Source organism: Sapajus apella, unplaced genomic scaffold, assembly GCF_009761245.1.
Source record: "Sapajus apella isolate SASKATOON/1434 unplaced genomic scaffold, GSC_monkey_1.0 scaffold30, whole genome shotgun sequence".
NCBI classification, from domain to species: Eukaryota; Metazoa; Chordata; class Mammalia; order Primates; family Cebidae; genus Sapajus; species Sapajus apella.
Window position 1 is genome coordinate 20,539,845 of NW_022436970.1, and position 72,089 is coordinate 20,611,933.

General features: G+C 42.5%; 1 protein-coding gene and 1 long non-coding RNA gene across 2 annotated transcripts; one reads left to right on the forward strand and one right to left on the reverse strand.

Annotated features, from left to right (window-relative positions):
• The first annotated feature begins 20,142 nt into the window (after positions 1-20,142).
• LOC116561812 lies at positions 20,143-32,118 on the forward strand. Its single transcript, XR_004273617.1, has 4 exons — positions 20,143-20,422; positions 21,021-21,188; positions 31,134-31,224; positions 31,892-32,118. It is a non-coding gene; the product is annotated as an uncharacterized LOC116561812 (long non-coding RNA).
• Positions 31,864-40,345, reverse strand: SMIM21 (small integral membrane protein 21). The gene is given in 4 exon segments (XM_032293763.1): positions 31,864-31,968; positions 31,971-31,994; positions 40,207-40,276; positions 40,278-40,345. Coding segments are annotated over 4 exon segments (267 nt in total).
• Between the last annotated feature and the right edge of the window lie 31,744 nt (positions 40,346-72,089).

The following is a 72,089-nucleotide window of genomic DNA, read 5'->3' on the forward strand; positions in this document are numbered from 1 at the left end:
ATTTGGAGTCAATGCAGCAGGATCCCAGAAGCTGCCCCACACGGTGGAAGGTGTTCACACCGCACCTCAGCAGCTGGGGAGTGGGCATCCCACAAATTTTCCTTGAAAAAATAAAACGTCAATGTGTGGTCAGATATAGGGTCTGTATTGCCTCGCCTGGCTCTAGACATAGCTTGCTTTTCTTACGTAGTCTGTTTGCATGTGCCAGCTACGGACAGCATATGCATACAGGGCGTGGGGACCATATCCTTGGTCCCCACGCCCTGTATTTGAGACTGTGACTGTTTGAACTTTTTGTCTGACTTGACTTCCTGATTTCTGGTCATTTTCTCTCAAGTTAGAAAATCTAAAGAAGAAAATTCTAGTGTTTCTCTGGTTCTACTTTTCAGATCAATCCAGGTGTCAACTCTAGTTGTCGGCTTGTGCTACGTTGTTCCTCGCTGTAAGCCAAAGACTGGTGTATGCCATGGCAGAGGGTTCCCCGTAGATTGTCAAAGTCTCGAGGCCTTTTGGGGTCGGACTCGGACAGCTTGGTTTCTCTGTCTACCCTTCCAGCCACGATGGGGTTTGCATCCTTCCTTTCTGGTGTAATTGCTGCCTGCAGCCCTCCTTGCCCAGACCTCATTATCTTTATGGGGCTGTTGGAAGCTTATCTATTTGCATTGATTCCAGCCTGCAGGAAACTCCTGCTTAGCATATCTGTTGATTTACCATGAAATACTGAAGAATGGGTGAATGAATGAATGAATGTGAGAACCAGTGGCATTCCCTTACAAACTGTCCTGGACCAGTTGGCACCAGAATTCTGCACTCAGGAAAGCTGCACGCGACCGAGGGGAATGGGGAAGATGCTGCTAGATCTTTAAATCATTCCTGTGCTTGCGTGAGTAGGTGGACCAGCAGAGATGTGATGGGCTATGCGGTGTGGGACTTTACTGTGTAAAGGCTTATGTTCTGCTGTATTGCATCATTTTATATGCTTACATGACTTAAGATTATAGGGCACAATGAATGAAACACAAGTAGTGAAATAAAGTAGATAACACTATCTTTTAGATTGGATATGCATCATTAATTCCTTTCTTTTTCTTTTTCCCCCTTTAAAATTGGCCGGCATGAATTTACTGCACGTGAACTCAGAGGGTGAAAGCCACTGGCTTGTGCCACTTGTGTAGCGTGCGAACTGCTTCCTGGAATTTCCCTTCCCTGCTAAAGTGTGGCCTGGATCTGCCACCATGCCCTGCAGCATTGGGTTGGAGACTCTCTTGACATGGCCTGGTGGCAATGCCAAATAATATGATAGTTTTGTGATGACGACAATGTCAACAGGGATCAGAGTGAGAGAACCAAGCTCATTTTCACTTTTGACCCAAGAAGGACTCATTCCCAGATTTTCAGATGTGAAAAGCTCATGCACTAATTAGCACTGTCTCTTGCCCTCAGCATCAATTTTGAAAGTCACCAGTTCAAACTGAACACCAGAAACTTGGCAACGTAATCCAAAGGATATCCAAACAGATTTCAAATTAATCAGCTTGTGAATCCAATTTGCTAGCGATAATAAGACTTTATATTTACATGGCACTTTTTTCTCTTATTGTTCTTACAGCTAATAATGCTGGAATAATTATTGATTAAATACGGTTCAGCATACAATGGACTTGCTGTCTTACTAACTCTCAAAACATTTCTTTTAGAAGGTCACTATGTGTGCTTGGGCTCACACCTTCTCTATCCACCAGTGCCCCTTGCTCCACACGAGAAAACTCTTACCTTCCAAAGACTGGATCCACTGACCTATCCCCAGGTTTCCTCCCTTGGGTGTTGGTCTGGAGCTGTCCTGAGAAATCTCTTTTACGTCGCTCTGTTTTGGGTTCCACAGTTGTCTTTGTCGCCCTATCCCATCACAGTCCTTCGTAGGAGTCACCACGTGTATGTGTGCCCCATGCTGTCCACGCCGCACACCCCTGACCTCTGTCTTGACTTTGTCCTGGCTCCCGATGGCATCCACCTTTTTGCCGCCCATCAGTCCAGTTTGCGGTCCAGCTCCAGGATTTCCGTCTGTCCTGCAGTTTCAGGCGCTGAGACCTTCGATAACGTGCTCATCATCTACGGCCCCTGGAAATTTCTAGAGTCTGATGGCCCCTCTCTCTTAATCCATGTCCCAAAGAGAACAGGGGCCATACACTGGGCTAATGATCCTCCTTCTACTCGGAGTGTTTTTGCGGTGGCAATTCTTACAGAGTGATTTGTGTTGGTCGGTGAGAGATAAGTCCCCTTTCTACATCCTGCAGTACCTGGCACATGGTAGACACTCAATACATATTTGCTAAGTGGTGAATTTCCCAGTAACTGAAAGGGAAATGCTGCATATTAAATATTACATTCTTTCATTCATCATTCTTTCGGCATGTTTACTGAGTATCTACTATGTCTCAATCACTGTTCTAGGCAATGACCCCTGCTCTGAAGGAGATTACTTTCAAGGGAGGAGAAACAGACAATGAAAACACAGTAACTCAGTATATTAAACAGCATAGGAGAAGGTGATAAATACAATGAAAAAGCAAAGGTGAACAGGGTCAGGTAAATGGGCTGTACCAGGAAGAGGAGGGGGCTTGTTGCCTTGTTGAAAAGAACATCCCGGTGGGGAAGTGGCCTCTGACCAACACAGGAAGGAGGGGTGCTGAGGGGACACCCGAGGAAAGGGCTGTCCAGGCAGGGCAGGTAGACAAGAGCCTTGGGGATGGCATACCTGATCTCGTGGGCCAGAGTGTGCAAAGGGAAGGGAGCTGGAGGAAAGGTCAGGGAGGTGATGAGACTGCGTCATGGGAAATGAAGGACCCCATGGGCTGCCATGAGGACCCCAGCTCTCCTTCTCAGCAAGGCCTGGAGCCTCTAAAGGTTTGGGCAGAACAATGATGGGACTTCACTGCAGGGCTGAGTGGATGCTGGGAGAGCTGATGGAGGCCTCCGTGACAATGCAGGGGAAGGAGGAGACATGCTCTGGCCAGGGTGGCAGTCATGCAGAGGAGAACAGGTTAAAGGCTCTGAGAAGTTCTGCAATCAACAGTCCTGCTCAACTTTATCTCAATGCTTTCTAAACCTTTTTGGGCACACATCCCTGTTTTTTTTGCATAACACCCTGTGATGCCCCATGGCTCTTGTGTTCTGCAGTTTGGGAAACACTGCTCTAGAGATGTATGTGTGTGCCAGGTGCTGGGGGTCATCCACAGCCTCCTCGGTCTCTAGAAATAGGTGTCAGGCTCCACCCCTGTTCCTGAGGCCTGCTGTTGGCTTGAGAGATGCTCTCTTGTGGAAAGGCCGTAGGTCCCAGCAGAACTGGGTTTGAGCCTTAGGCAAGTAGGTTCTGATCTCAATGCTCCTGCTCCCCATCTTTCTAACAATTATAAGAACAGCAACAACAATGGTAAAGGCTGCTTAGGCCACTGTCAGGAGTGTATTTAAAGAGCTTCGAATTCATCTGGTGCATAGGTAGACCTCAGATGCTATGATAGCTACTGCCTTTGCTTCAGATGCTATTCTGTCTGCTGAAATCTCAGAACCCTGGTCTCTTTGGGATTCCCTATCAATGTGCCCTGCTCACAATCCAGAGACCCTGTTCTTGGATGTGGGTCCTTCTGGCCTGCTCCATAGCAGAGGGTGACTGTGTTTTCATCACCCAGTTATTGGTGCTCCCACGCTCTGCAAGCACAATGCACCTTCACCCATGCAGCTGGGGTGGCCTCCTGGGTACCTGCTCCAGACCCACAGGGCAGCCCAGTTCTGATGGACCCCAACCCCTGACCTGGCCTGTGCTCCGCTAAGAGCCCAAATATGACAGAAATAACATTGCATGTCAACTAAATCAAGTGTGACTTACAAGTGACCTTTGCATTGAGAACTCCAGACTCCCAGCCACTCCTCCTTTCTGGGGGCATGGAGTCCAGCTTCCTCCCACAGCACTCACTTTCTTCTCCGGCTGACTTGGGGGCTTAGAAGCACACAGGGTCTTAGTTTTCACTGGGGTTATTGATGGACTGGAATATTTTCCTGAGCACATAATTTAGTGTGATTTGAGTTTTGTGCCGGATTTCCTGAACGTCACGGCAGTTACCGTTCCTAGAGCCCTCCCTTCCTGTGCCAAAATCGCCACAGACAAGGCCCACAATGTTCCTACCTGGGGCCGCAAAGGGGGCTGTTCGAAGAGGACAAGGAAGGGGGAAAAATGTCCTCTGCAGCTGGGTGACTCACGGAATCGCCCATCCTCTCTGGTTCCGGTGCAGAGCTATTTGGGGTCGCTTTGAAAGCGAGGCTCTTGAATCATGGCTGTGTACACCTCTCGGGTAGGGTGTTGCATTTGTGCGTTGCGCCGTTTGTCTTCTGGGACTCTGTTCGTCATTCCATAAAACCCATTGTCAGTCAACAGCCATCAATCACGCAAAATTCACGTTCGCCACAGATCTGTCAGGAAATCAAAAGGCGGTTAGGGTTGTTGTGATTACTCATTCATGAGCCATTTTGACTGGGAATTTCACAGACCTTCCCTCTTGCTACAAAGAAGGGGGAAGTTTAAATCAATCATTTAAACAATTTGCCAGTGAGGTCTATTTTTGCCACTGAAAACTCCTTTCCCACCCTGTTGCCTGGTCTTTGGCTTCAGCAATTTTTTGCCTTTTGTGTAGACGGGCGGCATCCAGTTACCACTGGGTTTGTTTCCGGAGGTGGAGGATCCACAGCGATGCCTTCATGACACTTGTGTCGTGAATGTGGGAGCAGGACCTGTTCCTGGTCACCCCAGGGCCTCCAGTTCCTGCTCTGGATTCACATATCAGAGAAGGAGGGAGGAAGGCGTTTGGAGGGGAAGCGGGAGGGGAGGGCAGCCTGGGACGATTCCTGTTCCTGAAAGGGAAAGGTCCCTGACTCTCCAGGCTGGCATTTGGCAGTGGCTCCAGCTCCTTCCCGGCTGTATGCCTTGAAGTTTGCCTCTGAACAGGAGGTTTGCCGTGGGCTGGGCTCCCTTGCAGAGCGGGTGGTGCCTTCCCTTCATCTGTTTCCCTGCTTGTCCCAATGTGCCTTGGCATCTTCTGACCAGCACTGATAAATGAGCTATGGTCCAGCTGATAATCATTTTTTGTGTCGTTTCTTCTTGTCTTTGCAGCAAGCGTGCTCACAGAAACCCTGGAACTGCCACAGCGAGTCTTCTGCGTTCAGGCTGACAAACGTCGCTAGGTTGGAGGAGCTGGCTGGCTGGCGCTGCCATGTGACCCCATGCCATGCCGCCGTAGCTGAGGATGCACAGGCGAGACCGCCAGGTGCACAGGCCAAGTTGTGGTGCCAGGTCAGACCCTGGAAACGCCACCATTTCCCAACCACGAGCTTTACTGGTAACTTGTCCAGCTCACCTTGGCCTGGATCTTCTCCTCACAGAGGGGATCACATAGAAAGAACTATTAAATAAATGCAAGCTCATCAGCCAACCAACTGACCAACGGGCCCAAATTTCCAAACAACAGTGAAGCAACAATGGGATTAGAAAACAAAATATTGTTAGATAAAATGAGCTCAGAAAGAACTGAGGGTCTGACTGCATGATACAGTTAAGAACTTTGGGAGGCCCCTGTGTCAACCACTGGCTCATAACAATCCCATGTGAATGTAAGACTCCCGACTTCAAGGGAGGGCTGCTCCCCCTGTATCCCGGCAATGCTCTCCCTCTCCTGGCTGCCCGGATATTGATGACAATGAAGCATGCTGCACACAGGTGTGCTGTGCTCATATCTGCTGCCCCTGGACAGCTGCTGCAGTTACATGATATCTCAGCCGGCATGGCAGGTGAAGGCATGCACCCTTCTCTGGAGTGACAATGGCACCCTCCTTGCCCCTCCCCCGTCTGTTCCCCAGTAGTCCTCCCCTGATTACTGCAGCCGTTCCTGCTGAGCACCGGGCATGCCTGCAGCTCTGTAGTGGCCGTGTGCCAGCCAGGGCTCCAGCCTGCCATCCCATCCAGCAATGACTCTCCAGGTGGGGGGACGGGACACCAAGGGCACTGCCGCAAATCCTGTGTCCTTGATATCATCTTGACCTACTGAGATGCTACTGCTGTTAGCCAGCTCCAGGATGCAACCCCTAGATACTTGCATGTATTTTAAACTGGGAAAAAAAAAAATAAAACAAGAAATCAGTTGGAAGGTGACAGCTTCCAGAATCTGGATCTTACATAGTAAATATAGTCACACCTGGAAGAAAGGAGATATCTTATCTGAGGTCCATCAGACTGCATTTGCCTGCAATCTGTGGCCAGAGCTTAAAGGAAGGGGCTAGAAGTAGGGTTGGAAGGTGGAACATTTGAGGTTGCTCTTCACCCTGGTGATCTTTGCCAGTCAACAGAGGCTTTGAGAAAGCAATCATCCCAAAGGCAATTCAGAAGGGAGGCAACTTAAACAAATAAAATAAATAAATTCAAAAGGCATAGCAGCTAAATATGAGAAAAAACAGCCTTGGCTAGTGTTGGGGATTTATGAGCATGAGATGTGGTTTGAGTCTTATATGGGATTATAAATACAGATCCTGATGAAAAGCATAAGTCCTTCCCTATGTCCATGTCCATGGTGTTCCTAAACCCTTATCCCTGGAATCTGCTGGAACATCTAAAGCTGTTAGTCGCATGGACCTGGCTGAAAGTCACAATTAGCAGATGCCCTGTGAGCCACCTTTGCTAGCGTGAGGACAAGTTCAAGTACCACCAGGGACTTCTCTCCCTCTCTCTTTCTCTCTCTCTCTCTCTTTGTTAGAAATATTTGGGCTAGAAAGGGTTTGGGTCTTGGTGCTAATATGAACTGCATAATGCAATGTAACCCAGGCTCTAATTGCTCACATCTGATATTCCATTTAGATATGATCATAGAAATGTCAACTTTACCCAGGATAAAAAAACAGAAATGTCATTAGTAGTTTCCCAATAATTTGTCCCTGTGATTTTTAGCAATAAATAACACAGACCTCTCCGCTGCAGAGACTGGCATCCTGCTTACCTCTTTTCTTCTCACTTCTCTCTTGTCAATTGTTTTATTTGGACATTTGTGTCCAGTGAATAAATTCATCAGCCACTATTTTTGGGCTTCCATATTGAACAGTTAATTATTTTAGAGGAAGTACATTGTGATTTAAAAAACCTCAGTTATTATAATTATAATTATTTGGGAAACTACTAATGACATTTCTGTTTGTAGGAAGGAAAGATAAATATTCTCTCCTTCCCTGCATCAAAATAGGAATATGCCACTTAAATAATCACGCTGAAGATTAATTTTCAGAATGGATTGCGAGTAAAGCAGGAAGTGTCAGATGTAAAGATTGTTGCAGTGTGACCAAAGTGATTGTTTACTAATGGTTTCATGTCGAGATTACTGAGCAAACCTGAACTGGGATGTGAGAGTGAGTTGGCACCTGTTGGTTGCTGGGGTCAATTTGGCCAACCTGACTGCATGGGGAGCTTCCTTTCCCTGTCTTTACACATGAGTATTATCTGGCTTTTCTGAAGAACAGCATGTTCTACAGGAAAGGAGCAGAGGTGTGCTGTGGGCCAAACTCTCTTGAATATTTGAGCAGGCTCTCAAAATCCATTTATGGAAACAGTAAGAATGATCAAGGAGTTTAATGAATCTTGAATCCCTCCACGAGAATTTGTGATGGGACAAGATGAGATTTCCTGCCTTCTAAATTGTGTTCAATAATCCTGGGAAGAATCTTCTAAATCATGTATAGATCACAAACTTTTCTTATTAAAAATGAGTACAGCAAAACCCCTTACACTCAGGAGAGAGCAGTGTCTCTGAAATTTTCACGTGCTCATCAATTGTATGATTAGTGAGCCCGGGGTTTTGTGTTTCAACCAACTCCCAGGCAATGCTACTGGTGCTGATCTGTGGACCACCTCTGAGTAGAGAGGTCTTAGAGGAAATGCAGGTTTGTTACCTTCGAGGGCACACCTTGAAGGAGGCCACTGCTGCATGATCTGGGCAGCCCTGCCCTTGCAGAGCTGAGACTTCACAGAGAACACATTTGCTTGTTTTTCCTAACATTCAATTTCAGAATTTGCTGCATGAAAAGTCAATATTTCTAAATGCTTAAAATAGGTTTAAAAAAATCTTAATTGGCTGGGCACTGTGGCTCATGCTTGTAATCCCAGCACTTTGGGAGGCTGAGGTCAGGTGTTCGAGACCAGCCTGAGCAACATGGTGAAACCCTGTCTCTACTAAAAATACAAAAATTAGCTGGATGTGGTGGCGTGAGCTTGTAATCCCAGCTACTCAGGAGGCTGAGGCAGGAATCCCTTGAGCCTGTGAGGTGGAGGCTGTGGTAAGTGGAGATTGTGCCATTGCACTCCAGCCTGGATGACAGAGTGAGATTCCATCTAAAAAAAAAAAAAAAACTTAATTAGCAAAACCTTCCTTAACTAAGTACTATTATTTGCATAGGAAATCCATTTTGCATTGATAATGCTGATGTAAACTCTATCCCAAGCCGAAACAAATCTTTTAAAAATTCTGTCTCTTTAAAAGATACCATCTACTATAGAGTGAAGTTTAAGATCACACTTGAGTGTTCTGTGCCCCAGTTCTGTGACTGGGATGAGTGTGAACTTAGTTCCTGAAGGAGCAAACCTCTCCAGAGAGGACACATCCACCTCAGCAGTGGTTGCCCTGGAGGGGCCTGAGGATAAGACATTTATCAACCAACACAGAAGCCTCTCCCCTCTTCTCATGCAAGTTGTGAAGTGGAGGAGAAGAAGGATGTATTCTACTTGCACAGTAGAAGGAATGTTTTTCTCCTTGGATGAATAGGTTCTGTATTTCTAAGGTCATTTTAACTGAAATATCTCCTGGTACTGTATTGGCATTTTCAAATACTGTATTTATTTTTGAATAAAAAAAGGGGAAAAACTAAAATATTTTCTTGGATGACTTTATCCCTCCATCAGCTACCAACATACCTGTAAACATACTTCAAGTCAGTTACTGACTGAGTTGGACTACTCTGTCTTCATTGTACGTTAAGTATTGGTGTATTGAATTGAAACCATTGAAGGTGTTCTAGTGAGGCCAGATGTGATCAGTGATTCAGGTTGGACAGAAGGCCAAGTTCACTTCTCTTAACTCCCTCTTCCTTTGTTACTAGTAGTAAGACTGGAAAGTACACAGCAATAACTACATTAGAGTATATGGGAACGAATACTTTTCTCAATATTTTGTGCTCCATAAATATTAAAACAGTGATGGATGCTATTAATCATTTGACCATCTAATTGTCTACTTAAGAGGAAAGTTCATCTATGTAGTTTGTGAGACTCTCACCCAGGACGTGTGTGTGTGTGTGTGTGTGTGTGTGTGGTTGTGTGTGAGAAAATCTCCCTCTGTTTCAAAAGTAAACAATTTATTGAGCATTTGACCAAGGTAGTTTTACTTGGAAGCTATTAGATATGAAAATATGCATTCAGTAGGAATTAGAGTATCTACTATGTATCTTGAGAATAATATTGAGTGTTCCTCAGGATATAGTAGATACTGAACAAATTCCTACTGAATTTATCTTTTCATATCTAATAGCTTCTGCATAAGAGGACATGGGCCCATGGAATCATTACCTAAATAACAAATCCTTCAGGGCATGAAATCTGGTGCGCGGGACAGGTAAGTAAACAACTAGCCATATGAAAGGAAAGAATAAAGTAGATTCTTAATAGAAACGCAGGCCATGTGCTGGGGGTAGGGGAAGAGATGGAATGCCAATAGTAACAACAACAATATTGGCGAAAGCTTTGGAGAAGGTGCTAGGGGACCAGAATTTTGTAAAAATATACTGTATATAAATTGTGAGCAGATTGTTAGCAGGAGTTTGATCTATAATGGAAGGTTAAGGGCCTCAAATTCTAGGTTAGACAGTTTGGACTTTCTTTTATAGGCAAATGGGAGCCATTGATGTTTATTGGGAAGGAGAGTGCCTTCCTTTGTGTCTAGTGACAAATGGGAAGTCAGCAGCAAAGTAAAAATTACATACACATTGTCAGCCTCAAACTGCGATTTCAGCTCCTTTTTGTTAGTAAGAGGAAGAACTGATGGCCTGGATATTAGTGCATCAATTCCAAGTACCCTTCATTATATTTTCTTTCACAGCAAAATACTTGTGGGAAATCATTACAGCAGAATGAAGCTCACTGGGAATGGACACACATATTGGGACAATTCTAGCTGTACTAGTCTCTTCCCTAGATTCTCCAGGAATTGTTCATTACTTTTTTTTTTTTTGGAAAAAAACAATTTAAACTTACAGAAAAGTTGCAGGAATAGTAGAAATAACATCCCGGGATCCATTCCTCAGAGACTCCTTCCAAATTTACCAACTTTCCCACTGATGCCCAGTGAACCCAGGCCTTGTCTCCACACCCAGTCATCCTGTCTTTCTAGTATCCTGCAATTTTGTTATGGTTTCCTCAATGTTCATGACTTTGATGCTTTGGAAGAGGCTAGGCCATCTTTTTGTAGATGGTCCCTTAATTTGGATGTGTCTGATGTTTCTGTAGAAGCAGACCCAGGCTGTGCACCTTTGGCTGGAATGTCAGGAAAGGAGCTGCTCTGTTCTCTCTGCACATCCTCTCAAGTAGACAGGATGCAGGCTTGTCCCACTGCTGGTGAAGTCACCTTTTCCAAGTTCCTCCACTGAAAACTCACTTTGGATTCCTCAAAAAGTTGCCAAGTATTTTGTGGGGAAATGCTTTGAGAGTATGTGAAAACCTTTCTTTGACCGACTTCCACAACCTGGTTTTAGCATCCAGGATGGTTCTCACCTGAATGATCATTGTGATAGCTGCCAAATGCAATTTAAAACTTACATCATTATTACTGCATTCATTAGTTTTCATTACTATGAAGAAATTTATCTTTTCCCCATTTATTCATTCATGTATTTATCTCCTTATGAACACCATGATTACTATTTTATCCACTGGGCTGCAGTCTGCTTACTACCATTATTTATTTTGACTCCCAAATTGTCCCAGCCTTGGCCAAGTAGTAACACCTTCAAGCTTACTGCTATGTCTTTTTGATATGTCCTTAACATTCTTTGGGCGATTTATTTCCTTCTTCCACAAAAATCGATTCTAAGCTCATCTTAGACATTTTCCTACTCTGCTTTGATATTAGCTCTTGCTTCAAGGAATATTTGTTGTTCTAGTGGAAAGTCATATTTAGAAATGCAGAACTGGGGGGCAAATGTGCTCATTGGTACTTGCAGCATTGCTGCTTAGGCCTTTAAGGCTAGAAAAATGTCTGTCTATAAGTATGAATAGATATGCATATATACAGTATAGGTGTACACATACTCACATTTATATTTTTCCCTATATCTACCTATCCATTCATCCACTTGTCCCCTCCCCCCTTCATCTACCATTGGTCTATCTGGTCTATCTATCTATCTATCTATCTATTATCTATGTACCATGAATGTACATCAATAACTCTAATTTGAATCTAACAACACAGGCCCCTTATAGCTTTCTCCCTTTTCATGTCTGTACCATCTTTCTCCAACAGTCAGAACACAGGGTCCTATGGTGTTTACACACACATGAAATGCTGACATCTGTACTTCTTCTCCTGCATGAGGCCAGTCTCCCACCCTGTCTGCTCCTTCTTCACCCACCTGCCATTCTCCCATGGAGCATCCACTGCTGCTGGCCTCTGCCTTCCAGCTCCTGAGCCAGCCTAACCAGCTCTTGTCTGAAAGTAAAGGAAGAGAGAGGCGGGGGTAGAGAGAGAGGGAAGAAAAGAAGAACGTCAAAGAGGTAGGTGTCCTGAGAAATTTTAATCTCCGTAGCCCCTATTTTCCAAATTAATAATCAAGGTAAGTGAAAATAACCATTTTTAGGCCACTGTTATTTCTATCTACTGTGGAAGAATCACCTGTCTTATGACAGGTGCTGAAATATTTAAATCCTAAGAGAAGGTTCTCAATAGAAAGGTAGCTGGTGCTAAGCATAGTTGGTTTATTTGTGTCTGTGTCTGGGAGTGCCTGTGTGTGCCTTGAAAAATGGAAGCAGCAGGTGTTTAGGCACCATAACATCACTCTTCACAGAACATACTTCTTTAAATCCAGATTAAATATGCAATTTGAAGCCTGACCTTTCTGAGTAGTTAAAGATTTCTACTTTATGGTTTTTATAGACGTGGTACGGTAGAGGCAAGATGAAACCCTTTAATGATTCAGGTAGAAAGTGTGTGGAGCTTTTTTTCTGCCTGGACTTTAAAGGGGTAAACCCCGGGGAGAACTCCATTCCATTCCTTTTGCTGCTGCTGCAGTAATGGTTTTGGTGTCCATGGTCAAAGTGGACCCAGCACTCTCTCCTGCTTACAGGAAGGAGACCACAGAGAGGAGCCCTGACTGGTGGCTGAATTATAGAGGAAGTGGAAAATAAAGACGATTTGAGGCTCATGCTTGGCATCTTGTAATGCACATGAGAACATAGCGAGGTGCCAGGAGGGATGGGGGTAAGATGGAGTCATCCTTCCCTGGTGGGCACGCTACGGACCTGACATGCTTTCCAAAGTGCACCACCTCCTTGTCTCAGAATAAGTATAGCAGGTGATGGTCTTTTCACTTTCCCATTTGGAAAAGGCCTGGGACTAGAGGCATAGCAAGGCATGCCTTGCTGGGGAGAGGATGCACGTTGAATGCTGCCTACAGAGCCAGGCTGGTTAAGTGTGGGTGAGCGTGGCCCAGGCACCTGTATTTCTTGCTTTGTAGCTCAGTTTCTGCATCAGTAATATCCAATGGTTGGATGAGACCATTGTGAGGGGGCCTGTCTAGCTTTGACATTCTAGGATTCTAGGTGCTCATGTGGATTCATGCTGGTCAGTAGATTCCATCCAGAGGGAAGACATTGAAAGAGGAGAGGTGCAGGTTTACCTCTAAGGTGGAAGGGGAAAGGCTGGGAGGGAGCCCACAGTGGTTGTGTGTGTTGGGGCTGCAAGAGCATCGACAGCCCCAATTCCTTCAATCCAGTTCTGTTCACCACAAGCCCACCTGCCCTTGACAGACACAGGCCACGCTCATTTCCCTACAACTGTGGTACTGCACCTGTGCTTCCTGCCTGGGACACCCGCCATGGCTGCTGCTACCCTCCTTTGGCAGCAACTCCTCACTGCAGAGCCATGAGGGTGCCCTCCACCTGCCACAGCCGTCCTGACAGCTGTCACCCCGGAGGAGGGCCAGTGAGGAGATCCCAGCTACGTGAAGCAGCATTTGAGAAGGTCAAGGTTTGCCCTTGGTGTGTCACTTTGGGCTTCTTTTGCACTTGCTCTCTCAGGGGCTATTCTCTCCCTACCTCATCTAGTGTTCAAATATTTCTTCACCTCTTCCACACCAAATGAACACAGCTATCTCTCAGGCCCAGAAATGGATGGGTTGCCCAATCATGTGAGGTGGGGGTCAATGTATTCCCTTCTCTGTAGGTATCTTCCTTTCACACCTGACTGTGGAGTAAAGGCGAAGTAGTTTTTAAGGAACTAACATCATTGCCTGTACAGTTATTAGGCATCCTTATGCTGACAGGAGGCATGTTTTAGGGATGGGGTGGCCCTAATGGTCTTGGGAGAGACATGCGGACTATGTACCTAACTTTATTCCAAGGTCAGTGGAGGTCTGTAGGGAGTAAGGTCCAGGATGCTCTAGAAGAACCACCAAGGCCTCAGTGGTTGAAACTCCCAAGGGCCCCTACAGCTTAGGTAGCCACATGATGTTAGAGTTCCTTTAACTGGACATTTCTTCCTCTTGATGTTCATGAAAAGAAGATATCATATTTGAGGACCTCAGGTACCAAAGCTAGGGCATAAAGTGAATGATTTAAAGTTGGCATCTGTCAGGCCAAATCCTGTGATTGGGGTATTTATAATGACAAGGGCCACACTTGGAAAGGAAGCTGTGCATATGTGAAGGGAGACAAGCTCCACCGCCCTTAGGAACTCACAAAGTGCACCCAAGCCTCATGAACCCATGAGCTCAGACTGTGATCTTTATTTTTGCATTTTGAAGTTTAGTAACTCACCTTTAACAAACTGCTGCTCTTCACAGGCCTGGCAGCATATCTTTGATCTGAGGATAAATGTACATTTTATCTTGATATTGCCTGCAAATCCATTTTCTAGAACAATCATTTAGGAAAACAAGATTTGGTATCTAATAGAAAAATGCAGGTTGGAAATGAAGCAAATAAGAAGATAGATAATTTAGGACATAGTTGATCTGCTTATAAACTGAAAGAGAAATGCTGAATCAAATGGCAGGTTGTCACAGCTTTGTTTTAAATTCAAATCATGTTCTCAAAAAGAGAGATAGTTAAGACTCCTGTGTTCTCATCTTGGACTAAGTTGAGTTTCTACAGTTTCCAAACTCCATTGTAGCATCTCAAGAATTTTTCACACTGAAAGGGATTGCCCTCAAGTCTCTCATGCTTGAATACATTGATCCCTTTTCTGTTGGTGACCCTATTCGGAAGCATATTATTTTAAATATCCATTACTATTAACATCAACTAATAGTTAATTACAACAGAATTCTTGTGGAAGTGCATAAGAGAGTCACATGAATGCCAAATGAGTACATTAATAATTGGTGTTATCACAATGAATACAAAATGATTTCATGATGACTGGGAAGATAATATATAATAAAAAAAGGACTGTTTTTACTTTTACTCACTTATCCCAGATTTAAAATTCATTCTTGGCCTCCATTCAGAAACCTGAGAGCTTTTCCCTGACAGTTTCTCAGGAATCTATATGTCCTCCATCAAAATCTAAACAGTGTTACTCATTATCAAGTTAAACTTGAGGGTAAATGTCATTTGATTTCTCTTTACAAAGGGCCCTAGAAACACTAGCTTATTGTCTTTGGTAAATTCAGTTTGTTTATTTATTCATCCAATCAGCCTGTAAACATTCATTGAACATCTATGATGTCCCTGGCATTGTGCTAGGTACAAGGACTGCAAAGAGAATAAGAGAGGACTCTTGTCATTGAGAAAAGTCAAATGGAAGAAGATATGCAAAAATACAATTACAATGATGTGTTTCATGTGCTATAATAAAGAGAAAAGGCAAAGTGTTGGGGGAGGAGAGAAGTAGCTATTATACTTTCAGGGGTTTTGTGGGGAGGTATCACAGACAGGGAGAACTTTGAACTGGTCTTTAGTGCCTGGGTAGGATATTGCTAAGTTGATAATGGGTTGGGAGACAGGTCATTTCTAGTAGAAATCTCAGCAGAAGCAGAAGCAGAGTGGCATGAAATTATATAGCCATGCAACAGCCAAACTCCTGAAACAGAAAGGAAAAGGGGAAAGGTGGAAAGCATCCAGAGAAAAATGAGGTGTTACATCCTGGGGAATAATGATACAAATGGCAGCTGACTGTTCATTAGAAGCAAGGAGGCTAGAGGACAATAGAATTACTTCTTCACATTAGTAGAAAAAAAATCTGTTAACCAGATTGAAGTGAAATATTCAGAAAACTGGAAGAAAGTCAGGACATGCTGATATCTAGCAAAGCTACCTGTCAATATGAAGATGAAATAATGATATTTCAGATAAATGAAAACTAAGAGAATTTGATCTGAGGATGAATGTACAGTTTATCTTGATATTGCCTGCAAATCCCTTTTCTAGAACAATCATTTAAGAAAACAAGATTTGGTATTTCATAGAAAAACACAGGTTGTAAATGAAGCAAATAAGAGATAGATAATTTAGGACATAGTTGATCTGCATATAAACTGAAAGAAAAATGCTGAATCAAATGCCAGATTGTCACAGTTTTGTTTTAAATTCAAATCATGTTCTCAAAAAGAGATAGTTAAGACTGCTGGGTTCCCATCTTGGGCTAAGTTGAAGATTGAAGTGAAATATTCAGAAAAACTGGAAGGAAGTCAAGAGATACTGATATCTAGAAGAGCTATCTGTCAATATGAAGATGAAATAAAGATATTTCAGATAAATGAAAATGAAGAGAATTTGCTACCAACAGATTTGCATTACAAGGAAGATCATTCTTCATGCTGAAGTAAATGACACCAGATGAAAATTCAGATTTTCAGGAAGAAAGGAAGACTGTAAGAAATGGTGTGGGTAATAATATATGAAATACATATTTAAGATGGGCACATATACATATATGCACACATATATGCTATATATACACATTTCTTAATTTCTGCAAGGCATATGGTATTTAAAGCAAAAATTCTAACATGATATTGTGGTACTTATAGTACGGACAGACTGATATTTGTGGAAACAACAGCACAAAGGATGAATAGGGCAATAAATGTAATTATATTGCTGTGAGCTTCCAAAGTTTTACTTGCAGCAGTGCAATATTACCTCTAAGTAGATGGTGATAAGTTAAAGGTGCACTTGTAATCCCCAGAGCAACTCTAAAAAGTAATGCAAGAGGTAAAGCTAAAATGCCCATGGAAAGATTAAAATGCAATACTAAAAATATTTTATTAACCCAACACAGGTAGAGAAGGAAGAACAGAGACACCAAAAGAGAATGGACAATAGAAATAATAAACAGACAAAATGGAACACCTATGCTTAACCATATGAATAGGGTGGTGAGGCTTCTGTTACTACTTCTGAATTGCTTCATTATCCCCTAAATGTCTTCCCCCAGTCCTTTACTCACCTTTGTAACCAATTAATTGCATTAGATTCCCTGTGTTTTAAATAGTCGTTTTATTTTTTTTTCTATTTTGATCCTCACTGAACTATATTGAATGCTAAGGGATTGTTTAACTGCATAATGCTGCGATAAGAAAATGGTACATCATACAGCCAGTAAAACTGATGTAGCAAAATATAAAATGATCTGAAAAAGCATCCTGGGAACAATACAGCTAACAAAGCTGTATGCTCGTTTGACAGTAACTTCTAGTACTTACCTACATATTAATATTAGTTAACTATAGAAGTGAATATTATGAGAAATTTTTGCTCTCATGTCTGAATTCTACATAATTTTTCTGTTGAAAATGTATTATGTTTGCAGTTAGAAAAATGAAATAAAAAGAAAACATTGGTAAGGATTGTGATCTAAGGCTACTGTAGCAGGGATAAAGGAGAAATGCTTAAGGTTATGAGACACTTCCAAAGTAGAATTGAGATGACTGTGATTAACTGATTACAAAGGCAGAGAACCATGGAATTAAGGGGAATCCCTGGCTTTGAAACAAGATGACACACTCTCAGAGAGGAGGAGGAACAGGTGTCTGAAAAGCAATGTCAAGTTTTGGTTCATGCTGGCTCCAAAATCAGTGCAGGCCTCCAAGAGGCAGCCAGACCTAAGGTTCTGACACTTTGGAGAGAAGTCAGAACCAGAGACATAGATTTCAAAGTTATTAACATCTAGAAGTAGTAATTAAAACCAAAGGAATTAATGTGCCAACACAAGGAAAAGATATGGCTTCAAAACAAAACACCACAAAACTCCTTTATTTCATGGTAAAACGCCCCAAGATATGAGGAGTAGTTGGAGGACGAGAATCGATCCCCAAGAGATTGAAGTGAAATATTCAGAAAAACTGGAGGCAAGTCAAGAGATACTGATATCCTAGAAACTAAGGGGAAAATGTTTCAAGAAGTAAGTATCAAACGCTATAAAGAGATTGTTTAAAAGATTGTATAAAAAGATTGTTTATTATGTACATCCTTGGATTTGGCAACCAGGGAATTACTGATTATTTAGCAGAGAGCTATCTCAGCAGTGATGTGAGCAGAAATTGACTTGTAATAGGGGCAAATGAGTTTCTATTTCTTTGCATATATTTTTCTTTCTACTAGTGAAAAATAAAGATGATCCTTATACTAAGAGAGACAGTTGGAGAAGTAGTTTTATGATTTGGTGCACTTATGTTTCATTTTTAAGAAAAGTTTTGAGCATGTTTATAGATGGGAGGGAAGAAGCACATGAAATGGAAAAATTAAAGATGTGTGTGTGTGTGTGTGTGTGTGGAAAGGTTGTGGGGAGAGAGAGTGAAATAGTCGAAAGTAGTCTGCTCAGATTTGGAGAAGCAGAGGGGTGTCTTTTTCTCCAGCAGAAGTGGAAAGATAGGTTGGGTGGGCATAGCGAAATTCTAGAAACTCCTTATCTGGTAGTCTGTATTACTGTGTGGAAAGTGAGGAATTATAGCTTCTACTAAGAATGATAGGTAGTGTGAGGTAGGATTTAGGAAGTGTATTTCGAAGGACCATGGAACTTGGGGCTTACAAAGGGGAGATGATCCCAATTAGCCATGTTTTGTGTTTTTTCTCAAATCATCAGGATCCTAGATAGATGCTTCCAGTATTACCTTTTTTTTTTTCCATCGTAACTGTCAGGACCTTAACAGGAAGCTGTGTGCCCCTGTATGCACTTTAGTTGTCTCAGTTTTGCCTTCCTGGTGGGTGAGTAACAGAGTCACACACAGTGGGCAAGGTGTAGAAGTGGAGGGTAAAGGAGGTAAAGGAGGAGTCACAGTCTATGAGGGGAATGGCCTTGTTTGGGCCATTGGTCATGCTAGCCTTGGAAAAATCCACCCTTTTTACTCATCCACTTGTTTCTTCATCTACTCAGCAAATATTTGTTGAGAACCTCTGTTTCAGGCACTAGAAATAAAATTCTGAGCACAAGTGGCAAAGTCACTATTCTTGTGAAGTTTAAAATCTCACGGGGAAAGACAGACAAGCTTCAAATAACCTCCAAGTATAGACCAACAGCGACGTCAGCTACCTGCTGTGAAGGGGAAGGCCAGGTGCTCTGAGGGTGGCACATGGCCTCTTTTGTTTGTGGCTGGCACTACAAATCCAGACTGGGGTCTCTGCCCAGGACACAGCATCTTTTGGAGTTGCCCAGCTGTGTGTGAATGAAGGCAGGCCTCTCAGGACCTTAGGGGAGGCTGCCATGGCCCCCAGCGATTTTCAGATGACAAGTCTTTCTTGCGTGAGGGCACGTCCCCAAATCTGCAGCACATTGAGCCCTTCTGCTCAGACGCCTGCTGGGAAGGCCAGCCTGACCCCGGCATGGTTGATTTTCTTTTGAACTCTGTGCAGTTGATTTATACTTTAATGCCTTGGCTGTTTCTGTGAAGGAGGAGTTTTTACTATATCCCCAGAATGGCCTCGTGGGTACACCATGGTTTCCTCCACGAACATGCAGAGGGGTAGGAAAGGGAGAGGTTGGAAATGTACCCAGACCGTGAGCAGAAAAGGCAACATATTCCTTCCCGAGTTTGGTCTAAAGACTACGGTTGACAACTTTCAAGAGATCTCATGCCGTATGTTGTGCCGCTTTTGAAATGGGACTGAGAAGACCAAAAAGCAATCCCACAAAATGTTACCCGTGTTTATCTCAAGACTGGGATCATCAGGGGCATCCGGTTTCGTTGTACTTCTTAATTTCTTGCAAATACTCTATTTTCGTGTACTCCCGTGGCAAACACAAGATAAACAGCAAACGTGATTTTTTCCAAGTAGCATCTGTTTGGGAGCAGACACGCCCGAAGGAGATGTTTCCCTGCTGCTGGCTTCTTTGAGGCCAGTTGGTGTGAATCGCAGCCTCGGAGCCCAGCTCTGCGTGCGGGACCTCAGCCTCCCTCGGTGAGAGCGGCGGGAGGCGGGGATGGAGGAGGCGCCAGTGTCGGGAGACCGCGGAGCTTCAGGGAACACCCGAGGGACAGGTCGCCAGGCGCGGCCCCGCCCGCTCCGAAGCCTCCACGTCTGTCAGGTGGGGGATGGACCTTCCAAAATGACATTTGCTTTCAATTAGCATTATCTGCACCGTCCACGCGGCTGAGCTGTGCTGTCCAGTGTGTGGATGGGGCTCGACTGAAGGGCTCAGACACCAAGCACACAGCTTCCGGAAAGAGCGCCGCTCACAATGACCAACGCCTTCCGGGTCAGGCTCCGGAAGTCAGTCAGGCCTCCGAAGTCAAGTTCCGGAAGTCAGTCAGGCTCCGGAAGTCAAGTTCCGGAAGTCAGTCAGGCCTCCGAAGTCAAGTTCCGGAAGTCAGTCAGGCCTCCGAAGTCAAGTTCCGGAAGTCAGTCAGGCCTCCGAAGTCAAGTTCCGGAAAGTGACGTTGCAATCATTAGGTGGAGATATGGTCTGTTCAGTGCTCAGAGTTGTCATCCTCCTTAAATGCAAAGGAGATAGAAGCTGCAAATACTTGTCAGAGTTTAGGGGTGATTGGATAGGAATTTTAAGAAACCGTTATTATGTTTCAGACAGCAGTGGCCTCCCTCATGATGCGGGAAGGCAACGTGGGAGGGAAACCCTCGAGGGCCTGATTCAGCTTGGCAAGTGTGAGAGGGCACCTGATGAACTTCTTGTAGGTATCCAGAAAAGACCAGACCCAAACCCAGACAGAATCTTCTTTTCATGTTGTTGGATGGGGCTGGGGAGGAGTAGGCACATGTGTCCAGTCCTGGGCATTCCAGAGATTGAAAACACAGGAGCAGAGAAGGAAAATTGGAGAGGTTTTAAACATCAGGAAATGTCTGCATGGACTATTATACAGTCTTTGGAGGAGGTGGAGAGAGTCCCTGCACAACCCTTTCCCTGCTGCCAGCCAGCTTCATCGTAAAGGGACTTGAGAGCAGCCAAGGGGAGGAGTATTTACAGGTCTGGCACTGGCCAAGAGGCGGAGGCGATCAGGATGAGCAGGATGCGGCTTTCTTTCTGGGCCTTGCATTTCACAGTGAGGATTTTAACACTAATCCTGGTAAAGCCTGAATATCAGCGGGGAGTCAGGGTAAAACAATCTAAACAATCTAAAATGTGGCCCTTCCCATTGAGTAACCTGTGATCTTATAGCAATTGAACTGTTGGCTGCATCACTGTAAGTTAATAACCTATTTTACAGAATGGAGCCTACAGACTCTGTTTTAAATGGCTGTGCTTTTTTTTTGTTTTTGAACAACATTCCTGCAGAATTCCCTGGAGTGAGACTCAGGACAATATTAAATCCAATGAATCACGCAGCTTTCAGGAGGGCAGGGCGGCATGCTGCAGAGCAGCACTGAATGATGGCTTGGCTTGGTGTCCCTGGTGGCAGCAGTGGCCACACAGGCACTGTGTTCTCATTCAACAAAGACTCAGGTTAGTGAGGGAGACGCCTATGCCAAATCTCCCTTCCCTCTTTATCAAGTTTTCAGATGTTGTGCAATTCTCTTTTGCAGCCCTCAGTTCTGCAAGAAGCCTAGTGAATGCTTCCATCAGTGCATCAGATGCAAGGCATCTGACAAGCCATTGCCTCATGGTCTGTACGCAATTCATTGATTTGAAAATTATTCCATGTGTGTACCTTGCTCTTAGGTCAGGCTCAACTAACTCTAGGGAGTCTCATAGTCAGGGCAGGGTACACAGGCCTGCATGGGTTTACTTTGACTGTGCTGTGCTTGCCTAGGCCTGATCAAAACCTATGCGCCAGCCCCTGGGGAATTCTGCTCTGCTCCTTACCACCTATTGGCTTGCTTGTGTGAAAGCCCCGAAGGCCATGCTCCCAAAAGTGGGCCTTGAAGACTGGGCTGGTCAAGGGGCCTGGTGCTCCAGATCCTTTCTAGAGGAGTCGGCTCCATCTACCTCCTTTGGAGTCGTAAGTTGCTCATAGGATGTAGTTAGAATGTCTAATATGTGTTCCCAACCGGATGAGGACCCTAGAGGGAGAACAGAAGCTTTAAGGACTTGATGCTCCCAGGATAGTTCAAAGATAGGCAAGGCCAGTGGCATTATCAAGGATCTGTTAGAATTGTACAGTCTCTGACCTCTCCCAGACCCGAGTCAGAATCTGCATTTTACTAGATGATTTCTGAGAAGTGTTGTCTTTTAAAACTCGTCTAAAGTTGGGCAGAGTTAAGCGTCCCTGCCCCTGATTTGTGGTGTGTGGCTGCAGTGAGGGACATCCTTGCCTTGCCTTGGTTTGCTGACTTGCTGTAGACGGGATATGGCCTGTACAGACCATTTCTCAAATGCTCATTTCTCCAGACACTCACAGCTGTGACTCATTTGTGTGTCAGGTGTTTGAATGATGACTCAATGCTGAGAAACCCCTTCATGAAGTGTGTCCTTGTGGTCTGATGATGCCACATGCAGTGCTGATGGGACTGATTCATCGGTGATGTAGGGAAGTTAATCCCATTCTCAGCCCTTTGTGGGAAACACCCAAGCTGGCTTCACAGAGCTTTGTGTTGACAGAGCCTCTCCTCTCCTCTCCACATGCCTGTTGGGAAGTGCAGGTAGCACAGATGCAGCCTGGGCGTGTCCTCTGGGTAGGACTAGATCCTTCATGGGAGGACTGAGGAATGTGAACCCAAGACCTGGATTGTTGTTGGTGCCACTGCTCCTGGGTGCTTTCATGGCATTGGAGGCCAGTGTACATAGGATTCATCTCCTAGTCTGGCAGTGAAGGAGCCTGCCATGTTTTGATTTGATGTCCTTGCCACCTATGCATGTGTGAAGAGAAGAACACTACAGTGACAAATGAGCTGAAAAATGGCTCCCAAGAACTTAATTCAAAGAATAGGAACAGGTCTCTTTCCATAAGCTGATTTCCTTGTGAACACCATCCATTCATTTCAACCTCACTGGCTACACCTGTGATGCAGCAATGGAGTCTGGACGTGACCGTAGGAGATGAAAGACAAAGACAAGACTGTTCCATTGGTGACAAGAGCTGTCTCTCTCTCTCTCTCTCTCTCTCTCTCTCTCTCTCTCTGTGTGTGTGTGTGTGTGTGTGTAAGAATAGCCTCTGTGACACACAGATGGAGGCTGTGGAATAAGAGTTACACCTCTGTCATCCCTCCACTTTGTTCCGGGGAGCCCAGCCATCTGCACTCAGGTCCTCAGGTGGATTTGCCCTTCGGTCGCCGGGTTGCACTGTGAGTTCTGAATCCCTGACTCCCTGGCCGGACTCTTCAGTGCACAGCTGCCACAGGCAACCTGGACAAATCCAGCCAGGCGGGCCGCGCAGGGCTCACCTCGTCAAGGACTTTGCAGCCGCCTTAACTTTGAGTCTCCTTGCTTCTGTCAGGAGGTGCCACAACCTTCGACGTAGCTCTTGTTGGTGTTAATTATTTCCTTTTCATTTCCAGCTGGCACAGAGCTTTAGCACCTTAAGTTGCTCAATTTGATCTCTGCACTCAGGAACAAGGTAATTAAGTCAGCCACAATATAAGAAAACTCATCTGCCTCGACTTGTTGCCCATCTTCAGACAGTGCTCCATCCTAAATCATTTGATAATGTAAGAGGCTTGGTGCAGTTTTCTACTTGACTGAGGGTTAGTTCATTAGGTCACAATCAGTAATTGATTCTCAGTGTGTCTCTGCTGGTTTTATTACAGTAATGAGGACTGTCGTTTTTTTTCATCTCCTCTAATACGTTACCCAAACCATCAGCTTCTCAGTTTGGTGTCAGGATGACTTTGACAGGTTGTTAGCAACTATATGATGTACAGAACATCACAGAAATGTCTCAAACTGTGTTGCTGTGTACCACACAGAGCCTTAGGTGGTCCCGAAATAAGTGAAAGCACTTGCAAGGAAAAAGTTACAGCAGCAATTGAAAATATGACTACAGGCTTGATATCCTAATGAAGAAGTTCTTTGCACTGTCGGATCTGTTTTGACTCTCAGGGCAGATTTTTCAGGGCTGGGTGGCATCTGCAACTCTCTTCTGGAATATTCCTGAGCAGAAAAAGGGAGTGCTGCTCAAGAGCAAAGCAGGCATTTCATCGCACAAAGTTACACCTTCTTTATTATCTCTGTGGAGCTCCTTTTAAAAAGTGAGCAATAATTTGTTATCTCTATGCAATCTGATTTCCTCTTAATTTCTTTTTATCTTGAGAAGGTGAAATCCATGGTATGAAGGCCAGGATAGAGAAACGTGGTGTCATTTAGTGTACTTCTGCTGTGTCCCTGGATGACTTCAAACGTAGACAGCCACAAGAGACAAAGAGGGAAAAGGCATTTTCTTTTTTGTATGGATATAATAAAAATATTACAATAAAATTGACCTTTTGTTTTCATCTAATGAATACATTTTAAAATTTCAGTATTTTCCAAGACTTTGGAGTGTTTTGAGGCTGAAGATTATACTCACCAGAGCTAGTACTGGCTAATGGTAACAGGAATTTGAAGTTCAGACTAGCTAGAAATCCTGGAATAACTCTCTAAGAACAGGACACAAAAGGCCACAAAGACAGTAATGTAGCAGTGGCTTCTCAAAGCCCTTACTAGCCTTGTATAAGGGATGATAGATATAAGTTGAGTATGTGTGAACTGTGAAATAAACTATATTTGTGAACCTTTTCACAAAGAAGTAGCACTGAAATAGTAGACCAGTCATAATGTTCCCCTAAAAACCAGAAGTCATGAGACCACTGGGCAAAGAACAAAGAGGCCAGGGGTTTAGTCTGACAGCCTCAGGAATGTTTTTTGTTACATGGTGGACACGGCTAAACGTTTTGCTGTCTAACATACAAATGATGATCCTTGGAAGATGAGAGCCTGAGATGTGTCCAAAGTTGGATTCACATGTGTTAAGAAAAACATTTCTCCTGCCCTGAGATTGCAGAAGAGGAACAGAGGCCTGGAGACAGCTCAAGGGTGGCTTTGCCTCAGTGACATTGTGGGTGACATCGTTAGCCAGCTCCAGCATGCCGGCATAGCATCCAGAACTGCCAATTTAGCCTATGTTTGCAGCCTGAGATTATGAAAAGCTTTTATCAACACTAAAAAAAATATTTAGCAAGCCTCATCGATCCTTCTTTAAATAAAGCACCAATTTTAGGTGAGGCTAGCAATTTTGCCATAGGATTAATTTCATCCAACAAACTGCTGTGCAGTGTCTGACAAAAGATCTTTTTATGAATTCAACATTGGAAAATAAGTCATAATCCCATTGGCTCCCTTCATTTCTCTCTACTCTGTAGAAGGCATGCAGCAACACAAGGTCTCCTGCAGGCCGAGACAGGTAGAACAGATATTAATAAATCACCAGCAAATATATAGATGAAGGTGACAGAGGCTATACGAAATCAAATCATTACACTTGTTCTGCTGCTGCGCGCTGAGTGACTAGTTCTTGGTAAAGTCTCGGACACCAGAATATCTAAACTTCCCAATGTCTCCCAGGACTTCCTGAGCTTCCAGATTCAGCATGGTTCTGACCTCTGGCCTTCAACAGATGAATCCAAATTCTCTAAGAGATGGCAATTACATGTGAAAACAAACAAGGTTTAGAAGAATTCTCAATCTCTGTATTCTGAGTTTTTACAATAGTTGAGTGTGGGCAACTTTGTTAAAAATAAAGAAAGAAGGAAAGGAAGGAGGGAATAAAATACTGGTGAATTTAAAGCAGACCCTTAAATAAAACAATCAATTGCTATATAAAACTCAAGTTGAGCAAGATTTCTATTTGCCAGTCCCTAATTAGGTTTTGAGAGAAAGGGAATCCCTGCACCACGTACTAAGAATATTTTGCTGCCTGCTGCTTTTTCTGGCAGAATCTTCCTGGTTTGTGTTGAGTGCTATTCTGACATTGGATATTGCTGAGAATTGGGCAACAATCAGTGTGGTGACCACCATCTGAGGAGGCATTAGGTTTGGAAGCCTTACTGGGCACGGGGCACACTGGCTCCCATGTTGCTCTAACATCAAACGTTGACCAAATGTCTTGGCCTCCCTGTGCCTTGAGTCACAGTAAAGCTAGTCTCCTGATGACAGTGATGAGTGCTGCATGTGGATCCCAGAAGTCAGGCTCTGAGTGCCAAGTCTCAGGAAGACTATCCATAGGTTTACAAAACCCCCAAATCCTAGGAAAAGATTTGATCGAACACACCTGACAGATTTCTCTAATCAGTATCGTTTTTCTCTCTCCTTTCCCTCCCCCAATCTCACTGCTGCTCTTTGTACCTTGAATGTTCCCATTGCCTCTCTTTTCATTCAACTCCAAACTATTATTTGAATCCAATGCAGCCTTACCTTTGGGCCTATATATAGCCTCTTGTCTGTGAATTTTTTGGCACAAATGCACCCTTGCCTCTTCTTGGACTTCCTGTGTTCTGATTATGAGACACTAAAAAATGTGCTGGCAATCACTGAGGTCCAGGCTCCAGGCCTCCATGCTGATGGTCCTGGGCCCCTCCACCTGGGTGTCCCTTGGGCATCCTAAGGATGCTTCCTGAAGAAAGTCTAAGGTGGAATCCAACAGTGCCTCCCACAGAGATGCTTCCTTTGATCCCCGTTCGAGCCCCCAAAGCCCTAGCCCATGCCAGATACTCATTTGCCAAACTTTCTGTCTCCACACTAAACCCATTCCATCTTCAGGCCCTACCACTGTGAATTCTAAATGTCTTTGATTTTTCCTGCTTTTATGTTCTTCTGACGATCTCCTGTGAAATTACCTGTCTTAACCAGCGGTCTCTGGCTTGTATCTGGAGAAGACACGTAACTATCATCCTGCCTCTAATCTTGCCTCCTTCAGTAATCTCCCATTTTGCTGTGGAACTGTTCTTTACAGAGCAGAGATCCAATGTCTGTACTTAAACCCTTTAATCACTCCTATTGCTCTCAGGATGAAATAGGACACTTAAGGCCATTTGTGGTCTGGTATGACTTGCTTCCCTCCAAATCCATTTCTCAGCACCCCCTACCCCTCTTCTCCACTTCCCCCACCCTTGCAATTTTCATTCCAGCCAGACTGAACAGATTCTATGCCCCAGACTCTAGATATGACCGGTCCCTCTTGTCTCAGGATCTTTGTATAAGGCCCATCCTTGCTTGACTTAGGATGTCTTCCTTCTCCTAAGGACCACGAGTGCAAACAACTTGGCTTCTTCAACACATGATCGGCATTGCCTAGAACAGGGATGAATAAATTGTAGACACCTCAAATATGTTTAATAAATTAGTCAAATAAATGACATACAGGCATTCAAATGAATGCTGTGCTTTTCATAGTATTTACCTTAGAAAACAATAGCAAAAACAAAGAATGGCTATTTATTTTGCAAAGAATCAAACTCCTGATTTGTACAGATTATGATGTCTAGGAGTCTCTCTCCATCTGTCTCACACACACACACAGGCACACACACGCACACACACATGCACCCACATGCACACCCATGCACATGCACGCACACACACATGCCCGTGCAACACACACATGCACACACATGTGCACACACACATACACACACACACGCACAGAGTCATTATCTAGCATGGCTATCCATACTGTTTCCCAAGATGAGTTCCAAGTTACTATTGATTATAGAAATAAAATTTATTGTCAAAGGATAAAAATGAAAATTTTTTGTCCCTAAGAAAATGTAAAGAATGTGCCTTGGTCTCAAAAAGTGTTTTCATGTAAATGCAAAGTTATTCTCCTATTTATTGGGCACTTACTACATGCTAAGCACTGTGCTAGGGAATAGAACTGCAATAAAGAATAAAAAACAACCCCTGCCCATTGACTGCTGAAAAGATGCCTCAACATGGCTGCTGGGTTCCTACTTGGGAGGAAGCCACTCCACATATCAGAGGAGGAAGGAAGATGGAGGAGTGCTGGGGGAGGGGAAAGATGGGTCAAGGAGAAGAGAGCTCTGCCTTACCACTGAGGCCCAGGGGCTTTCCAGAGAACTGCCACGGCTGATGAGAATGTTTTCAGTTGCCTTCTGGGAAATCTCCTCCAGCTGGTCCACGTCATCCAAATCCTCAGCTCTCACTAAGAGTGGAGGATGTTTCTTACTGTTGTTTTGTGTCTAATTGTGAAGAGAGAATAAGAAGAGCTGGGATTTGGCGAACACAAATGTGGTGTACTGATGCTTTACCCTGGGTGGTTTTGGCCCCTTTGATCACATAATTGGCTTTGGTACTTTGTATTCCTCACTCAGGTAGGTGACACCTGCAAAAAAGATGGGGGAAAGTTCATACTGATTTTTGAATTCTGAGAGCCTAGAATTCAGAGAACATTCAGAGAATATTAAGAGAATATTCAGTTTATAAGATGTATTTGTAAGAATGGCCGACAAGTAACAGTCACGTACCCAATCCTGACAAGATCAAGGTTCCATGGGACTTTCGGATAGGGAAAGAGGAGTACACAAATACTCCTTTTTCCGTTAGTGGGTTCCTAACGGAAGAGATGCCGAGCTCTGTCCTCTTTCTCCTTCACCATGAACACCTTGTACAGAGCTAACAAAAACCCCAGAAAGGATTGGGGCATCTGGGCATAGAGAGAGACCCGTTTCCCAGGTAACCTTCGTGGAAGCACCAAGAGCTTAAAAGTGAGAGTAGATATAGGGATCTCAGGGCAGAGGGGCCTTAACAGCTGCCCAGAGCTTCCCATGGCCAAGCAATGGTCAGCAGTGGCAGAACGATTCTCTATGTGGAGGTGGGTAAGAGCTTGGAGAGCAGGAATGGGGCTGAAGGGTCTCTGATCCAGTGACTGGCATCCCCGCCGGAGGAGAGGTCTTTGCAGCTGGGAGTCTCTGCTGATGTCAGAATGGGTGGCCCCGACATATGACAACATCATCTAGTCCTGGGAAAGGATGAGCATCCTGACTTGCCTGGGAGTGTGCTCCCACCATCAGGTGAAACTAACATATGAGCTTCTAGATGCACACAAAATGAACGTCCATCGCCACTAACAACTGTGAGGGTCCTTTCCTTCCGTGGACACACACACACAGACTCAACAAAAAGTTACACAGTGTCTATCTAATCGTCCATCAATCATGTGTTTATTTACCTATAGTATCTATCATTTGTCTACAACTTCCTTTATTCTCTTGAGGTGGCAAAGAGATCTTTCATCTACGTACAGCTCAGTCTCATTCTCTTTAGAAGCTACATGACATTCAGCTTAATGGCGGCACTACAGTTTATTTAACTGTCCCTTGTTGATGGAGATTTGGTTGTTTACAGATTTTAATGAGAAGATGGCATTCCATTTTATGAACTTATCATAATTTCTGAACGCATTCTCTTACTGGTAGACACTAGGTTGCAGACGATGTTTCCTGTTACAGGACTCCATCAGAATCCCTGTCCACATACCTTTATAATGTTTTTATTTTATTTTTTTTAGATTCATTAAAGTGAGATGACATGGCAAAAGGGTATGCAAATATATTTTATTAGATAATTCCAAATTGCCCCCAAAATGTTTGTAGCAGTTGGTTTTTCCTGCCAACAATTAGGAAGCTGCCTGTTTTTTCACAGCCTCGACAGAAATCAATGTGAACAATATATGACATGTTAACAATCAGATTTGGCAAAATCTATTTTGTTGCTACTTACTTCCTCATTCCTTTAATCAATACTGTGGTTGAGCATCTTTTCACAGATGTATTTGCCATTCGTATTTCATTTTTGCCTATATGTATTCTTTATCCCTTTAGTGTAATGTCTGTCATTTTCTTTCAATGAGTTGGATTTCTCTAAATATGGGATATTAATAGTCAGTTGTAAATGTTTTCCCTCCCTTGTTTGTCACTTGTGTTTTAATTTTGTTTAGTCTTGGTTTTATTAGGAAAACATTAGTCATTTTTTTCTTTCTTTCATTTTGTTGACTCTCACTGCAAGGCTACAAAAATGTTCCTTTATATTTTCTTCCAGAATTCTTTTGGTTTTTATTTTTTACACTTAGGTCTTTGATTTAACATAAATTTATTTTTGTGATATAAGGTAGGGATCTTCCTTTTATTTTTTTCCAAATGCATAGTCAATTGTTCTCATTCAACATGTTTTAAAAAACCATCCTTTCCCACTTATTTTAAATGCTTCTTTTATGATGGATTGGAGACCCATGTGTACTTAAATTGGTTTCTGTACTGTTTTTTCTGTTCCACTGGTGGATTTGCCTGGTGCCAAACTCTTAACTTATATTTTCATCATCCTTGCTGTAAGTTGGGAGGCTTTTCAACCCCTGGAGTTTCTGGGAGCCGGAAACGATGCATTGGTTCTTCTGTTCCACAGGGGCAGAGCACACTGCTGAACACAGAGCTTCCTTTAGGAGAAACTTTGATTTTCACACATTCAAAAAGAAATTATGAAACTAATTAGCTAAAACTCAAGGTTATAAAATCACTGCTAATGGGCAGAAAGGCCTCTCCAGAATTTAAATTCTTCCTGGTTCTCCTCCTGTGCATTTACGTGCAGATAGCATCCTCCCAGGGCAGGGAGAAGTGCCTCCAGGAGAGCCTTAGTTTACCTTCCAGGTTCTGGGGTGCACAGCCCTTCCAGTTACCATCTCAAGCAAGGGAACACCTGCCTCAGGAAGAGCAGCTCCCGTTAAATCTTCAGATCTTAAAGGGCAGTGGGAAACGTCACAGTCTCCCAGCAGGAGAGTAGAGACAGCCGGTAGGTGTAAATCTTAGGCAGCCAATTGTTGGAATCCATAAGCCTTATCTTGTAAATAATTCACTTCAGTGCAGGAAATCTGCATATGAGCATGAAATGTCATTTATAACTCATAGGATATTGGCTTGGCTGGGAACAACTTTCCAGTCTCTTCGACTCATTAATTGCTGCTAAGGAAGAGAGAATACAGCTGATGTAGAATAAACTCCCTGCAGTAAGCCTGTGACTGTACAGACTAGTTAGCAGTACTCAAACTGAAAATAAAACTCAAGACTATGCTGGCATCATCACTCAGCTCTCTGTAAGCTCAGCGTCTCTCCGGGGTTAGCTTGGCTCTACCTCATTTCCCAAGGTGCTTCCAGGCCTGCCCTTCACTGAAACCCCGAGCAGACCAGGAGAAATGTTGGCTGTGGTGCCTTCTCGTGAAGTGATTCGTGCTCACTGGCTGCAAAGAGAATATATAATGTTCCAATTAAGAACTTATCGCCCTGAAATTCTGGAATCTCACATAGATGACTTGCGGAGAAACAAGATGGTCTTTGTAATGAGCTCCTTTTCTCTCTTTATTAAATATTGATTGACTATGGAAGAAATTCAATTTCCAAATAGAGCTTAAGTCTTATTCCTAGGGTATTTGGTAGTACGTCTTTTATTTTTTTGTTTGCTTGTTTGTTTCAGTTTTGACACGAGGACTGTGAACATCTCCAGAACAGGAGACATTTGGAAGAGCTCATGCCCATTGGTATCTGAAACTTGGCTGCTCATGTGAGTGGGTGCTTTTTTTTTTTCTTTTCCTTTTTTGAGTGAGGGCCGGGTATGTCAAAAACACAAAAAACCTACAGTGGGAGAAAGAAGGAGGTTTTTACCTGTGGAAGGAAAAATAAAATTAATATGCATTCAAGTTTGACTAGAAGCCTCTGAAAATGTTTCCAGCCAACTTTACACCTATCTGTTGATACACAGAGACCTTAACTAAGCACAACTGTAATCACTCTAGAAATAAACTCAAAGAACGGCTGAGTTTTCTTGGCCTTCTTCCCAAGAGAGTTATTGACTAAAAGACCAGGAGGGATTCATTATGAAATGGTTTACCTATTAGAAGGTCTCATGTCACTGGCTCTCAGAGGCGATAAGAGATCTGCAGGCTCTCGCTGATGAAGTGCTCATCCTGTCTCAAGGAGCGACTTCAGATAGAAGGAGGTCGCTGCAGATGCATGGTTCACTCTGTCCATCTATGTAGCCCCTGCTCTGTCACGGATGGATATTAATTTCCTCTGGCCTAATTTCCTTTTTACTAAGTAATTTGATAGCAGTCCAACATTTGCACTCTCCTAGGTGGCTGTAAATTGATTGCTTGATGAATGTTCTAGTATTTTTTTTAGCTGCTAAGGTTATCATTTACCCACTTTCAAAATATGCTGTTTGCCCTTTTCCAGTCTTCAGAAATACCTTGTATCCTGCTGTGACCCTCAGCAACACCAATCACATGGAAAAGAACCAACAATGTGAAGAAACATGAATATGGTGTTCATTTGCAAACTGAAAAAGGAAATAATTGCAGCTACTATTTACAGTATCTGGCTTTTCAAGCTTCATGCTACACGCAGCTAACTCTTTATCAAACAATCAATTTTGTTTAAAATAAATAAGTCTATATATTTAAGGTCATGTTTCAGAAGTAAAACCAGAACCATGGTTTTTATTGAGTTATAAAATTAGTTGGGGAAAAGGTAATGCATCTAAAACAACTCTTGATATCTTCCATGTAGAATTTTAAGTATCAGTGTAAATTAAAAGCAGATTCACAGAGAGTTCTGTGAAACAGAGTTCCCTATGAACTTAAGGGTGCCAGATTGGATCATTCCTCAGGTTTCTCATGGCTTTTAAATACAATAAGTACAAGCCAGGTGGATTATCAGAGGGATCTGTGGCCAGTATGGCATTAGTGTTCCAGTGTGATTTAAGCATATACATCACTGACTGATGTGTTTTTAGTGGTAAAAAATACAAGTGACAATGTGCCAACAAAATTTTTCTCAAACCCTGTTGGTTTAGCAGAGGTTACAATTCATAGCAATAAGTTTTGTGCCTTTTATTCTGAATTCCACAGTCTTTTAAAATTTTTTTTTATTTTTTAAATGTCTCTGTATTTTAATTTTTGTTTGGTTAAATACTTCTTAAAATTATTTACTCATTACTATTATACTTTAAGTTCTGGGGTACAGGTTCACATGTAGAACTATATAACAAACTTTCATAGTCTTTTAAGAAAGAATCTTGACTGATAACTGACTGAAAGACCATAAATGAAATCAATGAAAACTAATATCAATGAAAATAAATCTAGTCAAGGTGATGGCTACTGGAATAACAGGATCCCTGGAGGTAAGTTTTATTTAGCATGCAGCTTCTTTCTCAGAAAGAAAAAGAATGAACACACATCAAGTTAAATATGTGATCCCTAAACCAACTATATATATCCAACAATTCTTGGCTAAAAACTTGTAGATATACTTTCAAGAAGTGGAAAAATGGAAGAAAATGATTTCCTTAAACTAACAAATGAGAAAATAGTTAACATGGGGCCTTATCCTTTTGGTGGCTGGTGGCTGTCCCTGCTTGCAGATTGTGTGCACAGGGAAGGACGGTGCCTCTTTCATGTTATGAGGGGGCACTGAGCCACCGTGGGAAGGAAGGAACTCAGATTACCTGCTGTTAACTAGATGAAGGAAAAATTGTTTTAATTAGGGAGGTTCTCCCAGCTCCCTTCCCCCAACCCCAGCATCCATCTACTGGTAGAGTAGGGCTAGGCACCATAGAAGAATGTGGGGTGGAGCTCCCCATAAGTTGAAAGTAGTCAGGCTTAGGGTCAGGGCTTGACTGACGATGGCAGGAACTGGACTGGCCTCGATGCTGGAGTATTGCATTGAGAGAGAGCAGGTACTCAGCCACCCTTCTGTTTCAAAGCTGGGGCTACTTGGGTTGTACCACATTTGCATTCCAATAGTCTACCAGCTAATAGGCCTCCAGCCTTGAGGAAGTCAAGGAGGAAAAGGAGAAAGATGGGATTTCTTAATGCTGCTCAAGTCTTTATTCCAGTTACAAAGAGATGGAATTGGTGGATTTCATTCTTGTTGAAATATGTGTCATTGCATCTTAACTATGAAATCAGGGTCTCCATCTCTTTTTGTAAATTCAAAATGGTCTCCAACATACAACGATCATAAACTATACTAAGATCTGTACTGCTTGATTAAATTGTTGCAAAAGGGCCATCAGGAGGCATTTGCATGGGTGGGAACCTGGGAGCTTCCTCACTGGGCTGAAAGGTAAGTGACTAAAGAGAGTCACTGGAGGGTTGGGTCTCAATTCCTTCTTTCTTTACTTCTCCACTTGTCCTATGTTTGAAGCCAAGGATAACAACAACAATGCTGCTCTCCAGGCATTAATGCAAATAAAACCAAGCTAGAGATGATGGAGCAGAAGGAAATACTGGGAGGTTCCCTGGGCCCTAATTCCAGGATCCTCCAGTTTTAGGATCCTCGTGGTTTGCCTGGAGACCCACAGCCCTGGGGATCCACAGGTATTTGTGATATTCCACAAATACCGCCACTGCTAGTAGTGAGAGAGAAGTACTTCTACAGGAAAACAAGAAGCCAGAGAGCCATTCTTAAGGGGAATCCTAAGAGCACGAACGACATTCTTCTCCCAATTAGGATGCCATGCTGTATGAAGTGCATGGAGGCACCTGGACTTCTCTAGAGCCTGAATTTGGAGAATCTTTTGCTTTATTTAAGTTGACCATGAAGCAGTTTTCCTGTAAATGTGACTGACTTAAGTAAAACAAATACAAAACAAAAATCAGCTTTAGGTCCCATGAGGAACTTCCAGAAATATCTAAAGTCTGTAGTCACTGAAGCACAAGTATAATTCCTAATGGCAATGCTTCCTACAGCATTCTGTGTAAACCTGGAACCCCAAGATAATAACAGGTTATTTTTACGAAAGGGTTTTTTATTAATTTGGGAAACACTGGATAAAATGAAGTGACAGTATCTGAAAGCACTGAAATGAAATCTTTCCCCTCCATGATTCTGAGCTGCAGGTTCTCCTCTGGCTCCCACCATGAGATAGCTGGCAGGACCTCTGCGGTGGCCACAGGTCAGGAGTGGAGGGAGCTGAGGAGGTGGCATGTGTAAGGTCTCCATGATCAGGGAGGGTCAGAAGAAATCAAAGGTCTCATTCTGGTGTTTCTCCCACGTGGAGCTCTGTGGGGTCAGGGTGAGGGACATGACAGGAATAGCAAAATGGGAGTAAGGTGCCCAAGAACTTTGGGGCTAGCTGCTCCGCTTCCATGTGCAGCTTGCGGAAGGCTGCAAGTTTATAGGAGAAGCCTGTGTTCGGCTCAGCTCCATGTCCAGAGGAAAGAAAAATTATGAGACAAATGGGACTGTTTCAGATTTTGACAAACATCTTTAATGCCCGGCTTAACTGAAGGCAACTGGGTTTTCTTATCTGCTTCCGCACTGAGTCTTTTGAAATACCTAACCTCATGTAGGCTCTGGAAAACCCTGCTGCACACAATACTAATGTCTTAGTATTATCATGTAGGTAATTTTGAGATTTTGGATCTCTGAAAACACCTCAGGGACTCCCAGACTTCACTTTGAGAATCAATATGACAGTGACTGGGGTTGAAACAAAGAGACAACAGGGCCTTCACAACTGGACAGCCAGGGCCTGGACTCCTTGGAGGGCCGGCTTGACTCTCAATAGCCTAGCCAAAGCCACCCACGCAGCAGGGCCACTGGACCAGAAGTCAGCCTAACAACTGTGCAAGACAGGCCAGTGAGTGTCCATTGGACACTGTGGGAGGCCAAGACACTTTCCCCCTGAGCCAGAGGGCATCGTGGAGAGGGATATGGGGAAGCAGGGAGGCAGGAATTTGACTCAATGGGCACCTCAAAGATTGTGTCATCCAAGTCACTGAACATCTTTGGCAGGGCTATGCATTGACTGAACATTTAACCCCCAATTTTTTTTTTTAATCAAAAGAAACTGAGCTGGTTCACTTTAAGAAACAGACTGGCAGTCCCTCAAAGTATTAACTAGGGTTATCACACAACTAGCAGCTCTGCTCCTAGAGATATACCCAAGAGAAGTAAAAACGTATGTCCACACAAAAACTTGTACACAAATGTTCAGAGCAACGTTACTCATAATAGTCAAAAGGTGGAAATCATCCAAATGTGCATCAAGTGATGAATGGATAAACAGAAGTTGGTAAATCCATGGAGTTGAATATTAGCCACAAAAAGGAATGAAGGCAGGCACATGCTGCAATGAAGATGGACTGGAAAACATTATACTTAGTGAGAGCCAGTCACAAAAGACCACATGTTTTATGACTGAATTTATCTGAAATGTCCAGAATAGGTAAAGCTGTAGAAACAGGATGGTGGTTATCAGGGTCTGGAGGGAGGGAAGGAAGGAGTGACTGCCGCTGGGCATGAAGTTTCTTTATGGGATGATAAAAATATTCTAAAATTAGTTATGGTAATGGTTGCACAACTCCGTGAGTATATTAAAAGCCACTGAATTGGACTCTTAAGGCTACATTTTGTAGTATGTAAATTATCTCTCTATCTGCTATTAAAAACATTTTGTCCTTAATTTATCAAAATAGGACTTGAGAATTCAATAAAAGACTTGAGTTCTCACTAATTGAGTTCAGTACATTTTACTGTGAGATCAGATCGGTTTTGAAAATTAAAATGCTGTATTAAAAATAATGCTACTTTTTTCTTGAAAATTCCACACCCCCCCCAAAAAAAAATTAATCAATCTTTATTCCTATAGGACTTCCCAGAGGTTTTATGCATGTCATTATGTCCGGTGAGGGTTCAAGTTTGCAGCATTTCCAAAAACAGCTGTTCCTTGCACCTCTGTAATCTCAGAGCATTTGGTGTAGCTCTCTTAATGTCCTAGAGAAGTCAGTTAGAGAGGTTGTCCTTTTAACTTTAAGGGAAAAAAGAGGCTGTACTGATTTATATGGAATGAGAGAAACCTTGGAAACAGAGTTAGGAGATAAACTTGTTTCTATAGAACAGAAACATTTAATTTGAAGGGACATTAAATGGAAGGCAGCCCCAGTGACCCTTCCCGGGGTGAGGGCTGTGCCAGGTGCATTCATACCACACCCCTCAGCTTTCCAGCCAGCCCGTGAGGCCAGTGTGATGTCCCAGGTAGCACAAAGAGGTTTGGAGAAGTCACTTTTCTTATGGGCAAACAGCAAGGAGGTGATGGGTTGGGACTCTGGCCTCAGGGATGTCTCACGGTTCCTGTGCCCTTTTCTTTAAACTTTGCAACCACAAAATGTGGAGCCAATAGCACTGGCTTAAGCACATTTCAGGAGAGAACAGCAAATTAATAAATCACGTGTGCTGTTTTCACTCTGCTTTGATTGGCCCAAGTTTTTCTATTGTGATAAGTGAAATTTACCCATCGCCTGTAAATTTCAAGTGTATAAGAGACATCAAAGTCCAAATTTTTGTTACTAATGGCCTTAATCAGCAAAGACACTGTCACTTTAGTGACACACTTTTAGAATGCAGTCAGTTTACTACTCACTGTCTATAACTGTTTAGTCTTTTAGTTTTTAAATCTACCACTCAGATTGAAACTGTTCTTTGCAACACATTACATCAAGAATGTTTGACCATTTTGTTTCTTCTTCATTTGACAATACAAAAGAGAAGACCACCTATAGTTGTAATCTGACTCTTCTAGCTATTCAGTTATGACTTCTCTGAAGGTACAGGCATCATTTCTGATCAACCAAGTAAAACCAAGTCATAGTATGAATGCACTGACACTTAAAAATAAGTAGCAAGTACAATCAAGAAGATTCTTATTAGTGACTACATTTTATTAGGGGAGGGTGTCCATGTCAGGTTTGAAAATGGTATATTTACTTTTCTTTCTTTGACCTGCAACTCTATGAATTATTTTATGATTACACAGACAAGTAGAAACAATATTATATCAGAAACCTGATGAACAATGTACAGTTTATTTAATTAACTCTGAGGAGGAAGGATTCCTTTCTGTTATTAGGGGGTATGTATAGGATACTGTACTTGGGAGTTTCACACTAATAATGTCCTTGCATGGGGTGGTGGATCACTCTTCCTTCAATTGATAGGACTGTTGAAATCCCTAAGAAGTTTGGAAGAATCCCAGTGCACTTGTTATCCTGCCTGCCTGATGCCTGCATCATTCCAAGTCCTGTGTATAGTAATGGATTTTAAAAATCACTGTGACAGGGGATGCAGTGCATGTCCCTTGTCCTGGTGCCCATGTCACAATGTAGTAGTCACGTATGTTGTAGTGACAACAACCCCCAAATCTCAGTGGTTTATGACAATGAACATTTCTTCTTGTTTAAAATATCTCACTACTGTGACACTGTGTGTCTTCTCCCTCCAGAACTCAGGCTAAGGAGCGGAGATCTGGGGGGACAAGCCCTTTTCATAGAAGATGAGAAGTACAGGGGGAAGAGCCAAACCACATAATTGCTCTCAAAGCTTCTGCTCAGATATGCCACACATCACACTGCTCACGTTGTTGTGGCCAAAGCAAGGCACAGGCCAAGACTGGTAGTGAATCTGCTCCCCCCAGTCGCAGGGTGATGGGCAAGTGTGTTTGCTGTTACTGAGAAAGGGGAGGGATAAACAGTTGTGACAGATGATACAAATGTGAACACTCAGCCTGACACAACTCCAGTGGAACAGGCTGTCTGTTTTGCTAGAACCCATGTCAGCTTTTGGATTTTCATCCACTGTGCATGACACAGATTCCACTGGACACCAGACTTATCCACAGCATCTATACAGAGATATTCCGACTCACCGAACATTCAATCACCGCCTGCAAACAGGACATACTGAGTTTCCAGTAAATAAAAACTCTCAGATGCATCAATACCTACGAAGAAATTAAATGTGAGGATCTGATCAGAAACATGGTTCTGGAACCAGTGAACACTGGCCAGAAGGAAAAAACAAAGTCCCATTCCACTGCCTGGACAGTATTAGGAAGGAATTCCTTGTACTTTCATACCTTGTGCTGGCTTTAGAGTCATTAATGAATGGTATCTATGTTGTATGATCCATAAAGTAGTGAGAATTATTCACATCTGAAACCATTTTCCTACTGGCTACTGAGATGTTACCATCATCTGATTTATTATTAAGTGTTGTTTTCCTTGTCAACATTCTGTGGTTTAACAGCACACCTAAGTGTGAATTAGTTATCAACTGGCTTTCTTATTGAAAAGACAGATGAGGCTGCATGAAAATGCTTAGCACATGGGTAGGAAGCAGTGGATGAAAATAGCAGAAATAGGACCCAGAAGATGAACTCTTTTACTTTTGATTATTCAGATGATACATAAGTTCCCATGCTGCTGAAATCTCTTCAGCAGCAAGTTAACCTCCAACCTGAAAAAGATGGAAGAAATCAAGAGTTGAGGATGGAGGGGACAGGGATGGTCTCTGCATCCATGTGCTCCCGGAGGTGAGGGCCCCTGCCTCGCCCATCTTTGCATTCCTCATGTCTGCTGTGTACCTGGTATAGACCACCTGCCCTGAGAGGTTTGAGGTACTGTTTTTACCATTGCCTCTCTTGATTTCCCACTGAGTGCCTCCTGAGTCATGCACCCCATCACAGCCTTCACGCAAGGCCTGGAGACTAACCCAGCACACACTGGTCTAGGATTAAATCATAACCATCATCATGTACCTAAGCTTCTACCTATCTGGATGTTGATTGATAAAATTTATAAAGTGTTATAAGGACTTCAAATCCATTTATAACTATGACATGCAAAATGCACAAAACCAGCTTCTAAAGCCTTCTTTGAGGGTCAGTTACATTTATATAAGACTGAAGAAATTTAAGATCCTTACTTTTAAAATGTAAAAAACAAAACAACAAACAAACAAAAAACAGAAAAGAAAATAGAAAGAAGCAGTGTTGGGAATCAAGAGAGAGGAAGGAGATGCTTCCTGTCTTCTCCCATCCCATCTCCTCTTCAGTCAGAAACACTAAGAGGAACCCTGTGCTACAGGAGAAGACTTTCTAGAAAATTTGTCTTAGGACTTTAACCTTTTTGATATATGATTGGGTCAAAACTTCCTTTTCATAAACCATTGAACACCCCATCACCTCTACAAACGGGGTGTCTATTAATGGGGTCTGCTGCCGGCACATAGGCTACTCCTTCATGAATGCTGAAATTCATTGCAACTTTTGCTTCTGTCCTGTAATGAAGGAAAAGAAGCTTTCTGCTAGGAGTGCCGTGTTGAATCTGTCTGGGTAGGTTGAGTCTGTAGGTGTTGCTGGTGAACTTAGGCTTAAAGCACTTGGAGGCATCCTCGCTTCTGTGTTAAGAGGATCTCTGTGTATGGGAGAGAACATGGACTCATTGGCCTGTATACTGATGTAATGCCCAAGGGGAGGGCCCAGTACCTTTTCTGGAAGGGGCTGCTCTTCTTCAGATTGAGAACTGGAATTGGGAGGTTGTCTTGGCCAGAACCAAGAAAGAATGAACTCTGGATTGACGTCTCAATGTAAACTTTGTAGAATCTGGATTTGAGAGACAGAGCACCCACAGGAGGTTGGGGCAAAAGAGTGCTTTGTAGGACCATAGCTCAGCAGTGATACTTCCCTCTTTTCCAAAGTTAAAGACCCACAAACTCAATGTGGTAGTTGCTTCCTTCTGCAGAAAATTCCCCTTGAGTATCCATCCCTTTCCTGCAGTCTTGTTTAAATGTTCCCAGCTGTGTTATGGGGAATTGGGGAGGAGCTGTGGGAACATACTGGTCCATGTGGGGGTTGTAGCAGTGACCAGTGAGAGGTCTCCTTGATGACAGTGACTCTGAGGACACAGAGCTGGTGCTATGACACCTGGTAACTAAGTTCCCAAGGAGTTTTTCCTTTTCTTTGCCAACCTTGAAGATCCAAGTATTATTTTACAAAGCCAAATGGAATCTTCCCACACATAGAGTTCTCAGGTTTATGAAGTTGTTCTATGACTCAGTGATGCTACATGAGAATATTTAAACATATCTCCAAAGCACAATCTTTGGATCTGATGGCAAGAAGCTTTTGGGAATATTAAAGTAAACTGCATCTTCCTGAATCAAAATAAATACTACTATATGCGTTTTAATGGAAACAAAATCTAGGATTATTTTTGTGCCCTAAGCAAAATGTAGAAACTCATTTTCCCATCAGACTTGGGATGTTAGACACCTAGGAAAGTTATTTCAGTGACTTTCCTTTAACCTGATGAGACACTCCGTAGGAGTCTAACATTTCTTTCACTGGATTCCAAGCGTAGGTTTCCTGGTTGTCCATTTAATTGTTAAAGTGCGAGAAATTCTGCTGGAAGATAAGCCTCACAGAAGAGCAGGAGGAAAGCTGAGTGAAGGAGGTTACTTCAGAGCCACCCCTGGAAGCAGCCCTTGTGCAGACCAGCATCGCAGGGTGGAGAGTGACTTTGAGGCGTGTGGTGGCCTCTGGATGCTGCTGTGCTGCCTCCTGAGAATATTCACGACCCTCCACTGTTTGTAAATGGTGCCCAATGAGTGGAAAATTAAAGGGTACTTAACACACACACACACACACACACACGTTCACCGAACACTTGCTGCGCTATCTCCTGAGTGTGCATGGCTTTTGACAATGTGCCTGATGAAGAGATATGCACATGGTTGTGAGTCCTAGCCTACAGAAGCTCATGATAGGTGCCCCACAGTGTTGGTATTGAGTAAAAGTGCCCAGGACAATATTCACTGTGCTTGACGCACAGTATGACTAATAGAATACCTGTTACTGTGTGAACAGTGAGCATATGTGCAGCATGCAAATCAGTAGCCCAGTGCTGTTCTGATGGTCTTGTCCTGAGTGGTTTTTCTCATCTAGTTGGAGACAAGATTTATTCTCTAGAAAGAAGAGCAAACAATGCCATGGACAAGGGAAAGGCAGAAATGTACAGAGGGTGAGAGACAGAGGAGGCTTGAGACTTGCAGGGAAGGACAACAACGGAGCTTGGAAACTTGTTTTTTGGCAGACCCCAAGTTGTGACAGTTAATAGTTGTGGACCACGCATGTGCAGAGTGACACTAGAATTCTCAGAGTTGGTGATTTAAAGAGAAGAAAAAAAAAAGATTAAAAATTAATCCTCAATTTCCCACAGATCTCAAACTTCCAGCTGCTAAACGACAGTGCTATGTGGGGGGCAGAAAGAGACCTCATCTAGGAGGGACAGCCTTGTCTATTACAGTTGAGACGGGTGCCAAGATAGGATGAAGATGCTCTCTGCCAACTAGACTTAAAGGGGGAAAAAAACCATAATCATGTTATTTTCATGTTAATCATATGCAAATCAGGTCACTGTAATCTATAAACACGGTAATTCCTTTTTATGGGTAAGTACAACTTAAACGTTGTGAACAAGAGCTAAAGGATATGATTTTCTAGTTTTCTAATGAGCTTAGAGTTTATGCCCAGTTATAGTTGTGCTTTAGAATGGTTTTTCTATTTCCTCCTGCCCTTCTGTAGTTCTCGTAGAGAATCTATGAGGACTGGAGATAGAGTGAAGATGGTTTAAATCCTGGCTGCACCAATTGCCCTCTACATGATCTAGGACAATTGACCCAAGCTTTGCAGATCTGTTTGCTTTCCTACAAAATAGGCAGGATAACCAAAAGGTCAAAGTGAAGTGATAAGATGTGAACTTGCTCTGTATAATAGTAAGAACTATTTTCTGGGAAGGGATTGTGGTTTCTTAGCTGTCTTTTAAATGTGGTTGTTTGTGCGTTAAGAAAGGAACATTTTAATTTCAAACAGCCCTGTGAGTCAGCTGGGGCTGAAGACCTGGGGGAAGGTAATCCATAGTCAGTGGATTTTAGGTAGTTAACTTTAAATAATTAGGAATAGCATTGACATATTTGACCATATTTAGTGCATCTGCTGAAAATTCTTTTTGAAAACGTAAACCGTGTAGTAGGTTGAGCCAGCCTTCTACTACAGCCTGAAGCATGTGCCAGTGCAACATGGGCCCGCTAAGGAAAGGCATGTACCAAGTGATAGAAAACAAAATGAGTTAGGTGACTCTTACTGTCCCCACTCCTCTCCCCTTTTCCTCCCTTCCCTCATTCCAGGTTTAGATGTCCTGTTTCCTGCAAACTCTCACATGGCCTGTTTTTGATTGAAGCATTTGTGATTAGATGAGGACATGGATAACTAATGAGAAGTCTTGTCACCCACGTAGGACAGGAGCAGCGAAGAGATCACTCCTGAATATGTGTGCTGTGCTTAACATGGCAGCCCGGCATCATAACCATATGTGGGTGTTTAAAAACGCCATTTGGTGATTTTTATGATGTCAGTTGGGCTCCTCCCACACCTGTTATGAGGCATGAGAATGATAGACCCTGCGGTTTATGGGCTGAGCTGCTGTGGATGATTCATGCGATTAAGATTCATCAGTGGCCTCTGATTAGAGTCTTAGTTAAATGAACCTGCTCCCTCCATGAGTCTTCTGTATTTAGAGACTTGGTCCAGGTTATCCTGTTAACCCGCTTTATTGGAGAATCTTACTGCTCTATTTATGGGATGTGAGAACCCAAAGGTTTTTACTTTCAGCTGCTGCTTCTTTTTTGCCCCTAAATGTAAAAAGTAAACCCTATTTTTTTTTCTATGGAAGAAAATTTTTCTTTAATCTGCCATAGAAAAGGAGACTTCTCAAGCACATAGAAGTTATTTCAACTTTGGACTTGTGAAGAGAGCTGTCAGCATCTACTGCATCTGGATTAAATAGACACGATTCCTTCCCTCTGAGAGGTCTATGGCATCCCAGTCAGTACAGAGGCGTTCAGGACACCGGTTTGATGCCCCTGAAGGAACGAACAGCCAGCATCATCCCTGGAAACGTAGATCGTTGGTTGGTAGAGGTTATTGTTGAATTAGAAGACTGTGCATCAGACACTGAGGCTGGTCCTTTCCCAAACTGGGGTTTGGAGGCTGCAGGTTGCCAGAAAGAACTGGCTTGCATTGCTTCCCTCTTCATCACCCCCTGGTTTTCAGAGCCTCTTCATTAGGCTTGCTCGGGAAGTGCATCCCTGCTCTTGGGTTCCCTTTCTGGGTCTCACTCCCCCTCTGATTGGTCCTTACTCTGAGCTTCACTCCTGACTCCATCTTCTGAGTTCCGCTACCTAATTCAAGCTCCAAGTCTCAAGTTCCCATGCAGGCCCCAGGCACACAGAGACACACGTTCCCTGTTGGGAGGACTCTGCCCCGCCTCTGTGGTAGCCGTGCTGTGAGGCCGCTAAGAAGCCGTGCCCTATGTCTGCAGCATTCTGTTCCCCAGACCCTCATAACCTGTGTCCCCTCTCTGCACCGTGGCCCTGTTTGTGGGACCCCACTTTGGCTGTTCTGTCTCTTTGTTCTTTTCTCTTCCTCTTGAAGAGTAGACTCCCCTGGAGCTGTCCTTGACTTTCGTGGAATCTCTTCCATGCTCCCTTTCGTGCTTTATTCCCTGTTTTCAAACATGTGATCGTCTGCCTGCAGACCATGTGTCGAGCTTCTCCTAGTCAGCCTGAGAGCCACTGGCACCCCCCCAAACACTCCATTTTCCTGGCCAACCTCCACCTCCACCCTCTTGTGATTTCCCTTCTCCTGTGAATGGTGTCACCAGCCTTCTCGTTAGCGGCTGTCATTGTTAACTCAGCCATCCCCTACCCCCCACCCCTGCTAGTTCTGGCTTCACATCCCCCTTAACATCCCAGAGTTCTGCACTAATTCAGACCCTCATGCTGCTGGAGGCTATGCACGGCTGCGATGGCCATTCAGTGGCCCAGCCATCTCCATAGCATGACCTAATGCCCATGTCTAAATCATGTTACTGTTATGCTCAGACAACCTCAGACCTTCAAGGAGTGCTCACAGGTTACGAAAGGAAGCCCAAACGTTCTAAAGTATTGGCCATGCCCCATATTCCCCGTCCTGATCTACCTGTAATTGTGCCAATCCCCTTTACCTCCTGCAGCCTCCTGCTGGTCCTGGGGACTGTCCCTTAATGTTTCTCCTTTTGTGTCCTTTGCTTACGTGAGTCCTTCTGTCTGGGACACTCAACTCTCCTGACCAAATCCCAGCTCAAACACAGCCTCCTTCAAAAAGCCTTTCTTGGTCTCTGAGGAGACCCTTCTTCCTCCCGGCTTCCCCAGCCTGCCTGCTGAGTTGCGCATCCTGGAGACACTTGCCCTGCCCTCTACCTGCCTGGGAGAGGTTTGTGTTCTTAGAAGCCTCATCTCCTTTTCAACTCTAAGCCCACTGAGTCAAGAGCTTTGTCTTAATGTATGTGTCTTTCACTTACTGTATGAATTTGCTTTAGTGTGGTGAGCCCTGAAAAATGATTTATTTCATCTTGTTGGAATAAAAACTGCCTGACTTCCATGAGGGGAGTCTTATATGTATTATGTGCTCTGCAAAAATCCTTGTATGAGTTTTCTCCTAATTTAAATCAGACTCCAATTTGTGGATTAAAATTAGGAAGTGACATGAAAGAATTTACAAAACATGATTCTTCTCGGGGCATAATTTTTTGAGTAATATTTTTTCTTAATTCCATGTACATCTGTCTCTTTTAGTGTTTTAAGATCTTGAACTGGGGCAAGCCCTTGATAGTTTCTTTAAGGAGAAAAGAGAAACACATAAATTTGAAAATTCTAGTAGCTAAAATGCTTCCAAAAGTTAAGCTAATAGAATTAGCTTAAGAGAAATTGTGATAATCTAAGTATCCTGCAGTTAAGTATAATTTGCATAATCTCAGAATGGAGTATGTCTCAACTTTCAGGAAAAAACTAATCAGATCAGCATTTATTGTTTTATTTTTTATTGCTTCTGAAAAATTGTATTGGTATTGCTTTGTATGAATAGGTCTCCATGAGTAAATTATGATCAAAATTCAAAGCCATCATAAATTAAATGTGTTTTTTTCCCTGCTTTGGTATACAAGACTTTCCATTAAGCTAGCCTCATATAATATACCTTGGATGTGTTCAAGAAAGCCCTGTAAATTATAGTAAGTATTTAAAATGGTAAGTAGATGTTGGAAAAGGCCACATTAGGATTAATGAATGAAGGGTTGATACTGAAAATGCACTTGTAAATAAATAACATAAAAAAGTAAAGATGACACATTGTTAGGTTAGAGTTACAAGTAGAGTATGACACTAAATTGCAGGGTGGCAACAGAGTGTTCATGGAACTTGGATTTCTTTGTAGGGGCATTTCAAATTTCTATCTAGCGAAATCTTCCCGCTTCAACCAGCCTAGGTTCCAGCCTGAGGCTTTTCCTGTGCCTTCCTTTCAGATTTGGGAAGTGCCTGAGAATTCCTTCCTTAGCAGTCAACCCCCTTCCTGCCAGCATTTGGAGAAATATTCACCCAACAGTAGGGGCAACTAGAAGGTAGAGTTGGCTTTGTTGTAGAAATTGCATTTTCTCTCAGCAGTCCAGGACTAAATGCTCCGGGGAAGGAAGAGGATGCAGGAGTCATGTCACTTGTGACAGAATGGAAGTTCACACACAGACCAGGTGCACTTTAAATACATGTGGTCACCTGCTTCCAGGAAGGTTTGGGGCCGTGAACTGTGCTTTGAGGAAAACATAAAAAGAGGACAGTGCATATCTGGACTGTTATTTAAAAATTTGTGTGGCTTTGACAGAGTAGAGTGGAGACACTTGGAAAAGTATCTTGGGTATATTTAAAGTTTTGGCACAAAGTTCAGTTAACACTCTCCTTAGGCATATAGACTTGCAGCTATATAAACTTGGCTTTCCTAAATTATCTATACATATATATGAATATGCATATGTTATATGATGAGAGAAATTTCCTTCTGAGATGTTCATTTTTTCTAACACCCAAGTTTGCATAACCCCAATTATGTGATTTGCAATACATGTTAAATTTCCCATTTGCTGAGGAAGATGACTTCAGCTTGGACTACTAGAAATATGCTTTTAGAATTCATGCAGAGATACTTCACTCAGGTAAGTGGTAAAAAGAAATTCAAGAATAAAGGCTGGATTCTATATCATAGAATAACAATGTGGATGGAAAGTTTACAGTGTCATGTAAAATACTGACAGGAAGCCTGAAGCTCTAAGAAACCATGAGAATTTCTAGATTTAAAAAGATGATTAGAGAAGCTCTGCTTCTGATGATAGTGGAGAAGCTGGCCTCAGAATAACCCTGCCGCAGATAACAATTACAGAGTCCGGACAAGATGTAAAAACCAGCTGTTCAAAGGCACAGGAGAACGATGAAAGGCAGGCAGCAACCGGGGAGGCAGCCCTTGAAAGACGGGAATCCACTGGGTGCTACTTGCATTTCGTCTTCTTTTTTTCTTGCCTTAAGGTACTCCCAAAACTTCTTGGGTTCAACCCATGCACAACAGTAAATACGTACCATAAAAAAGTAAGGATGACACATTGTTAGGTTAGAGTTACACTATACATGGGTAGAACCCAAGAGTAGAGACAGGGTAGCAACGAAATCTGTGCATGCACTTCTTCCTACCCCTGGTAACCGCTGTACTGCATGTGCATGGGGAAGCCCCCACATTTCCCAGTGAAAAGCAGCAGCTGCGAGGATGGAGGCTCAGCAGTTTCCCCTCCTGCCCACTGCAAGGAGGACAGTTTGGAGTTTGAGTTCACACAAGTGAAGTAGCTGCTATTGCAAAAACTAATGTGCTTTAGAGGAACATAACGGAATCTAAAGTCTCTAGAGTGGGCATCCACAGCGTGTAGTCTAGTAAGAAATGATTACACATGCACAGGAACCAGAAAATTTTACCCAAAGCCAAGAGAAATGGACATTGATTTGATCTAGATGTTGGATTTAGCAGTCAAGGGCTTTTAAAACAACATTTATAAGTATGTTCAAGGACTTAAGGGAAAATGTGATTATCATAAGTGGACAGACAAGGAATCTTTGCAGAGAAATAGAAATTATAAAAATAAATGGAAATTCTAAAATGGAAAAGTGCAACGTTGAAGTACAAATGATTTCTGGGTGGATCAAAGCGGCGATGGAATGAGAAAACCAGCAATAGATGCAAAAAGCAGTGGGTAAAAGTTAAACGAAGAATAGGACTCAAATTATGTCCCCACAAATTAATTGTTAATTACAAATGGAAAAGTAGAATCTCACAGTTCAGAAACCTGGCGAATTTCATTTTAAATAAGTGATCAAAGCTAACATCACTAACATTGGGACAGTGACATCCTGTGCCTCCTCATGTGTGCAATGAGAATGCGTAGTTCCTGCCGTCATGCAGAACCGGAATTTCGTCATGAGGAAATCTGAGCAGCTCCCAGTGAAGGGACATCTACAGCGTAAGCGGACTGTACTTTTCAAAATGTTAAGATGAAGAAAGGCACAGGCTGAGCTACAGTTCCAGATGCAAGTGGACAAAGTAGACGTGATGAGCAGATGCATGTGGGATCTGGCCAGTTCCTGGGCTGGAGGCAGGGAGTTTTAAGGACGTTGTTGTGGCAGTTGACACATTTTGCATCTAGGCTGTGGATTAGATAATCACATTGTTTCTATGTTAAATGTTCTGATTTAGATAACTTTACCTTGGACATATAAGAGAAAGCCCTTGTTCTTAATGAATGCACATTTAGGGGTAAAGGAACACAATGTTACTTTCATTTCCATTTCTTTACCTCTCTGTCTGTGTCTCTGTCTTTCAACTGATAAAGCAAATGTATGGCGAAATGTAAAATGGTGAATCTGGGTAAATAACATTGAATGGGCCATGCACGGTGGTTCACACCTGTAATCTCAGAACTTTGGGAGGCCCAGGCAGACAGATTATGAAGTCAGGAGTTCAAGATCAGCCTGGCCAATATGGTGAAACCCCATCTGTACTAAAATATAAAAATTGGCCTGGTGTGGTAGTCTGTGCCTATAGTCCCAGCTACTAGGGAGGCTGAAGCAGGAGAATCACTTGGACCTGGGAGGCGGAGGTTGCAGTGAGCTGAGATTGCAACACTGCACTACAGCCTGGCGACAGAGCAACACTCTGTCTAAAAAGAAAGAAAGAAATAACATCGAAGCTTTCTTGTATTGTTGCAAATTTTCTATAAATTTGCATTTAAATCAAAATTAAAATGTTATAAATAGGCATAAATAATCGATTTTGAGCTCCTTCATTACTAAAACCAGTGACTTCCAAATTCATCTTCTTCTCACCTGCTGTTTTGACACAATGAAGCCCTTTCATGACAATTTATCTCACTTCAGCTTAGGAATCACCTTGTCTTTCAGAATTCTTCTCACATGTTTTGAAGAAATATTTTTTATTCTTTTGTCTTGTGAATCCTCTCTTAGTCCCCCTACCCCATCTCATTAATTTAGGAAATTAACTAGAATTTCCTAAAAGATTTGCAAATGAATGAATTTTGAAGTACCTAAAAATTCATCACAATTTTCTCTGAGCCATTCAAAATAAGAATACTTACATGCCAAATTTTTATAAAGTGAGAATATTATGAATGCTAAATTCTTTCTCTTTGCACTTCATCTTCCTCCGTCTTTCCCCTTCCCTTTTCACATTCCCAATTGGCATGTGACTGTCTCACTCCTACCAACTGCATCAGGAATTAAGGGGCATTAATTTATTTGATGTGTATGAAGTCATTCTGTTAATAAGTAACCAAAACTATTCGCAGACATTCCGTGACACTGATAAGCACCTGAGGCTCTGCTGTCCTTTCCTGGATGCTCCTCTGGCCCTGGATCATTGATGCCACAAGATAAAATGTACTCACACAGTGAATATGCATTCTGTGTCTTCTTACATGAGCTAGGCTCCAGGATTCAGCAAAGAACACAAGGGAAAAAGATTTTTATCCTTATGGAATTTCTACTTAATGAGAGAGCCAAACAACAAGAAAAATAAAGAATAGGTTAGATGGTCCGCTGTGAGGAACAGTTTGGAGATTCTGTGAAAAACTAAAGGTAGAGGTACCATATGATCCAGCAATCCCACCACTAAGGGATACACCTAAAAGAAAGGAGAGGAGTGTATTGAAGAGCTACCTGCACTCCCGTGTTTGCTGCAGCACTGTTCACGATAGCCAAGATTTGAAGGCAACCTGAGTGTCCATCAGCAGATGAATGGATAAAGAAAATGTGGTACATGTACACAATGAAGTACTATTGAGCCATGAAAAGGAATGAGATACAGTCATTTGCAACAGCATGGATGGAACTTGACGTTATTATATTAAGTGAAATCAGTCAGGCACAGAAAGACACACATCATATGTTCTCATTTATCTGTGAGAGCTAAAAGTCAAAACAATTGAATTCAAGGAGATAGAAAATAGAATTCAAGGAGACAGAAAATAGAAGGATGGTTAGCCTAGGCTAGAAAGGGTAACAGGGGAGGGAAGGGGGGAGGTGTGGATGGTTAATGGGTACAAAAAAATTTAGAATGAGTAAGACCTACTATTCAATAGCACATCAGGGTGACTATAGTCAACAACAATGTAATAGTACATTTAAAAATAACTTAAGAAGCATAATTGAATTGTTTGTAGCACAAAGGATAAATGCTTGAGGGGATGGATATCCCAGTTTCCATGATGTGATTATTATGCATTGCATGCCAGTATCAGAACATCTCATGTGCCCCATAAATAGATACACCTAGTAAGTACCCAGCTAAATTAAAAGTTAAAATATTAAAAGACTAGATTAGACAGTGATAGGTACTGAGGAGAAAAATGAGGCAGGAAAGGAGCATAAAAAACACTGGTAAGGAAGTGGGTATGTTTGACAGTGGTCGGGGAATGTGACCTTGAAGTTAAAATGTGAAGGCAAAGAGAAAGGGGCCATTTGGCCTTCTGGAAGGCCAGGTAGAAAACAGCAAGAACAGAGGTTTCTGAGCGGGAGGCTGCCTGACTTGGTCAAAACCAGCCAGGAGGTGGGTGTGCGGAGGGGTGGAGATGCAATCAGGGAGGTGTGGGTGGAGCAGTGAGCCCTCAGGGGTCACAGAGGCACTCAGTATGTCCTCTGGATGAGATGGGAAGCCAGCAGAGGCTTCCAGAGCAGAGGAATGGCGTGATCTGACGCAGGAGTGTGAATGAGGGAGATTCATGGGAGGAAGCAGGGAGAATGCCAGGAAGCCACTGCCAGGATCTGGGCCACACTGTTAGTGGCTTGGACCAAGGAAGGAGAGTTGGAAGTGGTGAGAAGTGGCTGGCCTCTGGGTGTATTTTGAAGGAGGAACAAACAAGATCTGTGGATTGACCCCATGCACATTGAGAGTGAAAGAGGAGCCAAGGAGGATAAGGTGTCTGGCCTGAGTCACTGCAAGAATGAGGTTGCCATTTGCTGCCATAGGGAGGGCTGTGAGGGAGGGTACCAGGAGCTCAGCTAGGGGAATGTGAAGCTTGAGAGCCTATTAAATATACCCATGAGATGTCAAGGCCATAGTGTGATTTTTAAGTCTTGGGTTCAGGGTAGGGGATCAGGCTGAAGATACGTGTTTGGGAGGCATCAGCATGTAAACACTACCTGTGAGACTGTGGGAGATGGTTGAAGGGGCAAGTCTAGCTAGAAAGGAGAAGACTCAGAGATAGAGGTCTGGGCAGGCCAATGGTGGTCCTGATGCCCACTTAGCAACAGTGTTCATGGGGACATCCAGGCCAAGGAGTGGGGACAGCCACAGGGAAAAGGGAGCAGACTTGAATCACGCCTCTGGCTGAGACAGACTCTATCCTAACTGCAGTCACCTGGAGCTGACTTTTCAAGACTGTTCCTATCCCAAGACTGGAGCCAAAAAACACTGAAGTCAAAGATATTAATGTGATCCCTGGGTACCCTCTTTTGCATTTCTAGATAGAGGTGCCTCCTGAGCAGGTGAAAGCATTACAGGGAGATGGGAGGGCATTTGAATTGTCAACAGGGAAACCACCTAATGGTCTGCAGTTCCCAAATAGAACCTCCCTGGGAGGTCACCCAGGCAAACACCAGCTGCCAGAGGTGATCCCCTGAGTCACTGAGCCACCCAGTTCAGGGTCCTGCTGAGGGCTCACCCGAGTGGAGAATAATTCTAGAGTTTGCCATTGAGCTGCCCAGTCCAGGGTCCCACTGAGGGCTCACCCACATGGAGAATAGTTCTAGAGTGTGCTCATTTTCCCACATTCTTTTCTTCGGAGCCTGGATGTTGGCTCACAATTTTGGCATGTGAATGTTCATCTGTCTCCCTTCACCTTCACAGTGAAACACATAGACGCAGATGCAAGATGCAATGTGAAGTACTGAACAGATTAAGTTAAAAATGCTCCCTGACACTCCAGAGGCCCAGACACTCACCGTGTTTTTCCATCGAAGCAGGTATCTTTGCTGAACTGCTGGGACAAATGCACTGAACACTGACTTCACCTTCACCATCGCCTTCTTTCTGCGCCCATCGAAATAGGCTAGCATTCGTCTCACCAGGGAACTAGCAAAATGAGTAACTGGGCAAGGAAGGAAAGTGAAATTCAGTGTTGAACAGCCTTGTTTTATTGATGGCATGCAACCCCTGTTGTCCCCTGAGCAGCCTTGCGTACATGCTAAACAGAAGTGGCTGTCCTGGGGGTAATGGATGGTCCCCTGGGGCTTTCTCCAGAAGGAAACTGACTGTATATGGGCATCAACTGCTCTCAAGAGAAAGGGGACTTTATTCATGTTCCCTCTGCCATAAGCCTGGGCTCCAGTGAGAACCCAGCTACCCATCCTGGAAAAAAAAAAAATTTTTTTTTTTTTTTTTGCTTTGCATTTTAGGAATCTCTCCTTGAGCAAAGACCTTGATCAGTTCAGAGGCTGGTGAGCTTCCTTGGTTCTTGCTGATGAGGCTAACTTGTTCCATTCAATTCCAAGGCCAGTCAGCTTGGATCTGTTCTTAGGGTGCTGACGACATTCTTATCCTGTGCGAACACTTTGAACTTTGTGGGTTGTTGGTCATGCAGGATGACAACTGTTCTTTATACCTCTTCATGTCACGGGGAAAATGCGTGTGTCTGGACTCCAATGGTGGCAGCGTCCCCTCCATAGAAAAAGCAGCCCATTTGTTTTGATGAAGGCTCTCAGGACTTCCAAGAAAGCATTCTGCTGGAGGAGTGATGAGGATGGCGGCACTGCTAACGTTGACAGAGGTCTTACACCAGGGTCGTTTTCAAGGAGCTTAGTCACTTTTCACATAGGTTCTTGCAGATCTGTCTGTTGTGAAACCTTTCTACATATTTCTTCCATTTATCCTGAAGATTCATTCATCCAAGAGGCACATCCCTCCACAGTTCTGTGCCTTTTTAGTAATTCAGAAATCAGCCTTAGTAAGCAGCAATTTAGTTTGAAATCGCCATTCCCCAGACTCTTTAGGGGATCTCAAGGAAGGATGAGCCAATGAGTGATAGAACTGATTAGATAAAAACTGGACTTCTACAGCTCATTATACGCAGGGGAACGATTCAACATAGGGCAGGAGACTGGTAGGGTGGGGTCCTGCTGAACCCTAGAAGGCTCCTATGGGTTCCGCAATCCTCTGTTTTCATTTGTGTGTGTCTAATCTCAGGACACGTTCTGGTCTCTGGCTTCTTCATAACCATTGGCCTAAATTCCTTAAAATACAATCTTTTCTCTTTGGTGTTCAAAAGTGTGAAGCAGATAGCTCTACAGGAATTCAGGTCACCACCATAAATCTTGAGTGATTTTAGAAAGATATATAATACTCCTAAATGATGACATCTTTCCAGAAGATCAGTAAACCATTTCTGAGTGATAAACGGTTGGACAATTGTGTCTCTGCAGTGAACCTAAGGGGGACATCCAGCAAGCACGATATTTTATGAGTATTATTGGTCATAGCTTTTGTTTTTAATCTGCCAAAAATGCAAGCAAAGAGGCTGGCCACAAGGAAAATCGGTCTACTTTACACCGAGTCTGGCTGGGAAAAGCTCTGGGATGTTTGATTTGCCATCAGAACAAAAGGTTGGTGTGGGACCAGGGTGGGAGGTGTGGCCCGGAAGGGAGGTAGGGCTGCTGGGGGAGTTCAGCATCTGGGGAGTAGCTGACAGCCTTTGAGACTGGCTCCAGCATTTAAAAGCAATTACAGAGCTGCGTGTGTGTGTGTGTGTGTGTGTGTGTGTGTGTGTGTGTGTGTGTGTGTGTGTATGTGTAGATTTATTCACAAAGTCTGTGCTGTACATTAACTAAATTTGTAGTTTTAATCACTGATAGAAAAAACACAACATACACACTCGGAGCCATGAAATACCCAAAGCGGCAGACCATTTTCTGTCAATCCCCAGAGACCTGCGTCTGTGAGTGCTGGTGTGGGAGGAGGCAGCAGGAGACTGGGGCAGCTGCTAACAGAAGTCAGCAGCAATGGAAACACCATTGTGATAGGTGAGCTGGGAAATGCAATTACAGCTAGTTAGAATTATGCATTTGTTTGGCTCCCTGGGCAAAGTATCAAAAGGCTAGGATTAGGAGGGAGCCTGCACGGGCCACACCGAGGGAGCTGAGAAGGAGGGAAGGTTTTCTCCTCTCTGCTGGGTGCAAACGGGGTGCACGCGGCTCACCCTCAGCCTCAGGCTGCACCAGCGCAGAGCACATCTGGCAGAGCTACTTTGAGGCATGTGATGCCACTTTCAACCTTATGTGGGCTTTTGGTAACGGCATTCTGAAAACGAGGAGCATTGTAGCTGACTTACACTCTGCTGAAAGGTCCTGAGGAGTTGCAGAAGCCTGCAGAATTAGGAATTGTGCCTGTGAAACTGCCTTTACATGGAACATCCCTACATTTTCTTGCAGTGAGTGATCTGCTTTTGCAATTCGGTAACCAGCTCTCCCACCGCCATGATGGCCCCTGCACCAACAAGCCTCACCCGATGAAAAAGTGATCAAAAATAAACCCAAGGGGGGAGTTGTTGGGAGTACAAACATATTATACCAAAAATGGAAAAATAATTTTCCTTGAAAACCACAAAGGAAAACTTCATAAATCATAAAGGCCTACCAATACATATCCTGGGTTTAAATATCAGTGCAGTTAGACTTTGTTATACGCAGCTTTGCTACTCACTTGTTATTTTATGCGCTCCAACAGAATAATTTCCCGTGGAGAAAACTGAGTCATCAAAATGTCCTGCTTTCCCAGAGTGCCAGGGAACACATCAGCGCATATTTTCAGACATACTCCCTGGGAGCCAGTTGCGGGGGCTTTGTGGGGACCCAACAGCCGGGCAAGCAGCGTGTGGCATATGTCTAGGTGCATGCGGTGGGTGGGGACGGGCCCAGGAGGACAGCAAGGATGGGTTCCTGAGGACACACATTTAAAATGTCTCAGGAGTCCTCCTTTAATATTGTTTAATAATAAATGACCTGTGACTTTAGAATAATCAACCAGCAGGATTTTGTTGCCTCTTCACTCCCAAGACTGTTCTCCCACATTTTCCAGTGCCAGCTTCAAGTCATCTGGCCATTTCAAGACCCAGAGACCAACAGAGAACATGTGGGATCTGTTCTGAACTAGTTCCTAGTTTCCGAAAGTTAATTTGCTTTAATTAGATATTAATAATAACCGAATGGGCAACTGTCCCTTTCATGGGAATCAAGGGAACTGGTTTCAAGGTGGATCCTTTTTACCCAGTGTCCAGTTTCAAGGAAGCTCTATCCAGCGTGGTAAACTTTGCTGGATTTATTAAGAAGAATTGTCTTATTCCTGCTTGGGCCAGCTGAGCTGTTACATTGTCTGTTTGAGGTCAAGGGCTGGTTTGCCGTCTAATGTGAATTATGCATTTGCTCCCAATTTCAAAGGTGTAGGAAGAAGGAAGGTCATCCTACATTCCATATCCTATCATTCAGTGAATTGCAGGAATAGCTCTTACTGTAGAAATGAATAATTGTAGAATTAAACGTGGTTCCCAGGAAAACTAAACCCCACATGCATCAAAGGTTCAGAGAAGTTTTCCTGCAATTTAGTTCAATAGCATACAAGTTTTCTGAGTCTCCATCCAGCTGTTTTGAAATGCTGGCTTTAAAGGTCCCCTGAGTCCTACATTGCACCCCTGATTATAAAAATATTTAAAGCCACAGAAAGAATATATAACTGTTCAGACACATGTGCTGATTTATTGTCTACCATGGTTTGATACAAACTGGAAGGCAAGCTTTCAGGCTGACAAGAGCATCGGAGGAGCAGCATTCAATCCATATATTACGGTACCAGCCTCAGAACAGGAGCAGCCTAGAGCAGGCCTGTAATATAGGGTTTCTGAAACCTCCCCCACATAAGCAGGGGACAACATAAAAAGTTACACGACTATTTATGTGACATGGAGTCGTATTAGTAGTGATGTGCCCACATAAATAGTATTGTAAATTTTTGGAATATGGAAATTAAAGAAAAATATTTCAAACCTAAACTGTATTATGAAAAATAACAAATCTTCCCAAATGCCATAAAAAGAAAAAAGAGGTAGAAGGACAGACAAGGGGCTAGAAGCCTATGAGTGTTCTTTATTGATATAAATTTAATTTTCTAAAAGTATCTCTTAATTTTATAAATAGTAAATACATGTTTTATGAAAGGAAGATATCTGGGTTTCTTTTTGTGTGTGTGAATGTCACCCACAATTTCAGCGGTCATGTTGAAATATGAAACCACGAAGTCTGCATGCGCATCTCTTAAAGCGTTTCCCCACTGCTTTCCTGTGTGGAATCTCAGTCTGAGTACCCCTCCCTGTTCCTGTAGGTCTGTTTCTTCAGCTGACCTCACGCCCCTCTTCCTATCCTCCCAGTCCCTGGGAAGGCTAAAGCGGGCGGATTGCTAGTGCCCAGGAGTTTGAGACCAGCTTGGGCAATATAGTGAAACCTCATCTTTACAAAATATATAAAAGTTAGCCAGACGTGGTGGCATGGACTTGTAGTCCCGGCGACTCTGGAGGCTGAGGCGGGAGGATCACTTGAGCCCAGGGAGGTTGAGGCTGCACTCTAGCTTGAGCTTTGCTCTGTTTCTGAAATTTGTCAAGCCTGTTGCAGCTATGGTCTTTGCACTGCTTGTCTCTGCCTAGATGTTCTGATCTCAGATTTCCTCATGTCTTTCTCCTCTTCTCCTCCAAGCAGCCTCCCCACCCTAGTGCAGGACCTCAGCCCTTTTCTGTTTCACGTCTGGACTTTCTGCATAATAAGAAGTAACCAGCAGGTTCCCTCTCCCACATGACCCCAACATAATGCCAGTAGCCTTTTGCAAATGAGTTTCTTCCCAACAGGAAGATGCTGAAGTACACAAGGACAGAGAGAAAGAATGGAGAATTCTTATGATGTTTGAATTATTTTAACAATAACCCAAAGAACAGTGCTAGATACATAAAAAATATATGGTCCATTCCTGGATTATGAGTTAATAAATGAATGACATTATTCAGTAAATGAATAAACACATCTACTGTTAGGGAATACAAGGCTGTATTATGAAGATTCCCTAGAAGCTTATAATAATAATAATAATAATAATGATAATGTTTAATAAAAATCAATCATAAATAGCTACAATCAAATATGTAGAGAGTAGAAAATAACTATTTCATAAACAATATAGCTGCATCCTTAATGTTCCTGTTACTATATGTGAAACCTTCAGAAAGCTTGAATTTGTTGACAGTGATCACAAATTTTTGTTAAATATATTTATGGTAGGTGTTCAAGTGTAGCAGTTTAATTACTGACACGTTATACAGAGTTGGATTATTTTCATTGGTAGTATGGTACCTGGTTGGGCAGGAGTGAGAGCAGTATGAGATGAATCCATTGTTAACACTTATGAACTGGTACACTTAATGATTTGAATATCTGACTACTTTACATAAAGCCTGAGAAGTGATTTTGAAACATTACAAATAAGTTTCTGGCCACGTGTGGCGTCTCACTACTGTAATCCCAGCACTTTGGGAGACCAAGGTGGGTGGGTCTTTTGAGCCCAGGAGTATGAGAAAAACCTGGGCAACAGGGTGAAAACCCACCTTCACAAAATTACAAAACTTAGCGAGCTGTGGTGGTGAATGTTTGTAGTCCCAGCTACTCTGGAGGCTGAAGTGGACGGTCACTGGCGTCCAGGCAGGTTGAGGCTGCAGTGAGCCATGACTGTACTCTAGCTTGCACGACAGAGTGAGACCCTGTCAAAAAATAAAAAGAGAGAGAGAGAGAAATAAAAAGAGAAACAACTTTCTATTTCAAAATCCCATCACCGGGTTGTTGAGGTTTCTGGAGACAAGGTTATAAATTGTCCGAGTACATTTAAATCAGTTTATGCCACTTATTCTTTTAATTATAATTAGGTTATATAAGAAAATACCAAATGAATCAAAGTTATTGTTTTTGTGAAAAGTAAGCTGAATTCTTTGCAAAGACTTAGTAAACTCAAGTTGATAAATAGCTGATGACTTAATTGTGAACAAGAAAGCTAGTCATGTTTGGGGGAAAAGCCTGAAAAGTCAAGCATTCTGCACTTAAATTGCTCCCCTAGCCCTTTTCTCCTCCTTCTGCTTTTAAGGAATTCACAGAAGAAAACACAGTGAAAGACCTAGGGATGTGGTTTACACATAAAAAAGAAGTCCCCGATGGATCCAGCCTCAAAAAGAAATGTTCATCTTCGTTGGTTAAAGAGTATGAGTATATGTAAGTTTTGATTAAACTTTTAAACTTTGAAGATGTTTAGGTTACATAGTATTGTAATGGTTTTCTTCTTTACCCAACTTTCTCTCATGGCCTTGCTGTGTCCTCTAACATGATTTCTACTGTGTTTTGATAGAGGAACAGACTTGATGAAAATTTTTTTTGAGCATGTCTTTTGAGTAAAAGTATTTTGTTAACTAGAACAACTACAAAAAAGCCAGATCATTTATGTTTTATGTCATAGTTATTAAGGCTAATCATTTAAGTTGTCTTGCTTTGACAAGGCCTCCAACAGCAAAGAATAAAAAATAATGAATTGGAACAAGTTTTTTTTTTTTTTTTTTGAAAAGAACTCCAGTTGATGTGTAATTTCCTAATTATCAAGACTGGATACTAAATGCTGAAGACAATGTGTTCAAAATTGTGAGGGAAGAAAATTTGAACTTAAAATATCATACAAGTAAAAGCAGTAATTAAGAATGAGAGTAAAAAACACTTTCCAATTATGAAAGACTCAAAAAATTTGCTTTATCTTTAAAAGTCACTCCAACAATATTACCCCAAAAATTGAAAGTGGAGGGCACCGAGGACAGGTGGCAGCTAGGTGAATACATTGAATTCCTCATCTTTCATTACAGGGGTAATTTGGTAAAATCTAAAATGGACAAATCAGCATTTTATACCCTTTCGTATTATGAGGCATTGCAACCATACGTACGCATTATTTCTATAATGAAATTTAATATGTTAAGGAATGTATTCTAAAGTACAGTAATATCTTAAAGTTATCTGGTGACTTATGGCTTAGAAAGGAATTATACCTACATTACAAAAGTTATTTCCAGCTGTTTCTAATCCATCATTCCAAGAGCTGAATAGAGCAGAAAAGAGAATCAGATTGCTCACAAAAGAACTAAAAACTGTAGAATCTGATTTTAAGATATTTCCTTTTGCAAATATTAACAGTGGAACATGTATCTAATAAGATGTTATTAACAGTTCTTCAAATTTATCTTTCTGTTTACTAACAATTTTAAAGGCAACTTTAAGAAAAAATTCCCACAAAATTATGAAAGTTTAACTAGGTACCAAAAGTGAATCTTTATTTAGAAAGAATAGAAATCACAAAAGTTACAGCTTTATAAAATTTGTGAGACTTGAGGATTATAATTTTGAGTCTCATTTTAAGGCAAATGAAATAGGTTTATGGATACAAAATTAAGTAAGAGACCTAGGAAGGGACTCATGAAAACAAAAATGAGGGCCTCAAAACTTACGCTTCGTGAACTTCATGTTTCCTGCATCTTGCTCTAATATCCAGGTCATAATTATGGGTGGTAGGCCTGCATCAACAGAGGCAAGTAATATATTCCTAGAAGTCATTGGTCATTGCGAGAGAGTTAGCAGTAACTTATATTTGGAAGTGACTGTGAAATACATAAATATATCCCATTAATCCTAAAGTAAATAGATCCTCAATTCAAATTCCCTTTGGTCAGATACCCAAAATGCCTATAAACAATCACCTGATAAGCTTGCCATCTGATATGAGGAGAATGTGTCAGAGAGTTCAATATACATAATGTTTATTCACCATCCCCAAAACCAATAATTCATATATTGAAATCCTAACCCTCAAGGTGGTGTTAGGAAGTGGAGCCTTTGCGACGTATTTAGATCATGGAAATGGGGCCCTCATGAATGGAATTAGTGCCTATGTTAGGGTTCTCGAGAGAAACAGAGCCAATAGGCTAGATACAGGATATATGTCTATATAGAAAGATGAGGGGGGTTTATTAGGGCAATTGTCTCATGTAATTATATAGGTTGAGAAGTCCCTTGACAGGCTGTCTGCAAGCTGGAAAGTCAGTGAAGCCTGTGGTCTGGCTTAGTCCAAGTCCCGTAGCCTGAGAACCCGGGGAGCAGACAGTGTAACTCTCAGTCTGTAGCCAAAGTCCTGAGAACCTGGGGGATGCTGGTGTATTTCCCAGAGTCCAAAGGCAAGAGAACCTGTAGTTCTGATGTTTAAGGGTGGAAGAAGAAGGGTATCTTAGCTCCAAAAGAGATAGAATTTGCCTTCATAGACATACCAGGAAATAATGTTTTACCAGTAATCTAGGTAGGTATTCCTTAATCCAGTCAAGTTGACATCTAAAATCAACCTTACAAGTACCCTTATAAAAGAGACCCCAGAAAGATATTTCCTCCCTTTCACCATTTGAGGTAAGAAGATTGCTGTCTAGGAGGAAGAAAGCCCTCAGCAGACATCAAATGTGCTATAGCCTTGATCTTGGACTTTGTAGCCTCCAGAATTGAGAAATAAGTGTGTGTGTGTGTGTGTGCGCGCGCGTGCGCACGCGCACGCAATGGCATTTTTGTTTTAGGAGCTAAGATGGACTAAGACAGAGAAAGTAAAGATGAAAAGAAAAAAACAGTCTTAACTGATTGTACTTGAAACAAATCTGGTTTTGGTTATTGTTGCAAATTTTGCAAATGTGACCTTAAGTGCATATGTATAGGGAGCCTCCCAAGTCTTAGAAAGATTTGTGTAAGTGAGGCACCCAGAAACTTATGTCATTAGTTCAACAATGAATCTGATTTTATAGAAAACATTAATAAGACATTTAAAAATCATTATAAGGATCTACTGTTGTCTCTTTTTTCTCTTGGTTCTGTTTCAAGTATGTCTACTAAATTTTGATTGAGTGTTAGACATTGTATATAAAATAATTATTGAGGCTGTGGATAATGTCATCTTTCTTCAGAGAGAGTTCACTCTATCCTTTTTGGTGAGTAGAGAGTGGAAGAGTTTATCTTAATCTAATTAGGAACTGGACCAACTGGTGGCCGAAATTTCTCCAGGGAAAGAATGGAAATCTTGGGATTTTTACTAGGGATGTTACTCCCTGGCAGGCTCTGAATTTCAGTTGTATCTTCTCAGAATCATGAAAGTGCTCCACATCCTCTTTTCCATTCAGCAGCTATCTGCTTAGGCTCTTAGATCTTTGCCTTATGAAGTTTAAGAATTCAGCAAATGATTAGAAATGAGGAGGAAGTTGCTTGTCTCTAAATGCGACTTTTTGCATAGTTTTGACTCTTAGAACCCTAGTAATGTTTTGCATATTTCCCAAATAAATGAGTAAATGAACATATGAAACTAATCAGAATATAACGGGAACTCAAAATGGAATAAAAACAGTAACATATGAACCCAACTGTTCTATAAATGGGTATGTAAGCAACGGCAAAATTAATGGGGATGAAAATAACTAATATTAATGACTTTGGAAAATAGTATTTTTCCTTTATAATATAAAGCTAAAGATAAAAAACTTGACCAAAATGCCATTGCTAGTAAATCTTTTTTCACAGGGTATAGGTTAGAAATTCTGTAACTACTTTATGTGCATATTAGGTTTGAACAAATAAGTAAATAAGTACACATACTGTAGATGGTGAGAATCAGGCTTATCACAGTGAGGGAAAAAAGATACAGATAAACAAATGGGGAAGACTAAAATAAAATGTGTGGTTTTTGATTATGAACTTATGATTTTACATATTTATACAGGTAGATATAATGTAGATGTGTATACAGTATGTATACATATATTTTGTAGTTCTGTCTGCTAAGAGGAGAAGAAATTACAACTCAATAGCACTGAGCACACAGAGTCTAGATCTTGCTTTCTAAATACATTTCTAATAAAAAGTACCATGGCTTCTTGGAAAAGTGATTGATTTCAGAGATGAAGCAGAGACAATATTGTGTGAGCCTGGAACACCTTATGGACCAAGAAAATAAGAAAGAGCTAGAAAAATGGTGGAAACATGTCAAAAAGGGTACAGGACTAATCTGACAAAGCTCTCAATGGCTAACACTGGAATAATTTGAGCAACAAAATAAAAAATGATGTATTAAATTAGAATCCATAAAATAAAATAAATATTAATGAGTCTATGCTGATATAAAAATGAATAAATTAGTAAATTGGATGGAAGTGACAAGTCTTCCTTAAAGAAGAATTAAAATTAATACATGTAGAAGAAATGAGGGAAATAAAAATTACACATAGGCAAACCTCAGAGTAACAACAAATGCAGGGAATAACCATTGATGGATACTGAATACTTGGTCAAAAGTTGGAAGAGAAACAGAATATTGACATATACTCGAAGACTCTTTCAAAAGATACTGATCAACTACCAAGAGATAAATTATAATTTTACCGTGGAGAAATATGGTAGACAATGCCTTAACCAAGTGATCAAATCAACACCACCAGTAATAAGAGATGTTGGCATTAGGGCTGGGCATGGTTGCTCAAGCTTGTAATCCCAGAACTTTGGGAGGTCATAGTGGAAGGGCTTCTGGAGCCCGGGAGTTTGAGATCAGGCTGGGCAACATAGCAAAACCCCACATCTACAAAAAATACAAAAAGTTAGTCAGGTTTGGTGACACACACCTGTGTTCCCAGCTACTAGGGTGGTTGAGGTTGGAGGATGGTTTGATCCAGGCAGAGGTTGCAGTGATCAGAGACTGCACCACTGCACTCCAGCCTGGGTAAGAGAGTGAGACCCCATCTCAAAGACAGAGAGAAAGAGAGAGAGAGAGAGAGAGAGAGAGAGAAATTGACATATCTCTTGATACAGCACACCGGAAAGAGCACATCACTACTGTTGAATTTTTCTGAAAATATAGATTCCCAATCTAATCATAAGCAAACTTCAGATAAATAAAATAAAAGGAGATTCAACAAATTAACTGACCAGGTCTCATCAAATAACAAAACGTCATGAAAGACAAGGAAAGACTGAGGAACCATCACAGATTGATGCTGTTTAGGGAGTCACAACTCAGTGCAATGTGAATTCCAACACATCTGGGGAAATTTGTATAAGGTCAGCATTTTAGTTAATTATACCAAAGCTAATGTCCTTGTTTTAGTAAGTGTACTATGTTCATATACGTTGTTAATATTAGAGCATTAGTTTTCCACCAGAAGTGATTTTGCCTTCCAGGGGACATTTGACAATGAGTGCAAACTTTCTGTTTTTCATGACTGGGGAGGGTGCTATTAACATCTAGGGAATAGAAGCCAGAGAAGCTACTGGGGGAAGCTGAGTGAAGGGTATATGTGAGCTACCTGCACTGTTTTTGCAACTTTTGTGAGTCTAAATTATTTCAAAATTTATATATATACGTGTATATATATATACACACACACACACACACACACACACATATATACACACACACACATATATGTCATATATATATATATATACACGTATATATATATATATATATATATAGAGAGAGAGAGAGAGAGAGTTCAGCAAATGCTTAAGGGAGAATTCTCTGGATTTTGAGCATTTTTCTCTTAGCTTTTATTTCAATATCTTCACCTCTTAGGATCCACTTGTTCTAGAAGTTTCAAAGTCCATTTTTTCTCTCTCCGTCATTGTGAAGTGACCAACCAAATTCTCTACTGAATTATACGAATTCCAGTTGCAGCCTTCTGCTTGGATTCTAAGCCTCTTGCTTGGCATTAATAAGTGGCAAATGCAGCCTTCACTTCTTTTACTGAGTTTCTCTTCTCCCCACCAAGGTAATGGCCCCTCCAGTCCTGGCAAGTCCAACAAACATTTTTAAAAAACTAATCTAGATTTCCTATTTGTGTGCAGTAAACCAGTGGTCTTTCACAGACTATGCAATCACGGCTGAACGTAGAGTCTCTCTGCCATTTTATATAACAGCTTTATTGGTGTATAATTTACACGACAAACATAAAGTTCAATTGTTTAAGTATACGATTGAATGTGTGTGTGTATATATATATATATATATAATACATATATATAATTATATATATATATATATATATATATATATATATATATATATATTAGACAGGATCTCACTTTGTGGCCCAGGCTGGAGTGCAGTGGTACTCAAGAGATCTTCCCACCTCAGCCTCCAGACTAGCTCAGCCTACAAGCAGGTAATAGCATGCTTGGCTAATTTTTAAACATTTTTGTAGAGTCAAAGTCTCACTGTGTTGTCCAGGCTCATCCAGGACTCCTGGGATCAAGTGATCCTTCTGCCTCAACCTCTTAAAGTCTAGGATTAGAAGGCATGAGCCACTGTGCTTGGCCCTTTTATCTAATTTTAATTGGACTATTTATGAGATTTTTATATGCTCTTACTCTAGAAACAAATCTCTTTTAAAATTTATGATTTGCAAATATTTTCTCCAAGTCTGTGGCTTGTCTGTTTACTGTATTACTGGTATACATTTGGAAGTGAAAAGATTTTAATTTTTGACTAAGTTTAATTTATCAACTTTCTCTTTTATCATTTGTGTTTTTGCTATTTATCTAAGAAATCTTTGATTAAAGAAGTTCACAAAGATTTACTCCTATGTTTCTTTAAGGAGTTTTACAGCCTTAGCTCTTACATTTTGAATTAATTTTTGTGTGTGGTGTAAGGCAGGAGTCTACCAAAATCCACCATTTTCCATGTAGGTATTCAATTGTTTCAGCATCATTTGTTGAAAATCTTTCCCAGTTGGATTGCCCTCACTTCACTTTTTCAGTAGGATTTTCACTTCCATTTCATTTTCTAATTATATGTTGTCCTGGCATAAAACAGACACCTATTGATCTATTATTTTAATTTGTATTTAATCACTTTACTGAACCATCTTAACTTGATTTTTTTTTGTATATAGTACAAATAATCTCCAACTAATGATAATATCATATATTCCTTTCCAATAATTGTGTTATGCATATATTGTTATCTTCATTGATTTGGGATTCCTGAGTGATAAAAAAACAGATGACTTTAGTTATTCTATCTTATTCTTGACTTCACTGGAGTACCTTTATTGCTTCATCATTTAGTATAAAATATTGGCTGTGAGTTTTGGAAGGTATTTCTTAGACTGTTTAGAAAATTTCTTACTCGCCTAATTTATTATATATTATTTAAAACAGGGAAAACTATTAAATTTTATTTAGTGTTTTTTATTTTTGCATCTGATGAAATTCTTACATGAATTTTCTCTTTTTAATGCTGAATATAATAAATCACGTTAACAGACATCTTAGATTTGATTTATTTAGTGTGGAATAAACTCATGTTTTCCATAGTATTGTCTTTTTTTTTACTTTGTCAGATTTCATATGTTAATACATAGAATTTCTTTAATACTAAGTGAGGTAAAACTACACTTTTCAGTTTTTCCTATATTTGTCCGGCTGTGTTTTTAGTACTATGTTTGCTTCATACATTTATTTGAAAGGTTTTCCATTTTTTACTATGCTGTAAGAGTTTAAATGACAAAAGGAACTACATATTTTTTAAAAGTTGCTAAATGATCTAGGACTGAAAGCTTTTTGTGATAGATATTTGATATGCTTTTAAATTTCCTTTAAAATGATTGATCTATTAGGTTTCTTGCTGTCTCTTACTCTTTGAAGGTAAGTTTGGCAAGGTGTTTTCTAAAAATATTCTATTTCATTTAGTTTGTATTCTCAAATGATTGGCATGATGCTATGCACATATTATTTGTTATGCTATAAATTTTTATGTTTACCTGTTTATTATCCTATTTTCCCATTTTGTTGTTAGTAATGGATAGTTATATACTTTTTCTCACGTTAGTTTATTGTCTCTTTTATTAGTCATTCCACTTTTATATCTTCATATTGCTACTTTTCAGCTCGTAACACTTGCTAAAAAGAAATTTTTTGAATGAATAAATGAAATCAAAACACAGTTTTCTTGGTGAATATAGGAACTCAAAAAAGCGTGTTTTTAAAATGGAGAAAATGGTAGAAGCAGAGAAGCAGAAAAAGTGATGTGTAAGCAATTCTAAATTTCCAGACATCGACCCCCAGGTTATTTTCATATCTAAACTTTTAATAAACATTACAATCTTTCCTTTTGCAGAGTGGTATGTATTTTTACCATATGAAAATCAAATGTTGCATCTGTTTCGATGTTTACGTTGCTCTTGTTTTGAAAAATACCCAATCAAATAATCATTATAAGTAAGTTACTTACTTGAAAAACATTCAAACTTTTGGAGAAACTCCCAAGGATCTTGGAATCTGAAAACACAATAAATATTCTGCCTCGGGTAAGGCACATTTGAAATGGAATCAAGCATGATAATGCAACGAAGCTGTGAAGGAAGGCTGTGCTTGTGTCTCTGCCAAGTCAAAACTCCATCCTTCATGATTCAGTAGCCTCATACTCCTCAGCCCCGTTTCAGCCTCTAGAAGAACGGCATTTGCAGCTGTCTCCCTAACCCCAGGGCGAGGAGAGGGAAAAGGACCTGAAAGCCTTGCCTGCCCAGGAACAGGGGAAGGCTGCCACGTTCTGTGCCCTTACTGCTGACTCTAGGCTGCCCACTGATGCACCCTGACAAAGCCTCTGCTGGCTCATGTGTCCCCGTTTTTGGAGCTACCCAGAAATATCCCTTTGCTTAGTCTCCACTTCCAGAGTCTGTCTTCAACTTCCCCAAGACACTTTCAGGGGCTGGGCAGGGGTCAGGAGCCAGGCAGCCTGGGTGGGTGAGCCAGGCCCCAGAGCCGTCAGGGTACATGAACCTCCCCTCTGTAAACTTCTCATGGGGAATTTTAACCTAAAATAACTTTCTCTTCACAATTGAAGAAAAGTACTTCTTAGAGTGAGCTTAACTACTTCCCTTCAATGTTTTATAGTCAGGGAAAGCGGTACAAAGCCACGTGTGTAAGTAGTTCCTTACTACATTGATAGAATCAGAAAATCACATGTGCCTTTGGTGAGGAATGAAATGGTATCTCCACTAAGGTTCCTGTGTTTTAGAAGCTGATGGGTGGAGGCCTGGCCTTTGGCACAGTGCACTGCCCAGGGGTAGAGATAAGGGAGCCGGGGGTAGGGATGAGGGTGCCTGGAGTGGGGATGAGGGAGCAGAGTGGGAATGAGGGAGCAGGGGTTGGGGATGAGGGAGCCGGGAGTGGGGATGAGGGATCCGGGAGTGGGGATGAGGGAGCAGAGTGGGGATGAGGGAGCAGGGGATGGGGATGAGGGATCCGGGAGTGGGGATGAGGGAGCAGAGTGGGGATGAGGGAGCAGGGGATGGGGGTGAGGGAGCCGGGAGTGGGGATGAGGGAGCCGGGAGTGGGGATGAGGAAGCGGGGAGTGGGGATCAGGGGGCCAGGAGTGGGGATGAGGGAGCAGGGAATGGGGGTGAGGGAGCCGGGAGTGGGGATGAGGGAGCAGAGTGGGGATGAGGGAGCAGGGAATGGGGGTGAGGAAGCTGGGAGTGGGGATGAGGGACCGCTGTGAGGACAGAAGGGAAAGCCGCCCCGCCCCGGTGTCCTCCAGGAGCTGGCTGACTTCCTAGCAACCTGCTTCTTTTGAAAGAGTTTAAAGTTGTTTAGTTTCCTAGGACGTTCTCACTGGGACAGTTGAAAGACGGACATGCCCGCAGTGCGCTCACCCTGCGGGGATGCGCGGGGACAGCTGCTTTCCAAGGAAGCCCGCGGTAAGGACGTCCTGGGAACCCGCGCAGGCCCGGCCGCTTCGGTCCCCAGCCCCGGCCTGGAAGGCGAGGGCGGCCAGGCTGCGCCCTGCGGGGCACCCTCGGCGCCGGGGTCGCGGACCCGGGAGCGCGCGGCCGCGCTGCACGTGCAGGGATCCGGCGGCGCCGGGGTCAGCGCGGGCGTTTGATGCGCGGCGGGAAGCCGGCCGGGCCGGGGGAGGCCGCTTCGCACCGCCCGGTGTGCCCGGGTTGAGCGCGAGGTCAGGAGGGGACGCGGAGTTCACGGCGGAGACGGATCGCGGGGGCGCGTCCCGGCCGGTTGCGCGCAGCGGTGGCCGCGTGATGGATGGGCCGGCCTGGGCCCCCGGGCACACGCGAGGCGCGGGGCTGGGCTCGGGGCGGCGCCGGGGGCCCCCGCTCGGTTACGGATCGGCCCCCGCGCAGGAGAACTGACTCTACGGTGCGTCGCCCGTCCCGGAAAAGTGTTTGCTTTTGTGGGAGCAAAAGGCAACTTTCTGCCCCGCGCCAGAGCGTTGCTAAGTGAGCGGTAATGACCGCGCTAGAAATTTCACAGGGAGAGGCTCAGGGCAGGCTGACTCTAAAGTGCTTTTATGTGCAACTTCTGCCTAATCCCTGGAAGGGGAAGAAAACATTGGCCACTAGGAAGGTTCCAGTTGTACAAGGCCCGCGTTTCTAGGGTCGGGGTCACTGCTGCTCTGCATGACTTTGAAGAGGAGGACCTGCGTTTTTTTTTCCAGCGGATTCTCACACGTGTTTTAAAGAGAACTCCGGGCTCCTGAAATGAAAGGCCCGCCCGCAGGGTTTTGCTGCCTCCCCTCTGCCCACGCCCCACCCCCACAGCCTGGATCAAAGCGAGCACACAAATAATTCAGAAGTAGCACAGCCCAGAAACGTTCCTAACCAGTGACTATTTGAGGCGATGGATTGACGGTGCTTCCCCTCCCCACGCCCCAGGTCAAAATGTGACTCTGGAAAAGGACTTGCAGAGGTGGGCTGGGGCTCTGTGCGGTTCTGACCCCTGCTGATTTCAGGCCAGGCCTTCCTGTTTTTAGGACTGCCGCGTTGTCAGACAACCTCGCTTTGCAGATGGACCTTCCAGATAGGATTTCAGTCCTCGCCAAAGACACTTCTTTAGGGTGATTTTAGGATTCTGTCAACTCTAGTAAGGGAACTACTTAAGCATGTTGATTTGTATCGCTTTCCCTGACTATAAAACATTGAAGGTAGGTAGGTAAAGCTTGCTCCAAGAAGTACTTTTCTTCAGTCGTAAAGAGAGAAAATTATTTTAGGTTAAAATTTTCCACGGAGAGGTTTACAGAGGGGAGCTGCTGGTTCCCTCACGACTTTGGGGCCTAAGTCTGGGCTGCAGCATTGAGGCTGCCTGACTCCTGACCCTTTTCCTGCCCCTGAAAGCGTCTCCCAGGAAGGTGAAGAGGGACTCCCGGGGCTGCTGTGGTCAGGCCTGAGGCGGCCCTCTGAGTCTTCTGGGCAGAAGGGCTTTTTGCCAAGAGCACGTCTAGGCAGGCATGGTGCTGGGCACTGTTGCCAGGGCAGATCCTGAGGGGTTGCAAAGCCCCAGGAAGCCCACACTCTCCATAGGAGGGCTCTCCTAGGAGAGCTCACAACTTCTAGGTAAAGAAATTCCTGTGTAAAAATAAAACCATTGCACACATGCTGCTTAAACTAGTGCAGCGTGATTGATATACGTATTGGTATATATTAATCACTGACGGGCTGCCTTAAACCACTGCCAACATGTGGATTCTCCAGCCATTTCATAATTTAGTTTCCATAAATGTGAGCTTATTTCGGTCCCCTTAAGGTCTCAAATTATGATAATATTGTAAGTTACTTTATACTTATTTGCTCCATTATAACCATTGTGAATGTAGGTATATTGGGGATATAATTAGTCTTTAGCATGAATAAATGGTCTAACTGGACTTTCTAGCTCAGTATTTATAATTGGATAATTTGACATAGGCATAAAATATAGCTTCATATTTTTCTATCCATGTGTTCAAATTTATGAAAGAACAAATTATCAACTTCATTAATTATTGTTGTTTTAAAAATTATTTGTTTTGAGTCATTGGTGGCTAGCAATATAATATTTTAAAATACATAAATATATTTGAATTTCACAATCCTCCTAGAATAGATTGAATTTCACAATCTTCCTAGACTAAGTCCAAAAAGAATAGGCTGTTCCTTGAGCTTACACTATCCACGCTAAACGAAAACATAAACAAGACCCTGCTTTAGGGTTTTACTTGTGGTTCCCTCTTAGGCATAGGGCTTATTAAAAGGTAAAGAAATCATCATGTAGGCTAAAGTAAGAAAGACCAACACCATGAAATGTTGGTGGGAATGTGGAGCAACTGGAACTCTCATACCTGACTGGTGGGAGTGTGAAATTGTGCATTCGCTTGAAAAAACTGCTGCAGTTTCTTAATAAGTTAACCATACTTATATTTTTTATAACTTATGGTCCAGCAATTCCACTTGTTCACAAAGACATTATACCAAAAATGTTCACAGCAGCTTTATGCATAATAACCAAAAATGGAATCAAACCAGCTACCTAAAAACGGGAGAAAAGATAACCAAATTTTGTTTATCCATCCAGTGGAATACTACTCATTAATTAAAAAAAATAAACTTCTGATACACCTCATGGATGAATGGATCTGAAAAGCATCATGCTGAATATAAGAAACCAGACATGAAAGAGTACATACAATATGGTTCCTTTTATCTGAGGTTCTGGAACAGGTAAAATTAATCTATGATAATGGAAATCAGAACTAGGAGTACTTCTGGTGGGAGGATTTAGTAGGAAGGGGCATAAAAGATCTTCATGTATCTTGATAGAAGTGTGGGTTTTACAAGTGTATGCATTTGTTAAAACTCATCGAACTGTATGCTTAATATTAGTGCATTTCACTCTATGTAAGCCATTCCTCAATAAGATATATGAACAAAGAAAGTCATATAAAAGTCATAACATAACAAAAGAGGAATTCTGGAGTTCTTGTGGAATATGCTATGTCAGAAAACTGCTAAAGAATAAATGGAATGAATTTTTAAAGACAAGGAATCAGATAAAGGTAAGAATTTCAAAATCAAAGAATGTGTTGAGTGGTAGAATTGCAATATTAATTATTCCTTAGAGTTACATTCCCCACAATGTGTTGTTTGTCATATTAAAAGGTATTCTATGCAAAATGATTCCATGGTCATAAATTTGGGAAACTGTAGGTTAAACCAAGTTAAGTAGGATTTCTTCTCTAGTACTTCTCAGACTCTTTATTTCTTAGCATGTGGAAGCAAAATCCATTGCAGCCCTGAAAATGAAGATTTTTTTTTTTTTTGGCACAACATTCATAGGATTTGACATCAGGATTCCAACATATTTAACTGTATTCTAACAAGGAAATAAAGATTCAAGTAATTCATTAGCTAACTGGCCTGCTCTCCTAGCTCTTCATCATGTTCACCATGGGGCTTGGTTCTCCAGCCTGCAGGTGAGGCTCACCACATGGCAGCTCCTCTCAGATAAACTATCAACCAGGCACCCAATAAGCACGCAGTTGAGGTCATTGAGAAAATATAGGGAACATGGACACATGCATGTGTACACAAATGCACATGCACAAACAACCCACACAGGCATACATATGCAACAATCCACACATGCAGACGATACACAGGCAATGCACAAGTGGCCTATGCATGCACACACACGCCCTTGGCTCCATTGGATGGAAGAGTAGCTACACTGTGAAAGGCAGAAGAAAAACATTTAGTTGCCCTCAGATGGAGAAGCAGAGTTAACTGGGATGGAGCTCCCCTCTACCTGAGACTCTGGGGAAGGTCAGATACACACACCCATGCTTACTCTGCAGGTCCACCATCACTTTTCCCATTGATGGTGATGCCAGCAGGCCCCTGTTGTTGTTCTTCATTGTTTTTTCATGCTTTGGTGGTAGATGGAGTGGAGCCATCCCTTTTGGGAAGCCCAATGTGCTTAGACATGGCGGTGGCCATCTCTTCCTGGGCAAGAGGGCGCTGTGGCTGCGGGATTAGCCTGTCTGTTACTTTTGGGTGTGCACAGGGTGACAAATTAGGAAGGGTGTGCTCAAAGGTTATTCAAATATTTCAAATAAAGCATATTTGAGCATGGAAAGGCCAGTGAACATTAATCAAATGTCAGCACCAAGACACTTTGTAGGCTATTTCTGGTATGTTTGCTGAGCGGCAGTCTG